General features: G+C 48.3%; 7 protein-coding genes across 7 annotated transcripts; 4 read left to right on the forward strand and 3 right to left on the reverse strand.

Moving 5' to 3' along the window:
* Positions 1-16113: 16113 nt before the first annotated feature.
* On the reverse strand, positions 16114-16824 carry EV420DRAFT_1688251 (uncharacterized protein; the record flags this gene model as incomplete). The annotated part of the gene is made up of 3 exons (XM_060479304.1): positions 16114-16399; positions 16454-16542; positions 16618-16824. The coding sequence occupies 3 exons, from the start codon at positions 16822-16824 to the stop codon at positions 16114-16116; spliced, it is 582 nt and encodes a 193-aa protein (XP_060321600.1).
* An 8728-nt stretch (positions 16825-25552) lies between these two features.
* EV420DRAFT_1754702 (uncharacterized protein) lies at positions 25553-26650 on the reverse strand (the record flags this gene model as incomplete). Its single annotated transcript, XM_060480490.1, has 3 exons — positions 26285-26650; positions 25939-26080; positions 25553-25893 (listed from the first exon to the last, which is right to left on the reverse strand). The coding sequence occupies exons 1-3, from the start codon at positions 26441-26443 to the stop codon at positions 25553-25555; spliced, it is 642 nt and encodes a 213-aa protein (XP_060321601.1). The 5' UTR covers positions 26444-26650.
* Positions 26651-26662: 12 nt separating this feature from the next.
* On the forward strand, positions 26663-28334 carry EV420DRAFT_1488904 (uncharacterized protein; the record flags this gene model as incomplete). Its single annotated transcript, XM_060470662.1, has 7 exons — positions 26663-26945; positions 26990-27023; positions 27259-27310; positions 27454-27506; positions 27893-27902; positions 27942-28010; positions 28044-28334. The coding sequence occupies 7 exons, from the start codon at positions 26663-26665 to the stop codon at positions 28332-28334; spliced, it is 792 nt and encodes a 263-aa protein (XP_060321602.1).
* Positions 28335-29947: 1613 nt separating this feature from the next.
* Positions 29948-32098, reverse strand: EV420DRAFT_1654320 (cytochrome P450; the record flags this gene model as incomplete). The annotated part of the gene is made up of 14 exons (XM_060478803.1): positions 29948-30128; positions 30186-30215; positions 30259-30390; positions 30443-30489; positions 30544-30578; positions 30628-30647; positions 30703-30769; positions 30822-30924; positions 30972-31088; positions 31142-31391; positions 31444-31569; positions 31623-31759; positions 31812-31908; positions 31956-32098. The coding sequence occupies 14 exons, from the start codon at positions 32096-32098 to the stop codon at positions 29948-29950; spliced, it is 1485 nt and encodes a 494-aa protein (XP_060321603.1).
* A 2044-nt stretch (positions 32099-34142) lies between these two features.
* Positions 34143-35144, forward strand: EV420DRAFT_1654321 (uncharacterized protein; the record flags this gene model as incomplete). Its single annotated transcript, XM_060478804.1, has 1 exon — positions 34143-35144. The coding sequence occupies one exon, from the start codon at positions 34143-34145 to the stop codon at positions 35142-35144; it is 1002 nt and encodes a 333-aa protein (XP_060321604.1).
* Positions 35145-38445: 3301 nt separating this feature from the next.
* EV420DRAFT_490072 (uncharacterized protein) lies at positions 38446-39321 on the forward strand. The gene has a single exon (XM_060482351.1). The coding sequence runs from the start codon at positions 38543-38545 to the stop codon at positions 39269-39271; it is 729 nt and encodes a 242-aa protein (XP_060321605.1). The 5' UTR covers positions 38446-38542; the 3' UTR covers positions 39272-39321.
* A 10602-nt stretch (positions 39322-49923) lies between these two features.
* Positions 49924-50911, forward strand: EV420DRAFT_490179 (uncharacterized protein). The gene has a single exon (XM_060482352.1). The coding sequence runs from the start codon at positions 50165-50167 to the stop codon at positions 50768-50770; it is 606 nt and encodes a 201-aa protein (XP_060321606.1). The 5' UTR covers positions 49924-50164; the 3' UTR covers positions 50771-50911.
* Positions 50912-54139: the final 3228 nt, after the last annotated feature.

The following is a 54139-nucleotide window of genomic DNA, read 5'->3' on the forward strand; positions in this document are numbered from 1 at the left end:
CGAGGTATTAGAAACCGAATACCTCGGAGTAATCATCAGCCAAGGATCGATTCGCATGGACCCTGTGAAGGTCAAAGGGATCATGGAATGGCCGCAACCCACCAAAAAACGGGAACTACAATCGTTCCTAGGGTTCACCAACTTTTACCGAAGGTTTATCCGGGACTATAGCAAACACGTATGCCCGTTAACTCAGCTCACGGGAAAAATGGAATGGACGTGGGGAACGGCGCAAGAAAATGCTTTCCGGGAAATAAAGAGGAAGCTAGCAGAAGAAGTGGTACTGGCGATACCCACCCGAACAGGGAAGTATCGCGTAGAAGCGGACGCGAGTGAAGGAGCCGTAGGAGCGGTTCTATCACAAGAACAAGAGGGAAAGTGGCGACCAGTGGCATTCCTGTCAAAAGCTTTGACAGTCACAGAACGCAATTACGAAATATACGACAAAGAATTGCTGGCCATTATGCTAGCCCTTGACGACTGGAGGCACTACCTCATGGGGGCCCAGCAGGACTTCGAGATCTGGACAGATCATCAAAACCTGCAGTACTTTCGTAAACCCCAGAAACTCAACCGCAGACAAGCGCGGTGGGTAACTGAGTTGGCCGAATACCATTTCACTCTCCACCACAAACCAGGTACCGCCAATAAGAAGGCAGACCTGTTGTCTCGCCGAGCGGACCATGACCAGGGAAGAGACGACAATGAAGAAGTAGTGGTGCTCAAACCGGAACATTTCCGAGCCCTCATAATGCCAGGAGAGGAAGAAATACACCAGAAGATCAGGACAGCGTTACGAGATGCAACCAGGTGGGACAAAGGGATAGAAGCATCTCTTCATCATCCTTGCGGTATAACCCAAAAGGACGAATTGATGTACTACGACGGCAGACTATATGTACCCCGCGACGCCAAGCTACGAGGGGAACTTATCGCCTACCACCATGACCACATCACGGCGGGACACCCGGGGATCGAGAAAACAAAGGAGCTTGTGCAGAGAGAGTACTGGTGGCCTAAACTCAAAAACGATGTAGAGCGATACGTAAAGGGATGTGAAGCCTGCCAACGCACCAAGACAAGCACCCAAAGGAGGCGAGCACCCCTACACCCACACGCAGTACCCTCCAGGCCATGGGAACACATAACCGTCGACATGATAGGCGAATTGCCCGACTCCAACGGGTATAACGCCATCCTCATGATCGTAGACCGGTTCTCCAAAGAAGTAATCCTGGTCCCTTGCTCAACCGAGCTAACGTCCACAGGGTGGGCCCGAATACTCCGTGACCACGTTTGGGCAAAACACGGTATGCCACAAAAGGTCATCTCTGACCGAGGGCCACAGTTCGTGTCAAAATTCATGAAAGAGCTGTATGAAATGCTCCATATACAAGGAAACCCGTCAACCGCATACCACCCGCAAACAGACGGACAAACGGAAAGGGCAAATCAAGAAATTGAAAAGTACCTCCGTATATTCATCAACCACAGGCAGAATGACTGGAGCGAGTGGTTACCCCTCGCGGCGTTCCAACACAACAATCGAAAACACTCCGCAACCGGGTACTCTCCCTTCGAAATCAACCATGGACAAAGACCACACCTCGCACCGCTCACAATCAAAGAGGGAACAAATCCAGCAGGCTAGGGAGTTCGTAGCCAATATACAAAAGGTACACGAACAAACTACCAAAGCGCTAGAAAAGGCAGCAGAAACCATGAAACGACAGTACGATAAACATCAACGAGAAGCGGTGGAGTATAAACCTGGAGACAAAGTATGGTTAGACTCCACCAACCTCCACCTCCCTCGACCAATGAAGAAGCTTGGAGACAAGCGAGTTGGACCTTTCAGAGTAGTAGGCCAAAAAGGGCGCCTCCGCGTATGAGCTGCAATTACCCCCGGCGTGGAAAATTCACAACCGGTTCAACGAAAACCTGTTGACACCGTACCAACCCCCAGAGTTCCCAATTCAGGTCCAGCCAGCGGCACCTCCACCAGACCTCGTAGACGGACAAGAGCAATACGAGGTCGAGGAAATCGTAGACCGACGGGAAAGAACGGTAGGACGGGGACGAAAACGCCATACCAAAACGGAGTACCTTATCAAGTGGAAGGGCTATCCAAGGGAAGAAAACACCTGGGTTGATGAACAGGAGCTAGACAACGCAAGGGAAGCTATCGAAGATTTTGAACAAATCTCCTTCATCACCCGACCACCGGCGGACTGGTGGGAGAACAACGACGAATCTGACAGCTGGTCGGAAACGGAGTCGGTAACCGAATCCAAAATAGATCATCCCCTGGTACAAGCCATACAAGAATATTTGGTAAAACCAAACGCGCCGTCCCTACTTGGAGCCTACTTGCCCAAGCAAACTGCAGTCGGGACGACTGCCTTAACAGGGGGGTAATATTACGATTTCACGTCTTATCTTATCTTATCTGACTCCTCGTAATCCTTATATGCTAATCCTCCGATTCTGATCGCATTCCTGCATGCTAGTACCATGTGTTTAACGCACTGTTACAGACTCTGTTACTATACTTAGAACGACTCAAACTGTATTTAAGTAGCTCGACTGCAGGTCTTAAACCTCAGTCTCGAACTAAAGTTTATTCACCCGATAACTTAGTCTGAACTCACTCTCGCTCAACTAAGCGATAGCTCCCTGCACGCAAACCTGCGAGCAACACAAAGCGCCTGACCGAAGTGCGAGTCACGCTTAGTTGTTTGATCTTGTTTGTGTAATCGGTCGCTAACAACTCCGCGCAGCCTGCGCTCAGTAATGAACCCCTAGGGGCCGTCCGAGCTCAGGAACCCCCGGCTCACCGAATAGGGAAAGCCCCTCGAGGGCAGAGCCCCCTAGGTCGAGTCCCGACTGCACCCTTGACGAAGGGAGGTCACCCCGGAGAGGGAGAAAGGTCGACGACCCAGCCCGCTGGGCCTGCGTCCTCGTATGTGTGGCCGTCTGTTCTAGCGGGAGGCGCCGGAAAAGCAGCTGAGGCTATGAACTCGCACGACCACCCTCACCCAGTAATCACCCAAGCGACCAACAGTGAGGACCGTACGGGCGAGCCAATATGTGTGCCCCCGCGAAGGGTCACCCGAAGTACCGCCAGGTCTAGGAAGAGCAGTAAGTACCGGTCCAAAGTGGAGGTTACAACGCCGCGCACAAGCGCCCATGGCCAGGGCCGAACACAGGGCAGCGAGCCCTCCTCCACCAACTCGTCGGAAGGTGACCAAGTGCCGCCGAGGGGCCCTGACGACCGGCCCGGTGACCAAATGCCACTCACGAGTACAAGACCCCGAGTTTCAATGGAGGAAGTGGAAGACGAAGAAGCCCACCTTCGGTCCGACATCCCAGTCCGAGTACCGTCAGGGAAGTCTACTGTGACCCCTACAGCGAAACCTGGACCCGCCAAACGGACGCCTGTCCAAGACACCTATTACGAGCCATTCGGGCCGCACTGGACCCAAAGGGCGTTACGACTTGCTACCACCGAATCGGCTGCCTTCGCTACCCTTCACCGATGGGTACACCCCCGTCGGGCCGAGGAAGTAACAATTGAACTCTGGGAGGCGCTTAAGGAGCAACCCGAGACCGCAGCTGAGGCGAGGGATAGGTGGGAATGGATGGAGGATCTTAAAAAACCTCCTATGTATATACGAGGCCGAAAGGGGCGCAATGTATCCATTACCGTACAGCTGGAAACGCTAGATACTCGAGAAACGCACTCCGTAAAGGCGCTCGTGGACAGCGGAGCTACTGGAAGTTCGATAGATCGCGCCTGGGCTCGGAAGCACGCCCTCAACCTCAAAAAGGCAGCTCGCCCTGTTCCGGTCTATAACGCTGATGGCACCCGAAACAAGGGCGGTGACATCACCAAGTACGCCGAAGTACGGCTTCATATAGGGGACCACGTGGAACGGATCGAACTAGCCGTGGTAGACTTAGGATCCACCCCCCTCTTCCTCGGACACGATTGGTTACAAAGGCACAACCCGTTAATAGACTGGGACACAGGGGCCGTCACCTTAGCCCGCTGCGCTTGCCGAAAGATTCCCTTCTCACTTCCCGATATGGACCCTACATCCTGATGGGAAGAGTACGAAGAAGGGGACACTATTCTAGTGATCGACTTCGAAGAGGCGTTCCACGTACGGGCCATGGGGACTAAAGCCAATGAACTAGCCGCTCAGGCCAATGCCCACAAAACCACCAAATCCTTCGAAGAGATAGTGCCCAAGGAGTATAGGGAGTTTGCAGATGTATTCGCCAAGGAAAACTTCGACGAGTTACCACCGCGGAAGCCGTGGGATCACGCTATTGAACTAATCCCTAACGCCAATGCCAACCTGGACTGTAAAGTCTATCCCCTTAATCCCGTGGAGCAGGAGGAGTTGGACAAGTTCCTTGACGAGAACCTGTCTACCGGGCGTATCCAACCCTCCAAGTCCCCCATGGCATCACCGTTCTTCTTCGTCAAGAAGAAGGACGGTAAGTTACGCCCAGTCCAGGACTATCGAAAGCTTAACGAGATGACTATCAAGAACAGGTACCCACTACCGCTCATCGGGGAGCTGATGGATCGGCTGAAGCAAGCAAAGTACTTCACCAAGCTGGACGTATGGTGGGGGTACAATAACGTCAGGATAAAGCAAGGGGATGAATGGAAGGCCGCTTTCCGAACCAATCGGGGCCTCTATGAACCCCTCGTAATGTTCTTCGGCCTCACTAACTCCCCTGCTACCTTCCAGTGGATGATGAACGACATCTTTAAGGATCTCATTACCGCGGGGGAGGTATCGGTCTATCTCGACGATATACTCATTGCGTCAAAAACCAAGAAGGAACACCGACGTATCGTATGGGAAGTATTACGAATCCTTCGCAAGAACAAGCTATTCCTTAAGACGGAAAAGTGCGAGTTCGAGGTGGAGGAGACGGAGTACTTGGGCATGCTCATCAGCGAGGGGAGGATTCGTATGGACCCGGTCAAGATATCCGGATTACTAGACTGGCCGGTCCCCGCCAAGAAGCAGGAGCTCCAGTCGTTCCTGGGCTTCTGCAATTTTTATCGACGGTTTATTCGCGACTACAGCAAACACGTCAAACCCCTTACCATCCTCACGGGAAAGGTCGAGTGGAAGTGGGGAAAGGCCCAACAAGAGGCCTTCGAGAATCTCAAAGAGCTATTCCGCGAAGACGTGGTATTGGCCATCCCTCTTGACGAGGGAAAGTTTAGAGTAGAAGCGGACTCCAGTGAGGGAGCCATAGGGGCCGTATTATCTCAGTGGCAAGAGGAGAAATGGCGACCAGTCGCATTCTTGTCCAAGGCGTTGTCCGTCACGGAGCGTAATTATGAGATCTACGATAAAGAGCTCCTAGCCATTATGCTTGCGTTGGAGGAGTGGCGACAATATCTAATGGGCGCTCGAGAAGACTTTGAGATTTGGACAGACCACTCCAATCTCCAGTACTTCCGCAAACCTCAGAAGCTCAACCGACGACAAGCCCGATGGGTAACTGAGCTGGCGGAATATCAGTTTACCCTACACCATAAACCAGGGGCGCAAAATCGCAAGGCGGACCTACTATCTAGACGAGTAGACCACGATCAAGGGAAACAGGACAATGAGGATGTTATAGTCCTCAAGCCGGCTCATTTCTGAGCCCTCGTTATGCCTACAACGGAGGAGTTACATGAGAAAATCAAACTCGCTACTCATGACCCTCGTAAATGGGATTGGGGTATCTCGGATTCCCTCAACCATGAGAAAGGAATCTCCCGAGAACAGGAGTTACTGTGGTACGACGGACGTATCTACATACCTCGAGATAGGCGACTCTGAGGCGAGGTCATCGCCCTACGGCATGATCATGCAACCGCCGGACACCCGGGGATAGAAAAAATGAAGGAACTCATCCTACGGGATTATTGGTGGCCCAGAATGCGCTCCGAGGTAGAGGCATACGTAAAAGGGTGTGAAGTCTGTCAACGAACGAAGGCAGATCGTCGTCCCAAGAAAGCACCCCTTCACCCGAACGAGATCCCGGACCGACCCTGGACACATATTTCGGTCGACATGATCACCAAGCTCCTGGACTCCAAAGGAAACGATTCGATCCTTGTTCTAGTCGACAGGTTTTCCAAAACCATCATCCCCATAGCGTGCACCGAGGAATTGTCATCTCTCGGATTCGCAAAAATCCTACGAGACTATATCTACGTGCCGTACAGGATAATGCCCGAGAAGGTTATCTCCGACAGAGGAGCCATTTTCGTATCCAAATTCATGAAGGAGTTCTATGCTCTCATTCAGGTTGAAGGGAATCCCTCAACCGCCTACCACCCGCAAACCGACGGACAAACCGAAAGGGTTAACCAAGAAATCGAGAAGTATCTAAAGATGTTTGTCGGTTATCGGCAGGATGATTGGAGCGAGTGGTTACCACTCGCTGCCTTCACTCACAACAATCGGCAGCACTCGGCTACGGGTTTTTCCCCGTACAAAGTAGTTTTTGGGCACGACGGACAAGTAATCAAAACCGTTCAATGCCCAGACGCCGTTCCAGCTGCTTCCAAGTTGGTCCAAGGTATCCAGGAGGTACAAGAGAAGGCAAGAGAGTCCCTCGAACGAGCCGCTGCCTCAATGAAAAGGGCTTATGACAAGCGAAAAGGGGAATCAATACGGTATCAAGTCGGCGACAAGGTGTGGCTGGATGCCACCAACCTAAACCTTCCTCGTCCGACGAAGAAGCTGGGGGACAGACGAGTAGGACCATTCACGATCGTGGCCATGAAAGGCGCGTCAGCATATGAGCTGAAGCTTCCCGTTAAATGGCGTATCCATAATCGATTCAATGAGTCGTTACTTACCCCATACCACGCTCCAGAATTCCCCAATCAACCACGTCCTGAACGACCGCCCCCAGAACTCATTGACAACGAAGAAGAATATGAGATAGAGGAAATCGTGGGGGAGAGAGACCGTGTCATTGGCCGAGGGCGCACCCGCCGTACCATCACCGAGTACTTGGTAAAATGGAAAGGATACCCAGTTGAGGAGAACTCCTGGGTAAAACGCTCCGACATGGCCAACGCTGAGGAACTCGTCAACGACTATGAAGCACGAATCCAAAAAATCGTATGGACAGTAAACGAGAAAGGGAAAACTATCGGACTGGACAACAAAATCCCTCGCAATCTGCCAGTCGAATACCATGACCCAGACACCCCGTGTGTCACCGATATTGAAACAGTATACTCGTCCGAGTGTACAAACCCGAAACACGAGGAAGTCATCGATGTTACCAATCTTTCCAATGACTGCCCTGATGAAGAAGAGGAAGTGAACCTCCAAAACCTCGAGCGCATACGAGAAAATTGGGATACAGATACCGAGCATGATAGTGACACAGACGACGATAGCTGGTCGTTCTATTCAGAGTCCCGCCGCTCATCCTCGACCAACACCTCCGATTCCAAGGGCTCATTTCAGACGAGCGCGGCCTAAATAGGCCTTTTTCACGGTGTAGAAGGGGATTTCCACCGCTCAATTACGAGCATTGAACCCTTAGGGATCGCGGATCCCGACAGACAGTTGAGGCCTAACCGGCGCAAAGCGGCTCAGGATTTATAGGAACCCGAGTCCAGGGGGAGAGAGGGTCAGAGGCCGAACGCAACGTGTGCCTTTTCATGGCGTAGCGGAGGCCCAATCGATCCTGTTTTAAAGCAGAAGGGAGCCCCTCAACTCGCTGGTGTGGAGGGAAGAAGAATTATTCTCATTCGGGACGAATGAGTCTTAAGGAGGGGGTAATGTTACGGTTATTCTTTTCTTTTTCTTTTTCTTTTCCTTTCTTTTCTTTTCTTTTCTTTTCTTTGGTCAGCTGGATTACGCTGAGGCGCGATCATCACGGACTGACTGCGCAGTAGTATTTTTAGAATACTCACATGTATTTAAGTAGAGCCTCAGCTGGTCTGAACCCCAGCTTCGGCTAAGGTTAATTCTACCTAACATCGAACTCCGTCCTTCGTGACTATCTGTCCCATCGACTTACGTCGCCTTTGACTTGCTAAAGTGTCGTCTACCGAAGTGCGAGTAGCGACCTTAGTACGATCTAAGTCGATTTGAGTTAGTGGCTAACACCTTAGTACCCATTGCTTGTACGTGGAATGCTTCCTCAAAATTGATTACCAAGATAGTATCCCCTTCTTCATACTCCTCCCATCAGGAGGAAGGATCTGTATCCGGGAGGGAGAAAGGGACCTTTCAGCAGGTGCAGCGGGCCAGAGTGACTGCCCCGGTATTCCAGTCAATCAACGGGTTGTGTCTTTGTAGCCAATCGTGCCCAAGGAAAAGGGGAGTGGATCCTAGGTCCACTACGGCTAGTTCGATTCGTTCCACATGGTCCCCGATGCGAAGCCGTACTTCGGCATATTCGGTGATGTCACCACCCTTATTTCGGGTGCCGTCGGCATTGTAGACCGGGATGGGTCGGGCCGCCTTTTTGAGGTTGAGGGCGTGACTTTGGGCCCAGGCGCGGTCTATGGAACTGCCGGTGGCCCCGCTGTCCACTAGCGCTTTTACGGAGTGCGTTTCTTGAGTGTCTAAAGTCTCCAATTGCACAGTAATCGATACACTGCGCCCCTTCCTCCCTCATATGTACATGGGCGGCTTCGTGAGGTCCTCCATCCATTCCCACTTGCTCCTAGCTTCAGTGGCCGTCTCAGGCTGTTCCTTGAGCGCCTCCCATAACTCAACAGTGACTTCCTCCTTTCGCCGGGGATGTACCCAGCGGTGGAGCATGGCAAAGGCAGCCGACTCATTGGTAGCGAGTTGCAGCACCCTTCGAGTCCAGTGGCGTCCGAAGGGTTCGTAGTACGTATCCAGTACGGGTTTTCGGTCTGGAGTTCGGGATTCCTGGACAGGGATTACGGGAGACTTCCCTTTGGGGGTGACCACCGGGATGTCGGATCGTAGGTGAGCTTCTTCATCTTCTACTTCTTCCATGAACACGTGGGGTTTCGTACTCGTGAGTGGCAGTTGGTCACCGGGCCGGTCGATAGGGCCCCTCGGCGGCATTTGGTCACCTTCCGATGAGTTGGTGGAGGAGGGCTCGCTGCCCTGTGTTCGGCCCTGGCCAAGGGCACTTGTGCGCGGTGTTGTAACCTCCACCGTGATTCCGTACTTAACCTCATTCCTAATGCCGGCGATACTCTTGGAAACCCTAGGTAGGCGCACACATATTGGCTCATCAAGGGGGTCGGCATCGTTTGCGGATGAGGCCACTACTAAATGTAGGTGGTCCCCTTGAGTCCCGGCCTCAGCTGCTTTCCTGCCACTGATGGGAGGAACAGCCCTGCCTACATTCTGACAGGGAGGCCCCGCCGTCGGAGTCGTCGGCCGATTCTCCCTGCCGGGGCAACGACCACCACGTCTGGCGTCCATCTTGTCCTGACCTGAGGCGCTCGCTGGGTACTCCAGAACTTTCCCCGTTCGGTCAGGCGGGGGTGTCAGAGGTGGACCAGCCCCTAGGGGTTCATTGTCCAGCGCTGACTGCGTAGGACGGCGGGAATCCCCTCCTACGCCATGGGCGTTTTGCGATTCCTTATCCTTAGTTTCGTTTACTGATAACGCGGCGAAAACATTGGTATATTGTTCATACGGAGTACCTACATACGTAGTATAAGTCTGGCTAGTAGTACAGGAGCGCGCACCAGATGAAACTAAGTCCTTTGCCGACGTCGTCGAATCGCTTATTTCGACGCCGGCTCGTCTTTTGACGACTTTTCCTCCTTCACTTCCTCGACTTTCGTGCTCTCCGCTAGTTCTTCCTTCTCAGCCTCAGCGAGTAATTGTCGAAGGCAGGCAGCGTTGGGTTTCTTCTTGCGTGGGGGAAGTTTGACGGGAAGCCACTTGGACTTGTCATCGGGGCATTTATGCTTCAGGTTCCACCCTGTGTTCCCACACTTGAAGCACCGCTTGTCGGATCGCAACTTGTCGATCTCCATCGGCTGCCTGGCACCACCATATATCGTTCCGGTGGCATCCTTCTTATCGCCCCCGGACCTGCTTCCCTTTGACTGGTTTTGGTTGCCTCGACCCAAACTGCCTTGGTTCGGGGAGGTCTTATTGGTGAGGCCCTGGGCCACGTCGTACCGGTAGTTGGCGTCGATCCTTAGGACTCGCGCCTTCCATTGGGCGTAGGTTGTGGGGCGCTCGTTGTCCCCATGCATAACCGTCTTCCGCACCGTCGGCCTGATTGCCGCTTCCACTGCCTCGAACATCTGCTTCTCATCGCTGAATTCTCCACACTTGTGAGCCAGTCGTTCGAACTTCGCGAAGAACTCGACTGCGGATTTGAATTCCGACTGCCGGACCTTTTTCCACTCCGCCTTCCAAATTGCAAGTTCTGCCACCTCCCGGAATTCTACCATGATGTCGTTGGAGAATTCCGCCCATGTCGGGAATCTCCAGTGCCCTTGATCGTCCCGGTATCGATAGTACTGATCGCCCCACCAGTCCTTGGCTTTCTCCCGTAGGTACCCTTGCACGAAGGTGATGCGATAGGGATTCTGGCCTTGGTCGTTCATGGTGAAGTGCAGGGGGAAGACCTGAAAGTACATTTCGCAGTGGTGGAGGAATCGGTTAATGTCCGTAGATTCCCCGGTAAAATATTCGGGCTGTGTGATCAATTTAGGCTTTACGTCGTTCCAGGGGTTATTGTCCTTCCCCGCGGCCAACGTCCAAGGTGGTATCGGGTCGGGGGGCGAAGGTGCCCTAGGTGGTACTGGAGGGTTTGGCGGTCAAGGCAGCGACCGTAATCAATAGTTTTCCCCAGGGGGAGGGTAATCCCCTGGGTACGCAGGTCGGCGCGGTGGTTGAGGCGGCGGCTGAGGCGGGACAGTGGACTGTTTTCCCTTGTCCAAGGGCCCAGCGCCTGGGTCGTCCATGTCGTTGTCATCAGGCCTGGCACCCGCCCAAAACTCTTCGGTTTCGAGCGGGTTAGGCATGGGTTGGGGTCGTCGATAGGGTTCGCACCCCTGTTGAGGCATCTGGGGGTTCATCATGTTCCACACGATAGCCGCCCGGTGCCAGGTTTCTACTTTGAGGATATTTTTCATGAGGTATACGTCCCCCATTTGCTTTGCGGCACGATAATCCTCCCCCGCTTCTGTGAACATCCATTGGGGGTCCTTCTCCATGTCCTCCATCATAATTTCATATAGCCCATGCCAGGGGAGGAGTTCGAAGATGGCGGGCCTCGGGACAGGTCCTCTAAGGAGGACTTGCCTCACCGCCGCCATTACCGTCGGTTCTAGGGCCTCGTTTGGAGGTCGACTCGGCATCCTCGGCCTCCTTCCTCTCTCGGGCGATGCGGTCGAGCTCCTTGTTTCTCCTCCACCGCCCAATGTCAGAGTTGGGGTCGCTGATTTCGGCCTGGTAGGCGTTCCAGGCTCTTCTTCTCGCCTCGAGATCGGTACCTGCTCTTCGAACGGCACCAGAGTATCTAACGGCGGCGGCGCGGATTCAGTTTTCGACCTCGGCGTTGGTAGCGTCGGGCTCGAGGGGGAGGTCCCACCAACCTCCTGGTCCTTGGAGAGCGTCCTCTTCGGCACGCCGGATGCGTGCATCATGCGCTCTTCCTCAGTCCATTCGGGCCTCGACCTCTGGGGTGGATCGGGCGTTTCCAGGGAGTCCGAGGGACTCGACGTACGTGTGGTAAAGAAGAGGCCATGGATGCTGGGAGGCCGGGACGGGAGTGGCGAAGGCTCTCGACGAGACCGACGGCTCCCAATTGGAGACTCCGGTGAGTCGCTCGGAGGCGGTAATCGTTCCAAGGTCGTCGGAGTCGTAGTCTGGGAACTCGCCCCAAAGCTCCCCACCCGTCGACTCGTGCGAGGAGATGGCGGGAGTGACCGCTGGGGCCTCAGTCCTTTCAGGGACCTGGTCGGACTCTCCTCCGGGCGCGACTCTGGCCACAGCAGTTTCTTCCCCGTTGTCGGCATAGACCCAGCTGGTCGCGGGGTACCAGGCGACCGGCTCTCCCCTATCAGTTGGCCAGGAGCCTGAAAGAGGCTGTGCGTTAGTTGCACTGGTGGTAGCCGCGGAGGCTCCGAGGCCAAGCTCTCCGGGATCTTCGTCGTAGTCATCCTCCTGGGCGACCCGGTATCTCCTACTTTCACCCTGCCAGACAGCATCCGTCCACCTATTTCCTGACCTTCCGCTGTAGTTGTCTCCGGTATAGGTCGCATCTTCCTCCTCGTTCGGGTAGAGGTCATCGAGGAGGTCATCGAGTCTGGTTCTTTCCCAGTCAGTGAGCTCGTCCCCTTCGAACTCGGTATCAACCTCTTCTTCGCCCTCATCCAGAGGCCTGGTGTCTTGTCTTCTGCCTCTGTCGGCGCCAGACTCGTCTTGGACTGGAGACTGGTCGAAGAGACCTGGTAAGGGCGAGTCTCCTCGGTCGAGGAGTACCCCCCCTGGTATCGGTGATGTCGACTGAGTCGACTGCTGCGCTGGAAGCGCTTCTGTAGGAGTCGGTGCTCGACTCTGAGTATCGCGAGCTGGGTCGCGACGATGTGTATAGGGATCCTCCAGGTTCCCCGGAGGCGTTGGATTCGACATCGCCTATCGTCTGCTGGGATGCCGTGGGAATGTGGATTACCGGCGGAGGGTACGCCAGAGTGCTGGGAACGTAATGGAAGGGAAGTTGCACATGGACTCGTCTCTGTTGAAAACAGCGGCGTAGTTGGTACAAAATAATGGACAAGAAAAAGAATATAAAAGTTGCGAAGACGGCGAGAATGGAGTCGGACCAGGGCATCCGTAATCGGATCTATCCTTGGCGTAAGTCCACAATTGACCATGCAAGCTGATACACAGCGAGTATGGTAAGAACGATGAGGAGGGCGATAATCAGACTGAGGTCGGTCTCGTAGTTGGAGCCATTCATCAAAAGGATTTCGCAGTTTTCGGAGGTGCTCGTTAATATCAACAATAGGATTGTTAATATGGAGGCGAGCTGAAGGGCGAGGATGAAGGGTTTCGTGTTTTTAATGATGGCGCAGGAATCCGACCCAGAGGAGCAGGAGTAGTCCTGCAAACACTGGTGCTGGAATGAATGCGCAAGCGAGGAGGGTTTGGAGGATGGTCACTACGACCAGTCCGAGAGGATCGTTTAGTAGGAAACGCAGCACGCAGAGTGCCATGACGATTAGGATGTGAATGGGAAATATGTTGGGCAACGGTAAGTCGTTGGGCAACGTTGGACGAGCTTCGGCTAAATGTTAGCCACTAACTCTATCGACTTAGATCGTGCTAGGATCGCTACTCGCACTTCGGTAGACGACGCTCTAGCAAGTCAAAGGCGATGAAAGTCGATGGGACAGATAGTCATGAAGAACGGAGTTCGATGTTAGGTAGATTAAACCTTAGCCGAAGCTGGGGTTCAGACCAGCTGAGGCTCTACTTAAATACACGTTGGTACGCTAAAAATAGTACTGTGGGAGTCAGTCCGTGATGATCGCCTGCGCGTAATCCGGCTGAGTAAGGAAGGGAAAAGAAAAGAAAAGAAAAAGAAAAAGAAAAAGAATAAACCGTAACACACTGCCAGCAGCAGCGGTTCGCTTGCTCATTTCTGGAGTTGCGCACGAGTTGCGCTTAGTGAGGTTCACTGCCGATACAGTGGTTGTATCGACGGAGGAAATCCCTCGTACTCCATGTCATCCATTAGGGTTGGAAGTGCTTGTGTTGTTCGGGGGATCCTCTTTTTGTGTTTTAACATGTTGCTTCCTTCCGGATTGGTTGCGTTAGTATACGAGAGGCATCCCAATGTATATGACCTTGCTTCCGCATCCCACTGGATGTGCCACTGTCAGCTTTTTAAGAAGCGTGACTTGGTAGAAGAGGGTTGGGCCTATAGAACCATGATCGGATCTATTGGGCCATCAAACGGATCATCAGACAAGGGTGATGATGACATGGTGTGATCGGTGGAATTAAGTGGGTCATGGATGATGCAAATAATCTTGTTTAGATCCACACCGCTATTCCAGATCTGTCCAATTGAGGTCGTCCGTAATGATGTTTTGTGGATTCGTTTGGTGTGTTTTGCCATGAAGGTTTAGTGGGGGAGTCATCTCTTTTTGACATTATGGCAGATGACGTTGAGATGTTGCTCCTATGCTTCACTGACTCCTTTTCTTGGGCGAGTCAACCAAAGTTCCTTTGTAGTGGTGTACTGCCTCTTCTCCGTTCATGGAAGTTCCAACTCGCATGGATGGGTCTCTGTTGAGCCAATCGAATTGGTTATGGCCCTTGACTATCAACCTTTCAAATAGTTGATCAGTCCTGCAGTCTGGAAATCCAGTGTCCCCTTCGGTGGAGGTTGGTCTCTCCGCCTTTGGTAGGTTTAGATTTCCCCTGTCGGACTCTTTATCAGGTCAGATCCTAGCCTATGGCTGGTTCCTAGAGATTTTTGGTCTTTTTGACCGAGGAACCATCCCTTTCCTCTGATTTTTGTACAGGTTCTCTCTGGCTTCGTCACTGCTGATGCACAGCATGTCGTTAGTGATATAGAGCCGTAGCTCTTCGGGTTTGTCACTTTGGATGCACAACATATCCATTGCGGCACAGTGGTGTGAGGGGTAGTCATAGAGTTCAACTAGCATTCCCTCCAGTAGAGTTCGTGCGGTTCAAATGTTAGATCCTTGATGATATTTGTTTTTAAAGGTTTTCTTCTTCCCCGTCTTTCTTGGAATAAAAGGGATTTATTGTCCATACAAGTACCTACAAACATAATTCTGAGTAACAATTTATTGAGTAGGGTTTTACCTGAAAGAGAATTGAGTCCTGTTGTACAAGGGCAAATTGCCTGGTCCGTCATCAACTCCTTTCTTTGTTTCTGCTGAAAGCGCGCTAGTCCTGGTCGACCTAGGCAGTCTGCCTAGTCCTTTGTCGATGCCTTCCCCCCAGCGCTCGTCATTGAGGGGTCCTTGCTCTGCTTTTTCAAGCAGAGCGCCACTTGGACCTGTCAGACAGGCATTTGTTGCTCTGTCTAGTATGTCCAGGGAATCCACAGCAAAGGCATCATCCTTCTGTGAATTCCCGTTTGTAGTCTTCTTTTGATACAGCTTTTGGGCATCGATGAAATGGTATTGTTGTTGGCTCTTGCCATTTTGTCTTGTACCATTTTGATTTGTCAGGGGGGCATTTGTTGTCCCAATAGATATGCCCTTTGTTTCCGCATCGGAAACACCTTCGCTCTTTCCTGAGATGATCCATGTCCATTTCTTCGTCTGTTCCTTCAGGGCATGGCATGCTTCTGTCGGAGGAAAAAGATGGGACTCTTGTTCCTAGTTCGGGGTCTAGGGACATGGTCCAAAACACCTCAGATGGTAGGTGTGGTTTGGTCCAGTCTCCCCCAGTGATATGCCTGGTATCAGGCTACCCATAGATTTTGCGATTTTACATCAGTTTATGCAATCTACAAGCGGTACAGAGAGCTACAGTGGAGGCTTCGCGCTGGTAGCTAAATACCACATAAAGAATGAAAGCATGGCAGTACAGAACAGACTTAGAAACAATGTCTCGAAGAGTCAATTCTACCAGCCATCAACATGCCAAGCTAAGCCCCACCTAAACAAGACTATTACAGTCAAATCTTGGGGACTCGTCTGTATGGAGTATAAAAACCAAGAAGTTAAAGAATGGAATGAACTAGATGCCTCGTCGCCTCGACGAGTAGAAAGAACCTGTCAAGAAAAATTGCTAAGTCGAGAAACAGATCAGCTTTCGAGATCAACTCAGGCTAGGAAAGGAATAACCTTGGAAGAATGAATAGCCACATTGGGTACCGAGATGACTGACCTTGACCACGCAACTTAAATGACACCAGTGTGCCATTCTAAGTCTAAGCCATGCGCTGCACTCAGATTATTTTATTATATGCTGCCTCTGCCTCAGTATGTGCTGCTCTATGCTGGGTATGCATTATAATATTACTTAGTGGGTTGACACATGTTTGAACTCATAGAATTCACAAAATTACCCATATGCATGCACTGCATGCATGTCACTGGTTTCCTTTCAGTGCCTCTCATCACCTCTTCTGGTCCTCCTCTTCATGTCTGTGTAGTTTGTATTGCATGGTTCCACCATTATTGTTCTTCCATACCTGGCAGAGATGGCTGTATGTGATACCAAAGTTGTAGTTTTCTGTGATGCAGTCTTCGAGAATGGAGACAGATGGTGTATCCAGCATATGTGACATTTGAAGGATGGTGCTGAGTAGATCTAGGATACCTTGAATGCTGAGAGAAGCACAAGGTATGTTTGCTGGTGCAGAGGATGTCACTTCCCACTGTGTGCCTTCATCATCTTTGCCCCTGTATTTCCTTCACCAAAGAACTTTAATGAATGACTTTGCTTTGACTTTGCACTTTCTGGAGGTGTATTTCCTTTGCCAAGGAACTTCAATCGATGACTCCGCTTTGCCAGTCTCAGTGAAGGCAGAGATCTCCTCTACACCCTAGGAAGATGCTCATTCACTGGTATGTCATCCATTTATTTTCACAGGACTTACTTTCTCTATTTTAGATCATACAAGTGATTCATAGATTCCATAATCGGGGAACTTGTCACCTTTATCGAGACTAGGACTAGCAAGCTGGTCATCTATGACTGGAGTCTGGAATTCCAAAATAGGGGTGTCAGACAGCAATTTGGGATGACAGCAGGGTGATGGGTTCAGCATCACATCCAAAACTTGATTGACATCCTCTAAGTTAGAGGAAGAATCCTGGTGCACCATTGCTGAATGTGACTCTGACAACACAGATGTATTGGCATTTGGATAGCTGTCAGGTGTTTCATGAAGAGGTAAATCCTTCAGTTTTCATGCAGGTGAAAGGGCCATGCATAAGTGTCTCCATATTGACTTGACATGGCTCAAAAGCTTTTGTTCTATCATTTTCAATACTGTAATGAGTACTTGAAGCAAAAGTAGATTGATGGTATGCATCATTTCCCATGTCAGAGCTCAGATGATTATGTGTGAAATGGGGTACAAGACAAAGGTGTATTAGCATGAGGCAGGTCTCCCAGGACATATTTACAGCTTGGTAGAACTGGCATGGTCTGGGTGGAAAGAACATAGTGATCTCCACTGATGAGCCTAAACTTCCATGGCAATGGCAGAAACCAAAACTCTAGAGGAGTTCACAGCAAATGGCATGTAGCAGCAATAAAGGCTTTGTTGTTGTGCGAGTGTTTCAGTGCACCTCCATGTGTTGAATTCCTCAAGAATGCAAGTATACACTGCAACTTTTCAGTCAGCAAAGTAATACCCTTAATGATCAAGTACTAGAAAGTGTTGGCTGTAAGCTGGGAAGGGTCTTGATATACAAGAAGGAACAGAATCCAGTATAACTGGGAATACCAGCAAGCCATGAATGAAGTGGCGGCAATTAACTAGTAAATGCCATGTGTGATGTTGGCAGTGACACGTGTGCAATGTGTGCATATGTGTAATTTTGTGAATTCTATGAGTTCAAACATGTGTCAACCCACTAAGTAATATTATAATGCATACCCAGCATAGAGCAGCACATACTGAGGCAGAGGCAGCATATAATAAAATAATCTGAGTGCAGCACATGGCTTAGACTTAGAATGGCACACTGGTGTCATTTAAGTGTGAAGTCGCAGTGTCTAACTCACACCTCATGCATCCCTCAGCAGTGCTTCACTCAAATAAAATACACTGAGAAGATAATATATTAACAGAGCTTCACACAACATTGATCTATGATGCATGAACCCTACCAATCCAGCAATCACCAAGAGATGTCATTCAAAACCAAGGACCACCCAGTCTGAGCCTCCTGAGAGGGCTTTGGCCGACATGAGAGGAACCCTGTACTCAGCATGAAATATTGACCTAAGAAAAGGTGGTGTGGCAATCAAATAAAAATACCAGCTCACTAGTGATGTGCGTGGTGATGAACCTAGAGACTCCTGTGGGCAGAAACACAAAACCTAGGTGTGGTATGTGCTAACAGACATGGAATCTGAAGGATGGTTCTAGCGAGTCTAGTCAGGGCACCTCTGTGCAGTGACTAAAGCCTCCTAAGTTCAGAAAGATAAAGAAATTTCTCTACTAGTAGCGTAGAGGATGGTAGTGAACTATAAAATTCACAGGAAGGGAAGTAATTGGGAAAGGGATCCTAGAAGAGGCCCTAAAACAAATCAGTAAATGTACAAGGACTATACCTTGTTTCTGTTGCAACTCTAGCTGCAAGTGCAATGAATAAGAGCTCTAAAGAGACTGTCCAAGTTCTAGCTGCAAACTCAGAGGCTGTAGTGAATTATTAAACTTGTGTGGTAAGGTTGAATTGAAGTGATGAGGATCGGTCTGATACTCGACGAGACTTTCTCTGGCTGTGAGAAAGAGAAGGTGTTGATGGGAGGGATGAAAACACTGTCTCCTAGCTGCAGAAGCAAGTGAATTTGTTTGCAAAGCAAAGCAATAAAAGAGTTTCCTAATGGCAGGACTCCTAATTACTTTGCATAGAAGAGAGGGATGGGTTGTAAGCACAAGTAACCATTAAAGGTTCACCGTTGCTTAGAGAAATAAAGGTTTGAGACGAAGTTCTAGCAGCAAAAATGTCTTTATTGCGCTACTTCAAGGGTGTATGTTGTATGGTGTAGGTGTTAGAGATCAAAGGTAAGCGTAGAGAATAATCTGGGGTCTCCCTTATTCGCTTTATACATTGTGTCCTAAATTAATTAGCTAGCTAATTTTTATACTAGTTTGCGAATTACAGGTTTGTAAGCTACATTGTTCCTTGCTGTGTTGATTTATAACACAAGTGAACTAATTACTGAGTAATAATGCACTATTAACCCTTCCTTACCAATGCTGAGTCATGCACAGTCAAATCTGCATGCTACAAAGACTGTGCATTACTGTGCATTGCACTGCAAGTAAGCAAGCTTTATAACCAGTTTACCAAGCAATCCAAGGGGTTTGCTTAGCAAATTAAACAGGTTTAGTAACTTCTAAACCACTGCTGACTGTTGCAAATTAAATAATTCTCTAACTCATCATCAAGACTGGGTTATTTCGGGGTGGAGTGGCTATGTGCCAGGATCAATGATGGGATTTGATCAATCAGGATCTGCAATCAAAGTGCCTGAAGATCAATGGCTGTGCTCTGATGTAGAAAAGCCTGATAAATCCGCGAATTCTGAGCGCACAGAGCCTAGAGGCTCATCAGTGGCAGAGGAATTAAAAACAAGGAGCCAATTAGGAGAAATATTCTGCATGATGTAGCAACTCTAGACCTTGCCAAGTGGAATGAGCAGCATGTTACCAAGCACTAACTCAGAGGATTGACTCAGAATATTAATTAGTGACCATGTGATTGACATGTCATGGAGAGGAAATGACTCTGGGGTGGAGTGTATCTATTTTTGATATTTCTATTTATATAATTAGCTGTAAATAAAAGCGCAGTAATTAGAAGTAGGTAGCAAGCTTTCAGACCCCCACAGTTGTGACACAAAGCAGAGAGCCTAGTGTGCAACAAAAGGATTTGTGTTTGTCGCTTTGAGTGAGAGAATATTATTGGATCTAGAATTAATTTGAAATGCTTGAGAGATCACAAGGCATGCCTTGCTCACACATGACCATGTAACTTGATTCTGAACAGTAATTAATTGTGCTCAACTCAGAGAAATATTGTATTGTGATAACTTGAATGTGCATTTGTGTTTGCAGAACGTGTTTGTGAATTCTGAGTTGTTGCAAGTGGCAGAGGTTTGAACCCTTTGGCTTGTCAATACTCTTTGAGGGTTTTTGGTTTATTCCCAAGTGGCATAGGTTCAAACCCTGTGGCTTGTGGACATGTTTCTGTGTTTCTGTGTCTCTGGATCGCATAGGTTTGAACCCTGTGGATCTACGAAAGGTTTCTGAAGTGTTTTCTGCTTAGAGTGCAAAGCTTTAAGTCATGTGTAGTTTGTTTGATGGGTTGTGGCCACCTGTGTGTCACACACAATGTCAATTGAGGGTTGTATATTCTTGTGGGACATTTGTGGGCTTGGGAAATATTAATTTTGCCTCGAGGCCAAGCAATACATATCACTCACCTCCTGTCCTAAAAGCATTTGGACTTAGAGAATTCTTTTGAGCTAGCGCACTATTATGTCTTGAAGAGCGCAAGACATCTTTTAATTCTACTGTTATTGTGTGCTTGCATTGCACATCTCCCCCTGAACTACTGAGATTCTGTGTGTGTGTCAGTGTGAGAGTGGGTGTGTTTAGTGTGTCTATGCTATCGCATTTCAAGCTTGGCATGCACAGAGCCTCTTCAACAGCTATTTCAGGCAAAATATTCACCGAATTGAGTTGAAAGATACCCAAATTCAGCATAATGACATCATAAATGTCACATGAAGGTAGGTAGGTCCATCGTCGGTGCACAAAATTATTTAATCAACCCACTGTCTTTTAATTCATTATTAGGACCCTCTTGATCAATGATATTAATGCGATTCCAAATAATGAAAAAGCACACCTTGAAAACCTCTGTCTAGCCGACACTGAACCACATCAATGTTGTCGCAGATGAGCAGGGATAGAACTCTAATCGATGAGATCAATCAGTGGCTTAATCTGACGAAAGGGAAAGCAGGATCATGAATAACTGATTGTCCTCGATTATCTCCTAGTGTGCTGATTTCTGGGGCTAGTTGGTAGGCGCATACACGGTCTTAACACAAGGATGAGCTATGACGAGATGTTAGCATGATTCTTGAATAGCAGGAGAGAAGGAACGGGTATGTACCGAATGCTATACAAGCACCATCACCATTTTCCCACCATCCTGAATGTCAACCTCGACTTGTTCTCAGCAGCCCTGCATTGAGTTGCTCCCCCTCCTCGGACTGGGATTAAAGAACAAATCATTGTCATCCTCACTAAGGACAAAATCTTGCTCCACCAGCTCCGTCCTCATAAACCTCTGCTCCTTCAATGGAACTTGAGGTACCGGCAAAGGGGGAACACCCAGGTTAACCCTCTTCATGAACAGGTCATCTGTAATGAGACATGGAGACAATCTCGAGTGGGGTAGAGTCAGTAGCGAAGGAGGCGGACGGCGCCACTCTACTCCATTAGGAAACAAGACACGTTGGAGGGTAGGACACATGGTGGCTAGACAAGCTGCATGTGCACATTCACTCACTACCATTGAGTGGCTGTAGTGACTGATAGTGGATGATGTCGAGCATGTCCTAGCTCATTTAGGGAGAGGGAACCTCTTGTCCAATTCCTTCTTCGCCAGTTTCACTTGTGCAATCCCAGGTTTACACATAACAAGTACCCGGAGGGATTTGAAGTGGGGAACGACACTACCCCAGCATACTTCGCCACCCTTGCCTTTGATCTCAAGTTCTTTGACATGGGGATCTCTATGTGCTTAGAAAAACTCAAGCCAAATTCAGCTAAGAAAACTGACCAGGGTGTGCAGAGCAAACGTCCCCAGCCACTGGTACCTCAAATGTGAGAAACCCATTGAAACAAAATATTACAAAGCCAAGTATGATCAAGGCACAAAGATGAGATGCGAAAGAATGGGATGAGGGGGAAAAAATGAAGGAGATCAAATGATGGAGGGAAACTGCGCATATAGCTGATCTATTCCGAGGACTGAAACGACTGCGCTTTGCATAATCACCACATGGTCCTCGAGTTTGTTGTCATGTTTGGGGGTAACCAAGGAGGCAATAGCAGCACCTTGGTTGATCCCTCCAAATCACTGGTAATGGCCACGAGGCCTGGTGAAAGATGAAGCTCTGTGTCTGCATATGCATGTCTCAGAACCATCAGTTACAAGTTTCAAGTACTATGGGAATATGTTTTTCAGCTTCACCTTTGAGTCTTCAAGCCCAGGATAATGATAGGCACTCTTCTCCTCCACACCACCACAATGGCATACTTACTAGTGATTTGATATAAGGTCTCTCTGGTCCTTCGAAACTCTTGACCGCATCATTATACTTTGTTCTAGTCTATTTGATGATACTGAAACCGATCCGCTCGTTACTTCAATTATCTTGCTGTGAACTGTGTGATGCTGTTTTGAACACAGCTATAAGAGATTACAACTTCAACTAACTTCTGGAATGTGGTTCTCTCCCTTCGACTTCATATTGTAGAATGGCATCGCAAACTCCCTCCTTGAGAATGATGCTTGGATCAGTCTACATCGGTGCTACGATTGCCATGATGTGAGAAATCTTCCTTCGCCTTTGCATTTCACTCTTATTCGTCTCCAACAGTTTATTTGAAATAACCAACATACAAGCGGTGATTTATTACAAGAGGTACCCAGACGATTTGTGGATATACCGATACTCCATGAGTCAATGTACAGCACTGGATTGAGTTGCTCATATTCATTTAACAGGTTGTGATTCTTTGGTTAGTCCTGCTGATCCTTTTACAAACACTCTAAGAACAGAAAGCATCATTTAGGACTTTCGATGCTCTTCACGTCACCTTAGGCATGCACACCTTGTATCATTACTTCGTTGACTTGTTTGGTGAGTACACTGAGCTCTATAATATTGTCTGGTATGTTATTATATGATGCTATCCATAGCTCGTACTGATTGACTTCATGGCCAGGAGTTTCAAGGTACTTACATCTGAGGCTCTGCTACTATAAAGAGGTTTGAATAAAGTCTTGTATCACCAGCTTCAAATACTGTTCAATGTATGCCCTCTGCATCTCTTCTACTCCTCATGGCGGTTAAGCATTGTTCCATCATAGTGGGTCATCATTTTGGGTGTTCAAGCGTATGTTCCGAAGTTACCCATTGTATGCAACTGACCTGGTACTAACGACTCTGACATTCAGGGTATATGCTCTTCGCATTTGGAAATGTCAGTGTTTTCACTCTCTGGACAGTAAGCAGCAAATGGACTCATCTCACTTTCAGTCGGCCGTCATTTCCATTGAATACTCCCCTGGTTTGTGGTGCATTGTCTTCACTTCCAAGATGAAATCCATCCCTAATAATTGGTACTCAGGTTCTCAGTATCACCATAGCTTGGGGTGAGTTGTGTGATTGGTAGTTCGTCAAGACCCTCTCATTCATGCTTGTCCATCAAGGCACAGGAATCTGTAGGTCTGCTTCCCTCTTCTGTATTTCTCACATTGATCCACACGGCAAAGTTTCAGTCTACGATGTGTAAGCCTAGGGTCATATTCTCAGATTTCATGACTTACTCTCGGGCAGATATTCAATATCTAGTTTCTTATTGATACCAGGCATAAAGGTGCACTATTATCCCATCAAATGTGGATCTCGCTAAACCTATCCTAGGGATTGATATGCTCCGTATTCATCATGGCTGCAGTTTCCGATTTCATCATTGTGTTTTCAATGTGCTACTACTTGCACAAAGGCCGGGAAGTCTCTGCCATCTCCAGGTGCAGTATTTTCACTGATTCTCGAATGTCACTAAGTATGAGATCCCTAGCACATCTGCAATTATACTTGGTCTGATGCGACTTGTTGTGATATCCGGATTGGTGACTAGGTAGGCCTTTTTTTGCCATGATTTGGCTGAAGAGAGGATATCATTGCTTGATAGTGCATGCTTGTTGCTTATGCTTATAACAGTATGTCAGCCTTCAATGTTATGATAATTACCTATCTCACATGAACTATAGTATCTCGCATGGCCAAACTCTCTTATTTTCCTCGGTATTGATTTCATCCTACCAAAATGTCGGGGTTTCCTTTGGTATCTCCCCCATTTTTGGCTGAGCTAACTATTATTTCTTACAGTATATATCAACTCGCTACTTGCCATGTAAATCGCCTGCTTATCACAGTGCCATCAGGAGCTAAGAATGATTAGGTTAAATTCCAGAAGGGACCATCATGCGTCCTCGAACAGCCGGAATTCCACCATGAAAGTCATGAGATTTGTGCCCCATGACTCTGGTGCTGATACCGAAGAAGTGGTATGCTCCTACTTTCAATTGGTTCTGAAATATTTGTTCACATTCTTCCGTCAGAACATTAGTATCCCAATGCAGAGCTTTCAGTCCTTGGACCATGACAAGGAACGTTCTGATGTTCATGTATGAATAGCAGTGCAGGACCAAAAACTCTGCACATTTAACGTGACTTTTGGATTCATAAAAGAGGGATACTTTTGTGGCTGTGGCAGGGGTCATGCAGGAATTCAAGGAAATGTACAGCATATATTTATGAATGCTCATTCCGGCATGTGCATGTTCGCTTACCACCATCGAGTGGGCCTGAGTGACTAATTGTAAACAGCATCTAGCATGTCCTAGCTTGTTTCAGGGCAGACAGGACCTGTCGTCGAGTTCCCATTTCTCCTTTGTCATCCTATTCCACACTTACCCAGCATTAAATGAGACTTGAAGTAAAGAATGACGCCATACCAACACTCTTCGACATGGGATGATGGTGAAACAAAGTATATTTTCTTCTGTACGAGTTCCCGCAACTTGAATATGAGCCCGGGGCAATGAACGGATAGAGGGAGAGGCTCTATGGTGGTTGTAGGATGAAATACGGCACAGAACGGTGAGGATACATTTGTAGACGCATCAATTACATGTTGAGAGGGTGCGAAGATGATGATAAGATGTGGCACGTTGTTCAAAGTGGTGAGATCTGGAAGCACAGAGGCAGCCATGTCTATAAATAACTTGTTAACTCCACTTTTGAGTCAGAGGGAGAGATGGAAGCATGAGCAAGAGAGAGACCCCTGCTTGGCTTGGAGGGAAGTCTGGCATGCATGCGGTATGTGCATTCCTTTGCTGGGTGATAAGTAACTGGTTGTCAATGCACATGCTCTAATTGCCACCATAGTTGTGGGTAAATCATTCAATCAGAATTTTCAAATCACGGCTGTCTATCAAGGAACTGGAATCAGTGCATGCGGTACACAAAGCTTTTCCCAGGATTTACGGGTATCACCTGATGGAAGATGGTCTATCATGTCCATCTATCAAAGACGTTTGGTATGACCTCCAGCCATGGGAATATTAGACAGCTTATAGATGTACCTTTCAAGATGAGCTGGGAACGTGAAAATCTTAATACGTCAAATAGGATGACACTTGGATGGCCTCATTCTCGTAGAACCCGCATCTCTAGGTGAGAGGACAAAGAGAGGGAGAACCACGGATTCATACTGATAGTGGCAGTAAGGCTAACTATGCACATTAATCCTACTCTAAGAGTCGCAGGCCTTATATCCCTTACAGTTAACTAATAGACTGTAGAATTAGTTCATCTGTAATGTATTAATGACTGTACATGCAGTTGACACCTAGTAATTAATTAATCCCACTGCAGTGACTAGAATTTGAGGGCCACCACATATGTGTGGCAGATCCAAGTCCTATAGTACTCCGTTTTTGTGTCTATCCAAGCTCACAAACTTCTATTGGTGAAAGAAATCAGGACAAATTTCCAAAGCCCAATTATGGTCTACGGCAAAAAGCTAGTGTTCTCTCTCTTCGACCTGCCAAGTCAGTCCCATCATTCTGTTCATCCAGGATGACGAGGCTGATCTGGATGCACAAGAACGTCACGGCGAGCAAATGGTATAGAAATAGTGGCATTTCCTGCATGGACATTGAAGTTGACACAATCCTGATAACAGTAGCTAACATGGAAGTGGGAACAACCCATTCATTCAACTTCCCTTCTCCATCGACATGTACTTTCTCACCAGATAGCCATGAAATAGCCTGATCAATGGCTCTGTATATGTTGGACCAGAGGGTCAGAGACATGGTCTTCTTGTCTCCAATGGTGTTTCCTATGGCCGCAGTGGCGAGTTAGCTGGAAAAATTGTGAAACGTACTGAGAGCGGGAGATACAGCAGCTGTGTGATCCATGTAGATGTTAGGGGAGGTTCCATGGCCATCATGCTTCATTGACCCTTGATAGTGATTATAAGCTTCACGCTCATGTTGACCTTGAGCAGCCCGAGAGCCACATTTAGCCTAATCAACATACATGTACATGACAAGAAGCAGAACAATTGATTAAACCATAGTCGAAGGATGTGAATCAGACTGGATGGACACCCATTGGCCCAAGACCTGGCGATAGACTGTCAGGAAAGTACTTCTGAGCTGCAGATTGTTCTAGGTTAAGCGATGAACTTCTTAGTCAATAACATGAGGAGGAAGTGTCGGTCTTAGTACCCGCGGGTTGGCACCAACGAATTGGGCTGTGACACTATCCCCAACCACGTATGAAGCCTTAACGTCAGTTAGGATATCACCAAAATGCTTCCCAATCGGCGCGGCATTCTGGCCTATCCCATTTCTCCGGTGCAGATTGACACTGCACAGAAGTTCCATCAATGCTAGAGGAAGAGCGACTGTTCCGACCCCAGGAAATACTGTAACCAGGAATATATAGGACCACGGGGAGCACAGTTTGGGCCTTTGATCCTCACCTTGTTTACATGCATTTAGATGCAATTAGGGCATTGCAGTGCATGTCACTGTTTGAGAGGAAGACAATAACATTGACTAAAAATTCATATTGAATTGGCTGCGGTGAGGTCATCAGTAGTCATGGTGATGGCCAACGACCAAGCTAGCATCATTGGTTCTGCGATTGTTGGAAATCGGAGACCCGATCTCCATCCCGGCTTCCCACTCATACCCCTCTACTCCAACCTCATTCCAGCCTTCTCCTCCCCACACTACAGCCCTTCCATCTCCCAGCTATATTGTCACTTCACTCTGAAAGTCCCCACCCCTCCTATTGCTGTTCTCCTTGGTCTGCGCGTCATTGTTGGGTTGGTGCTCCATGCGCCCTCTCGCTACGAGATGGAGGCCGATATCAAATCCCGGAGTAAATCCAGGGTTGTCCACATGCTCCGAAGCTGTCTTCAATAGCAATTCACCCCAATAGTGATGTTGGGGATGCCAGGTCTGTCGGGGGTGATAGTGGCAGCAGATAGTACAAGAAAGAGGACGAAAACCAATAACGGGCCGGCTGAGTACCACGAATCTGAAAAAGGAAAGGAATTCACAGGACAATGATGAAGGTTGAAGAAAAGTTCCCACGACCTGGCCAGGGAGAATCCGACGGCAAACGCCGTGTTGGACGATCAAAAATTTCTTTTCAGGTTGGCATAATGACCGATATCTATATATACATATAGGACTCGGAACTGGCAGCCGCCGCCAGGCTCAGCACTGGGGGGGCGCTTGCTGGTACAGGTTCTACGCCCCTCCGCCCATTGCACCTACCAAAATAGATCCCTGATAAATGTCTTCCATTGCAATCGTGCCCGATATGTTATTCTAGGTCCTAGCGTGATAAATATGGCTCTTGTTCCTTGATCACATATTTTTAGATCCTTCGTGACGCTCTCTGTTCGATTTCGGCTTGTCACATCGTACCGTTGATGTGAGTCCTATTTTCGGTCTGATCATATTTCACATCTGTCAAATCATTCCCTCCTCCGGTTTTATATGTCAGGATATGTTTTCCTGGTATTCCGTGTAATTTTTCAGCTCGGATTCAGGCATGAATTTTAGGAATCGTATATTTGGCCTAGCCAGTAGACCTGTGATGTCGACGCTTGCTCATTGTAGGGGACCGTCTCCCTAGCCAGCGAATGTTTTTTTTTGGCATGCGAGCTTATGTAATGTTGCCCAGGACACTGCCACGGCCCACTGCATCCACATCCACCACCCATACGGTCTCGCGAGCACCGGGCACAGCCTAATATCCTGTACTACAGCCAACACCATGGACGATAACCCATTTGCTCGCTGAAAGGCCTTTCACAGATGTAAAAAGGTATGTGATTATTAGTGTGCTGCTTACTCTTCATTTTAGATACCTTTTATGCATCCGGTGGCCCCAAAAGCCCCGGATAGCGACCATGCCGCCCCTCCCACCCCACGCGTAAGTCTTCTCACAAGGCCGCACATTATGCAGCCCCAAACGACTGACGACACACTCTCCATCATCAACAGCGACGACTATGCCCACCGACACGCACCATGGCAGAAAAAGCCAGCCTCGATTCCATCCCGATCATGCAACGACCCCAGCGTCCACATCGGTGCCACTCGCCGTGGTACACGGGATTTGCACGTGAAAACGACCACCAGCAAGCAGGAGTATTCACTATCGGCCCCCATCTGCAGCTGTGGGAACGTTTCAATGCAAAATCAGCGGAGCAGCGACGACGACAGACTGGATGAGGACAGCCACGAGAGGGACTAGGGGGGATCCACGATGGTGCAGAGCTATGCTGGAGTGTAGGAATAGGATGGGGAGGGAGGTCGACGATGCAGAGGTGCGGAAAAGGGCAGGAAAGTATCGGGCGGGACCGCGGCACGATGTTCGGGATGCGGACGACCGACAACGACAACCACTGCTGCGCACATTGGGGCATCGATGGACGAATGTACAGCGTCTCGGATGTGCCCATAATCATGGCTGTAGGACCGCCCTAGCACCCGCTACTGCCCACCCCCTCCTAGTCCAACATGGGCCCCTACCATGCCATGCAGCCCGCATATAGTCCCCAAGCTCATGCATCTCCCATTTTTTGAGTGGGGGAACACAACTATGTTGTCTATATCTACCCTCACCACCGTCCTCGCCGCCCGTTTGCTCCGCATCACGATGCCCGTCTCTTTCGCCTCGTATCACCCCTTACAGCCCCGCCGCTTTCATGATGACCTCACAACCCCCGTTTTCAACGACTGGGAATGCAGTAGCATAGTCTATTTTGCTGGATTGGCCCCTCATCACTGTCAAACTGCCGTCGACCTCGCCTTGCCGCCTTTTTGGCGCTCCACCTGCGGGCTATCACCCCCGATTCTCAAGCAGCTTCATCTTTCAACAGCGAGGGTATCGACACTATCGACGACACCGTGCACGACCCCGCCCCCAGCGCCTACACCCCGCATGCACAGCACGACGACGGGCATTTTTTTTCAGCCCAATAATTGGATATATTGTATTTATTACCACTTACAACAACGGCTCTGCGGCCTAGGTCGTACCACTGCATGCTGTATATCGTCATCGACAGTGTTTTAGTTCGAACCCCTGTGGTGTACGATTTCTTTTCCAATCCAGCGTATTTACGGGCTGAAGAAAAGGTAACCCTGTTGATAGAGCTACGGTGCATGTAGATCTTGTACAGCAGATCCGATTACATTGGTTTTGTGGCAGGCCCCCCCCCAAAAAAACATGTCAGAAATGATAGAAAATGACATTGAAGAAATGTCGGAGCGGTGGAAAAATATCATTAAAGAAAACATATGGAGGGGCTGACACCGAAAAAGGGACGACATATCAAGGACAACATGTGAACCTGATCATCTTCGGAGGAGGGAGGACAACAGGTGACAGCGACATCAAAGGTGGACGGAAATAACTTCCGTACATCAAAGACTGTCAAAAATCACTGAGCTCGTATGTCCGCATTGATAAAAAATCAAAACAAGCTCAGCACATCAAAAAATCAGCGGAGAATTTGGGCCCAATTCGACAGCAAGGCGCTTGAAGGCGGGAGCGCACAGGCCCATGGCATCAAGCACATCAAACATGTCGAGATGCAACTATGCCCGTGATGACAACATGTGGAGCGTTGTTTGGCCCTATACCTGGCTTGGATTCCTCTGCTAAAAATCCTTTGCAATGGCAAGGAGTAATATATTGCGCCTATCCCCAAGTACAAGGGATTAATACGTCTTACCGCTACGCTGAATAATCTATTACTAGGCTTTTAATGGGTGGTTCTTGATGTCATAAGTAGTATGAATATTTACCTCATTTTCTCCAATGCTTTGGATCCGAATCTCCACCTTTGATGTTCCATTCGCTCAGTCGACCACCAACGACCTAACCCAAGCCTCTTTCTCTTTCCCCAGCCGCAGATCAAAGCGTACCCCAAAACTTCCAGGACGCATTCCCGGTTCATCAGCAAACGCCATCGAGTCAATCTTCTCAGTCGCAACAATATCAAAAGCCCATAAAAGAAGTGCCGTATTAATGAACAGCGACCTTTTCGCCATCAATAAAATAAACACCCGGAAGAAAATAGAAATAAAAGACATTCACCTATTCGCAACGCGTGATCCCGGACAAACTCTGCAGACATCCACATCAGCAATTCGGCAAGCTTTAGACGCACAAGAAATCTTGCCTCCGACCAAATCCAAAAACGAATTGCCTGATGTCGCCCCTCAATTTACCGTCAAGGATCCACCTTTGAGGATCAAACACTTCGGGGTTCGAAAAGATATCAGAAGTACGGAATATGGACCTATGATCATTTTGAACAAGGGGTGTTCAAAGTTACAGGAATACAGACATACCAAGGCGATGCGATAATAGTAGCTCCTTTGGGAATCACATAGCCTTGCTATTTTTGAAGCATGCTTGTGAGACGAAGCCATAGAACTGAAAGAGCACTAACCCAGATGAAATCCTGAGAAGCGGCATGCGCAATTCCTAATATATGTGCAGCTCGTCATCGGCAGATAAGCCACGGAAGACCAACCACTTGGGAACAACGGTCGCCTTTTCGAAGCATATATAAGCGGCCGCATGTCACCTTCGAGAAAAGCATACTCACCACCTAAAACACTCAAAAACAAACGCCATAACTTGCGGGAGGCGCTCCCTATCCTCAAACGTCGGACCTACCCATTCCGTATTCAGTAAGAATATACCTGAAGAGACTGAATTACTAACATCGATTGCGAGGAACAACTTCATCGATTTCTCTCTGTACAGCTTTCGCAGCATGAGGAAAACAAGCAGCTGCCATGATAACGAATATTATTGCAGACTCGGTCTAGAGTTTTCAGCAGTCACCAGAAAACGGGCAAAAGGAAAACGAACCGTATTCGATCCTGCCGCAAACATCCCACCAGCATGATACGCAGCTTGGTCAAACGACATCTTCTTATTATGCAAGAGATCCTTCCCAAAACAAGCGGGTACTTCTTCTCCAGCATCCTGGACAAGCACATAAGTATCTTCCAATAAAAAACAGTGTTCAATGCACCGACCATCCTTGTCTGAACATACCCTAAACACCGACGACACAAAGCAAGCGAATCTTGATGCCACCTCTTAAGTTCGGAAAGATACCCTGGAACCCATCGAAGAACGGGAAACGTATCCACGAGGTAGGCTCCCGGGCTATTTGTCATTCGAAGCCGGTTTGCCTCCAGAATCATTTGTTGAAGATCAGGATCATCGTATGTCGTCGGTGTCATTTTCCCGTAGGTCAGGGCAAGAATCACAGATGCTGCATATCTGGTTAATTGGATGAGCTCGATGTATACCCAGGAACGAAAGAAGTCCGTACATCTTTGTGTACTCTGTAAACCTCTTCGGATCGTCAAGGATATTAACAATCAGTTTCTTCGCGTGACGGAGTTGTATAGGTTCATATGCCGCTGCCTTATTGGTCTTTAAGTGTGCATGGAAAGCCCTACAAACGTTACATTAAACTCATTTTTGTGTTCGCCATGGTAGATGGCCAACCTATTCAAAGCTCTCCATCTCTGTGTATCATTCAGCAGGATAGACCTCAGACCTCCAGAGAACGTCTCAGAGGCGGCAATAGCCCTTGGTCTGTCCGATGTCTGGATACTGCCCTTCTCCATTATTTCCATAGCCGCCTACAATTCGAATATCAGTCTCATAGTTTTTCAGCATAAAATACGAACATACATCGTATCTGCCAACGACGATATATACCTTTCCAAACCGAGTCAGAGAGAAAACAGGCCCGTACACCCTCGTCCATTCATCGTACTTCAAGAACGCCCTGCGAGAATAAGCCGATTATAGCAAAACACGCTACGAACGATGCACCGCTTTTTTGGAATCTCATTCCCGAATAACCAATGACCAGGCGGTCCTGGTGGTAGCGACCTTGAACTATAATGGGAACGTATGAATACAACAAGAGTAGCTGCAAGGACACAAGCAAGCAAATCGAGCAACCAGGACATCATGGTAATCGAAAGAGAGATAAGGTAGACACCGTGGACAATGCTTCGACCAATATAAGCACGCAGGTAGACATCGGATCACACGATGCAGTCACGATGGCTGAACGTGAATCACGAAGCCAGAATCATTAGTCAGGTTGCGGCGCTGGCGCGGGTTTGAACTGGGGGTACTCAATGAAATGCTTCTCATCGCACAGAGAACTTAAATAAGGTCGCTTATTCACACACCTGTGAGAACCATCCACCTAAAGTTCTGCCTTCGGATGGTAGATGAAGATTTCCCGTAATCCATGTCGAAGAAAGCACGCTCGACGAGAAACAAATCCCATCAAGGTAAAGAGCGGAATGTGGGAACCATCAAGCAAGGCGGGACGGGATTTGGCCTTCTTTACTATCTTTTCGTTTAATTCCCACAAAATCAAAAGACAAAAATTTCCCGTGTCGTACCTCTTCTAGCCGTCGCATTAATTGCAAGAAGAAAAAAACATCAAAGACTGACCTTTTCCTGACAAAATCGCATATGTTTGATTCCTGCACACATGGCACCCGGCATCCCCTCATCATGTCAAAATATTGAATTGGTATAGTAAAAAATGCGTCTCCTGTCCACGGTTCAGCTGGTATACAATCTCGTACTGATCCAAGACCACGCACGCGCCGTCCAGCGAATGCAGAAACATAAACAAAGATATCAATAAATTACACTCCCGTCATCCCGCACTTATACCCACAGAAGACCGGTGGTACAACTATTCTGGTGGCGGCGTTTCCTGGTTACCACGATCTACCCACAACCGGAACTGGCTTCCCAGCGAGTCGCTCTTCTCACGACCTAGCCTCTCACCAAACTCCGCCTGGGATTCAGACTTGAAGGCGCTTGCAAGGCTTCGCCGAAGGGACCCGATTTTCTCCCTCAAGTCCCGTAAAGCAGCAGCCTGTCTGGCCTCCAACGAGATCGACGAATTCCGAACGGACCGAGGATGCGGCGCTAAGGTAGGCCGCGCGACGCGTTCTGGCTTTACATCATGGTCGCCCTTTTTCTCCGAGGGTGGCGGAGTGGATTCTGTGTCCGAGTTGTTTTGCGCTCGCTTCCTCCTGTCTCGAATGAATAGGTATAGCAGCAGGGTGCTCGTGGTGAGGAATATAACAGATACTATGGCGACTCCGATAATGTGTTATGGATATTGGGTATCCACTGATTCGGTGCATGAGTCAACACATGCCCGAACTCGGCCTTCTCGGTCCTAGTAGTGACTCGCTCGTACTTTCTCTTACTTCCTCTATTCTTCCTATTGATACTAGAATATTATGGAACATTATAGAATAATAATGACTCTAATCTTTCCTTAGTATATAAACTCGTAGGTAACATTGTATTAGGAAGCTTTTACCAATCTACCACTTTCAGGACACCTTCACTGCGTGAACCCTCAGCTATGCCTAGCGCTTGCTGAACAACTCGTTGGATACGCCTAGCGCTTTCTGACACCAACCCGAAGGTTACGCTTAGCGCTTGCCTTCACCCACGGCCCGTAATAGCTTCGCGCTTACAGGCTTTCTATATCGGTAATTGCTCCGCGCTTACTGATTTCCTTTATTTCGCAAACCGGACCTCTCAGGTCTCCTCACGAACCCTCGCCGGAATCCATTATATTCCCTAACGACGTACATCATTTCTAATTAATCATACCTCGCTTCGATCATCACTCCTCGCCTCGTGCTCGCATCTCCGGATTTCGGCAGATCCATAACATAATGGCACCGACGGGGATAACACATGCGTATGGCGGTGGCGGTGTACTGGGTAGCTTCAGAAGTTCTGAAGAGCGATCAGTGGATACATTACAGTCAAAAGAAAGCAAGTTAACGAACGAGGAGGAGGAACTAGTCGTAGTTATTCGTGCATCTTCAGGTTCTTCTTTGGCTGTATGTGAGATCGTCATCTTCGGCCATCCGTCATCACGTAGTCCGGGCTCTATCCAGATTGCCTGCTGACTACAACGAGTTAGCCGATCACATTTTTGGACCACACTGGCATCAAATACGCATGGAACAGGTCCGGAACAGAGGTTGGAGTTCTCGGTGGATTCCTAAGGATACTCCAGACATCGATTGTAAGATTGAGCAGCTCCTCCGGCTGGAGATTCGGTTTCCTCCGTTACGCCCTCAGTTCGGAAGTTATGATCTGGATCTCTCACAGAAGCACATTTACTTTTATGGCTTAACGGCAACGCTAACTTGTCTCGAAGCTGCACATATCCGGATGCCTGCAAGCCTGCCTTCGCAAAATCAAGTCGTTATGAACGCGTTAACATATAATGATGTTCGCCATCCTGTCGTATGGAAAATCTTCGTCACTCGTGCGGTTGATCAGGGATTATTTAGTCGCGCGAGCGATTCCTTTCTTGATAGCGAGATGTGTTTCAGTTTAGTCGCGTCACTATTTCTCCCAGACCAGCTCTCTTCCGCATCATCCTGGATAACTTTGGCGGACACCGCAGCTGAATGTTTCCCTGACGAAGTTCTCGATAATCTTCTCTCCTTCTTTGAAAACTTTGATTTGCATCAGGAGTCTATGGAACGTCGACCAAGGCCGGCACTTCTGCTCGCAATCATGCGTCTCTTGGTACTCGACTCGGAACACTCCGAGTTAAACTTGACCGGCGTTCATTCGAGTCAGCGTCGCTTCTTCCATAATAATTCTACGATCTCCAAATACCCACTGTTAACCATTGCATTGTATGCCATTAGTAGGGGCATTCACGATCCTGACACTTCACCTTTTCTATTTTGTCATCGTGGAGTATTCGAGGCGATACTCCCTTACATCACATCTGAATTATTCGTTGGGACTTCTACACATTCTCAGAAAGGCTTGCCACAGTACGGGCCCCTCGTTTCGACATGTTGTGCTCACGCACTTGCATGCATGGCTTCGTTTATAGAGCAAGGTTCTGACTTTGGCGGCGTCGTGCCGCTCACTGAATGGGCCACGAGGTCCCTATTTTCTAATCTCCTTCGCGTCCTGGCCCAAAGGGATGAATATTAGCAGTACAACAACCAGCGCGTACCCTATAAGCGCTTTGGCTCTCTCTTTGGGGTAATTAGTTTTCTGTTGGGTCGAGGATTCTCCGGTGGGATTTTCAATGCATACGAAACTTTTAGAGAGGAACGAAGCTTGCAGTATATCGCCCAGCAAAGCTCACTTCATATATGGGCCATCGAAGGGCTTCAGGGCTATATCACCCTACTTTCGGAGGCGACTAACGAGACGGCCACGGGGCATCACACTCTATGTATTTAGTCTGAGGTACTTCAATCACATATCGAAGACCTGCATCAAGCACCCGTCATTCTGGCCATTTGTATGAGCGTCGCACTCAATGGAATCCCCCCACGTCCAATCTTATCTGCACTGACTTCAATTGCTCCTGATCACCATGAATGGAATACATTGCTTAACATCGCGGATTGGCACATAGATGAGTACGCCTTCCTCGAAAGCTACTATTCCGACAGTCGCGAAGTCATACCTCCAGGTGATCCGAAACGTCTGAAAAAGAATCTAAAAGAAGTTGTCAATGTTCTTACAGACTGTATTGGGGCCACAAACGATCACAGTAGCCGTGTCTGATCGGGTAAGTAAACCATATGCCTCTTTCCGATTACCGTCGACTGAATACTCTCCGAGCCATTGAGGAAAAACTTTCACCTGCACTGGGTCGTCGGAGACTCATCATGGACTTCAATGGAGAAGGTGGAAGAAATGCTACTCGGTTCTAGGAAGCTTGAAATGGGTCTCACGGAGAAAGATATTGAGCAAGGATGATCCACAATCTGAATAGTGAAGGCATCTGTACTTTAATCAGACTACTACGTTCCGCAGTGCACATCTTGACAGCGTGGTTCAGAAGGCGGTTTGAACAGAAAAGACGGTTTGAGGATAGAGTCGACCAGTTTCACAGTTGTAGCTATCTCAGTACGAATTCCCAGGCTCGCGTTGAAGATGCTGAGTTTCCTTTGTTTGTTCTACGCCTGATTCCGTAGTATAGAAATTAAAGTTGATTTTCACTTTTCGACCCTTGTTACAATTACGAGTGTCGACCTGAGTTACTAAGGAAACCATGTGTTTCTCCGTTCAAGTAACGACAGAAATCTGATACGCGGTCAGTACATTCTCTTTATCCAAGGAAAATATATCAGACGCGTGCTTATTTTATATCCAGTGTATTCTTTCATATGGACACCATTTTCCCGTCTGTATCCTCTCCCTTTGATCTACCCATTGTCTGCCATTGCTTAGCCTTCAGTGTGTATTGTATCGATTTTGTCGACTCTCGGCTTTGCGTGAAGGCTTAGGCTGTGATAGTAATACATATAACTAGATGGCTAGACCAATGTCATCTCCCTCCGATTTCCGGCCCGGCTCGATGATAATGATAATGACAATGGCTCAACACCGTCAACCCGCTTCCCTCCACTCCGACGCGTACCCGCCCTCTCTGCTCCGAGTTGGCTCTCTATATCTCCCGTGCCTCCCGTGCTGCCGACTCAAGATGCCTCCACACACATACTTAACCTCTACTCTGCACCCCAACCTAGCGACTTTGCATGGTCTCTCTATCTGATCATCCTCCTTGCACCCTCCCCGTTCCCCAATCGGTGAGTCTATAACTATTTCACCCCAAACTATGACCGTTTTCAACCTACAACAACACTTGAATCTTTTTCTCGTATTCACCTCGCGTTTAAGTCTGTGAATAAACGAACGGAGGAAAAGAGACTCCGCACTGCTGTCGTTGTATGCCCCGGCATTGAACAATCGGAGACGGGGGGAGAGGGCCGTGAAGTGTGCTTGTAGTGTGTAATCCGGGGATGTCGGAATACAAGATAGACAGCCTAGAACTCGATAGGATATCAGCCCATTTAGCCAACTCGTTTGCTACTCTCGACTGCGTTTTCTTTCCGGGGGGAGTAGAGCATTTCAATGGTTACCCTCTCGATATTTTCGCTGTCTTTCCCGACCACGACGTGTTCGTGAACAGGATCATACGAGACATAACGTTCCTCCTCTGGCACCACCTCCTGCGAAAAAGAAACAACTTCCGTTAAAGGAACCGAGGTTGCAAGAACAGAACCTGGGGGACAATCTTTCGTCCGCATTGATAGCGATGACGTTGGAACTGCGTCCGTTCACGTTGATCTTGTTGAAGCCCCGGACCATTGAGACGTACTACTCCAACCGAGTGAGGAGGCGGGGAGATAAGACTTAGTAGAAAGAACTTGCGAGTTTCTTCGCCATGAAAAGCTAACCGGCGTCTAAGCGCTGGATCTTCGGAGTATGGCGGATAAGACTCGAACCACTGAGATATTGTTGTACTTGAGGAGGAGTACACGCACTACTTCACCATTCGGCATCGAGTATCCCTGAATATCAGCACTACCGAACAAACGGCGCTTCAAAGGCCTTACATGCCTTGCGAAGTACATGATAACATGGAATTCCCAGCCTTGGAGCGGTAGACGGGACGCCAGTCTATTCTTTGAAGCCTTTCTGTTCAGGCATGCATCATCTGTGCCGCCGACCCGGCGTTTACACCAAACTGGATGGATATCATGTTGCCCGTACTTCAGTGTTAACTGGTTTTAAGGGATAAGAGGGTGGAATTTTCTTGTCTCTCGTCAGAAGACAGGGACAACGTCTACAAAGGCTTGAGACGCGAAAGAATGCGGCAGAATTTAGAAAGATGACAGCGGACGGAGAACATCGGCGAGATCGGGCCGATCACGTAGCTTCTCTAGACTTTAGGGCAGGGTGCTTCGTTTCATTCTGCTATCTCTCTGATTGTGTCCCAACAACCCTCAGTTTGAAGAACGGGATGAAAAGAAGCCCTGATCCCTGACTGTTCCTGGCTAGCTCATTCGCTTGTCTCATCTCTTACGCGGCCACCACTGGTTCTAGAATTTGGTACGTCCGTTGGCGCCTTTCCCTACGATGGCCAGATGAGATAAACCTCGCTTTTCCCAGTGGTCGAAGACGTCGATCATGTTTCTCCATTCGCAACGCTGCAACAGAATGCTGGCTAGTGATAAGGATGTCGACGATTTTTAACAAGCCACGAGTGGTGGTGGAACATGTGGAAGAGTCAGTGTCAGAGGCTGAAGAGGAGGGGGGGAGTAAGGTTTCGGCGTCATCGAGTGAGTCATCGCCGTCCGGAATCGAGCCGTTGATTGAGGAGCATGCAAAGCTCATGCATGCGTATCATGTTCAGGTCCCGCCTCTCCCAGCATACTGCCCGCCCCAGGTGCAGCGCAATCCCCACTTCTTTCAGTAGAGGTGCTGACTGCGATCCTGTCATTCCTCTCGCACACGTCGGTGCCTGCACTCGCCCTGCTCTCGCGTGACTTCCTTGCTGCAGCGCAAGCGTGTTGTATGGCGACCTCAACATGACCGGTGTGCAGAACCCCGACGCACTGGGGGTATTCCTCGCCACACGACGGGATCTCACATCCCTCACACAGTCTCTTCGCGTCCCTGCATGGCGATCACCGCAAGTCCGGATGTACCTCATACCACGTGTCCTCGCCCGCATGGACAACCTCCACTCCCTCGTTCTCCCCTCCATTGATCTCCACATCATACAGCACCACTCCGCCTTTGATCTCCGGCATATCGAGTTTGGCGACACCCACCTCTCCGGGCAGGCTGAGGCTAATCTTCTCACGCGGTTGGATGGCCAGACTAACGTCGTTTCGCTTCGTTTTCCTTTCCTGCTTGAAGATGACGACGGGGACGAGCCACCACCGTCTACGCCACTTCCCGCCACTCGGATGCGTACACGGCTTCTCTCCGCGCGCACCACACCTAGTCGGCTGTCTCTATTTCCCATGCCTCCGCTATCCCCGCTACCACCGACTCTAATCGACGTGTCTATAACTATCTCCACCCCAATATATGCGGGTTTCGTCCTACATCCACTCTCGAATCCCTCCCTCCCTCTGTCCGCTGTCTCCACTTTGTCTTCAAGTCCGTCGGTAAACGCAAAGAAGAAAAGAATCTCCGAAGCGAGGTCGTCGCATACCCCAACATTGAGGAACTCGAGTTCGAAGGAGAGGGCGTGTTGGGGTAGCGTCGTTTCCCACTTCAAGGCCCTCCGGGCCACTGGTAATGCGTAAATCGGGGATCGCGCAAGTGAAACCAGCGAAGGAAGAGTTCGACGAGAGGTTCCCTCTCCCTAAACGAGCTAGGACGCGCTCGACGTCCTCAACCATAAGTCACTCCGGCCACTCGATGGTAGTGAGCGAATGTGCACGCGCGGTTCGTCTAACTACTGCGTGTCCTACCCTCGAGCGCATCGTCTTTCCAAACGGAGTAGAGTGGTGTTGTCCACCTCCTTCGCTACCGACTGTCCCCCACTCGAGATCGTCTCCGTGTCTCGTTACGGACAATCTGTTCGTGAAGAGGGTTGACCCTGGTGTTCCTCCTTTGCCGATACCTCCAAAGAAAGTGGTTCCGTTGAAGGAGTAGAGGTTCGCGAGGACGGATTGATTCATGGTTCAGTAGGTCTACATGCCTGAGGCTCGCTCTATCCGCGATGAACAGGATCGCCCCGCAGGTGGAGAATTGTTATGGATATTGGGTATCCGTTGATTCGGTGGCATGAGTCAACATATGCCTGTACTTGGCCTTCTCGGTCTTAATACTGACTCGCTCGTACTTTCTGTTACTTTCTCTATTCTTCCTATTGATACTAGAATATCATGGAACATTATAGAATAATAATGACTCGACCCTCTCCTTAGTATATAAACTCATAGGTAACATTGTATTAAAAAAGCTTTTAACAATCTACCACTTTCTGGACACCTTCACTGCGTGAACCCTCAGCTACGCCTAGCGCTTTCTGACACCAACACGAAGGTTACGCTTAACGCTTGCCTTCACCCACGGCCCGTAATAGCTTCGCGCTTACAGGCCTTCTATATCGGTAATTGCTCCGCGCTTATCGGCTACTTCCCTCAGTAATTGCCTCCCGCTTACTGATCCCTTTATTTCACAAACTGGACCACTCAGGTCTCCTCACGAACCCTCGCCTGAATCCATTATATTCCCTAGTAACGACGTACAACATTTCTAATCGATCTTACCTCACTTGAAGGATCGCCACTCCTCGCCTCGTGCTCGCATCTCCGGATCTCGGCAGATCCATAACGCAAGATTGTGTGTGCGATAAGCGACTACTGCATTACAAATGGGAAGTTCGATGTGCTCAGGCGACGGAGCCGATGGGCATCGTGAGGGGGAAAATCATCCTGGAGACTTACGTGATCGATCACACGGGCATTTATGGGCATGGCCAGAAAATTGGGACCGCATCAAACCACCTGTTCGACGGCTGCCATGTAGATAAGGCCTGGAGTATAGCGCCATATAATCGGGTGTGCGAAGCACTCCGGCGACTGGCGGGGCCTCTGGAAATGAAGGAATGGAAGAGCAGGTACAGGATTCTGAGAATCGAGGATGCTGTGCCGATATCTGGTCTTAAGCCGAGGAAGAGGAGAGATGCCAGTAGCAAGGAAACTTTGGGAGAGTCAATAGCATTACAGCGCTTGAAATTTAGCAGTTTCCTGACCAACGAATTAGCGCTGCGAATTGAATGGTGCAAATTAAGAGCTCGCATGCAGTGGTGGGACGAAGAATGTCGTTTCTCCTTCGAGAGGAGATGCAGAGAGTTTTACACTCGCACAATTACAACACCGGTATTTGGCGCAACAGAAGTCAGCATGCCCTTCCAGGCGCAGCGGGCGGTGCACGTGCCTATGCTCTTCGTCAAGCCGACATACGGCAGCGGATGAAGACATACTGTGAGTGAATATGGAGTTCTGTTGAGGATTGGTTGCGGATTGGTAACGTAGACGACGACGAAAGCGATGACAGAGATTCCAGGTGAAGAAGGACACAGCGGACCATTCTCATTCGATGATGGTGGCACCGTATCGCTAGGTCCAAGAGAGGGAATGGGGAATCGCTGGTGATAGTCGCGGGTGTAGCTACGGCGCGGATATGGTACACGTGATCGCGGAGGAACCGGACCATGCCTACGAGGACAACGCGCGCGCAAGAATCATGAGGTACAAACTTCAAGGTACAGAGATGAGATAGATCTGAAGAAAGATCGATCGTTACCTTTCAGCAAAAAGTACGCGAGAGGCGGGCAGCGGGATTTGATGCTACACAAAGGCTGAATAAGCAGGAGCCCTCCCCTGAGGAGGAGCGGAAATTATTAATGAGAGGGACTGAGGACTACGAGCTATTTTTAAAAAGTAGCAAGCTGTTGTTAGAGGCATTTATTAATAATAGTGGCCTTATCCAGTGAAAAATTAGAATGAAGGTAAGTACCAAATGTTGACGCTTGCTTGATGCGTTGAAGCTCGCTCATTGGGGGATACTTCGACTCAGCACTTTGGCTTGGGTTTTACACACATGATTAGCATTTGTGCGAGGAGCGGATCTGATTCCCGTATAGTTCGAGTTATGTATTCAGGTAGCTCAGAAAAGCCCAGCTTCATAAACTCAAAATGTCATGTCCATATGTATTTGACGCAGACTTCGGAAACACCCTCTTTTGGCCATACTATTTTATATACCCGACTCCCGTCCTTTGCCCGGACATCCGAATCTCATATCAAAAAAGCAGCTTGCGTGTATGCTCTTACGTCTCTCAATCATCGCTAGGAGAATCATCATTCCATTAGGGGTGGTCAGAGTCGCGATTCTGACACGATTATGGCACGATTATGGCAACGATTATGGATGCGATTTTGTTGACAGAATCGTGGGAGAATCGTGAATCGTGCAGAATCGTTGAATCGCCTCTTTGGAGGCGATTCGACGATTCTCGCGATTCTCAGTCACGGCGATCATGGTTTCGATTGTCCCTGTCAACCCTTGACGTCAAAAGCTTAGAAGCCGCCTTACATAACCGACATCAGAATCGTGGTCAGAATCGTCGAAGAGCCAAGGGTGGTCAGAGTTCCTCGCGATTCTCCCACGATTATGGAACCATAATCGTCTTCAGAATCATGGTCAGAATCGCCTCAGAATCGCGACTCTGACCGCCCCTATTGACATTGTTGCCACAGTGCCGGTTGGCAGGGTTCATAGATGATAGATTTGAGCGGTGCATGCCCAATGATCACTATTGTCTGAGTCATACAAGTGGGTCAGAACGATAGTCAGACTGACGATTCTTCATCTGCATGTCCTTACGCATTGTAATACTCTCTTGTACTTTTCAAACCTCAGAGTGAACCAGCGAACGTTAGGACTGCACACTATAAGCGTATTGGACAGTTTACACACCGAAGTTGTGAATTGTTTGGAATATGCAGGGCATTACGGAAATCAGCTGCTATATTCCCGTCTCTGGTGGCTTCTGGCATCTACTCTTCATCTCGTCAGGTTCTTCGGTGCGATACCCCCGCGGCTCCGCGGCATTTTAACCCGCAGACTCTATAGATTCATAAGCGAAGGAAGACTTGGATAATATTGATTTGAGTAATAAAACAGGCCGGAAAAGATAACGTCTCATACTGTGCCTTACTCGGTAGGCAGTATTTGTAAGGGATGAAGCTTCAAACGATCGGGCTTTACCTGCGCTCTCCATTTCAGATATCGGTTGCTCTCCTGTCGAGATTTAAAGTCTTGGTAAGGGAGACTACTTACTATGCTTGATAATAGACGAGAATGAAGGTACCTTCATCCTCACGCAGATGCTACCTACTAAATTGATTTCATGGACATGATAGGATCGTGTTTCATCAACTCAGTTCTTTCTATAATCGAGTAAGCATTTGTAGAAATCTTATCATACGATTCTCAGTAATGAAAATCAGGAGAGACCAGACTATATTGGAAGACGGCGTTGAGTTTTGACGGGTACTCCAGGTATATTTGATGCTATCGATGACTCTACCGGAGGTTGAGGACCGCAATAAGATTCTATTCAACGCAGCCCTCTAAATATGTCAGCCTTCAGGCTTGCAATCAGAATCAGAGATGAGTTTTCAAATTACATATGCCTTACGCGTAATATCGAACAATCTCGGATCTCGTGAGAGGCGATTCTGAGGCGAAGGAAAGATGTGCATTTCCCAGGAAATTTAAATACCAAGCGAGAACTGATCGAGAACCAGAGTCTCGCCTGAGGCATGCATATATACATTCTAAAACCTAGAAATCTAAATGGGATCCAGACACCTGTGAGTTACTGAAGCTGGAAAACGAAGTGGTTTAAACGCGGGGAAATGAGTTATTATTTCAATCATTCTCAGGGTCATTTGATAACGTGAGGATCTCCGTGCAAGGCAAATATGCCTCAGTGTGTTACCCGCCGTATTACACCGTGTAGGTTTGGGTCAAGGCAACCGTGTTTATATGATCTTCAGGGATAGGATGCTGACCTGACAGTTACCACGTGCCGGAACGATTCTCCGCCAAGAAATGATTCGAGTACGAATGCGGTCACTTAACCTCGTTACTCCCAGTATTCCATGATCACCCCCGTGGGGCTTCATGGTTTAAGTGCGAATTCTTTCCGGGAAGGTCACGACCCCTGTATGCACAAAAACATTCTTTTTGGGTTGGTCAAAGGCAAGACAACACGAAAGCACTGGTTGTCGTTACTAGAGACGTAAAAAAATGACAGCTAAGTTCCGACTACTCGCCTTATATTATGTCTATGTGCAGCCTTCAATTGAATGTCGTTGAGCTCGTGTCCTATACCATCAATTGGCCGTCAGCTACTGAATTGAAGTTCGTGCTACTACCGGAGATGCATATCAGAAGCATGTCTTATACCAATTTTCGGGGGACCAGTACCGTTGACGAATCATACCAGTAAGTTGAAAATCCGAAAATAGACTGATACCTCAAAAGAAGGTACGAAAGGCCGTGCCGTTACTGAGTCGCGACGGTTTGAATGTGGGAAGATTCTGGCAGAGAGAGTAAGGGCCGGAACCGTTAGTGAATCATGATGACAATGTCGGCCCAAACCAAACCCTGAGTCAGCCACATTCATCGCCCTATCAGATGCAAGTCTCAACGAAGTCGGAATGTGTTACTACGTCTATACTTTCCAAGTCTTCTCGGAATTAGAAACCCGAACTGCGTGATTGCAAAGAAGCATTAGGGAAAGTAATGTCGGACCCGTGCTCCTAGTGAATACCAGCGCTTTTCGATTCAATTTATTCATATCCTCGCAGATCCCATATATATCGCAGGAGAAGCTTGAGTTAATTCAAGATTAGGTCGTCTTAAAATTGATGAGAACGTAGTGGCGGTGCTCATTGATAGGGAGAATCGCGTGCAACGATCCCACGGACCTTGAATTTGTAATATCAGGTTGCTTTGGCTTTTCTTCTCTTTTCTATTCCTGGCTTCGTATTGCTTGTTGGTTGGTTGCAGACGGTTAACTTCTGGCTCATAATGTTAACGTCACACCCGACAGCCAGGCCTTTCACGAACGCTACTACACGACATATGATAAACTGTGACGTATATGGCAACCAACCGCCTACAGATATTCTTGGCTTTTCCCCTCTAGTTCTGGTTCATTTTGTTTCATACACCGCAACCCCTGCAGGACCTCTTGGTATTCTTGGATCCAATGCTCTGGAAGTATCCTCGTTGCTGCCCAGATCAATGACATTGAAGACATGTCTTTCTTACGGTAGGAAGATTATGTCAGGCTTGTGCGCCCTTGACGCGGGAACTCGATGTCTTTTTCTGGAACGGCTCAAGCACTTTACTAGCTAGAATGGAATATGACCCTCTGCTTACAACTTTTCGCGCCGCCATCGGTTAGTCAGAGATCTCGGTTTAGCCAAGTCCGATATCTTCTGTGCGGCGCGACACATTATATTTCTTTGATACCAGTACTAAATATGGATACCTTCTTAGGACCTGATATAAGGCAGACCTCTTTCTCCCAAACGATCCTCAGTCAATCCCTGCCTTACATCTAAACCAGTACCGCCCCTCTTATCCTCTTATTTCACAATTCATCATGTGCATTTCGTCGTCATTCTCCTCGACGCCCTCCAGCAAGGACTACTATCCATGCGATCGTAAAGTGTCCAACATAACTTCGCAGTCGCCATCGTCGGGGGCGCCAATGTTTCATGTACCGCAGACCCAATGAGCCACAATGCTGCCACTGCGGATGGAGGGGTGACCATGCACCAGGATGCCCATTCAAGTAAACGGCCTGGATATAAATCCGTGTATTTCTCTTTCCATTCTCTAGTTTTCTATCGCTTACCAGCCCCTTGTCCTCAGGTCTCATACTAAACGCCATTCTTGCTCCGCGCGCCCCTGCGCCGCGAACTTTCTCCCAATTTGTGATCATCCTTTTCTATCGCTATCGCTGCTTTTGTCCGAAGTCACTCTGCTTTTCGTGCCGCGTAATTTCCAACCAATGTCTCCTATCACTATCGCCGCTTTCCATATAACTGAAATACTTATCTGAGGATCCTTTTGGTCATTTTCTCGTATATTTATTCTGTATGTCCTGAACCGGTCGTCCTTGAACATTCTGCTGTGACTAACTAATTGTACAGCTACTTCACTCGAGATATGATGGCTCCCTGTTCCTTATTCTCGTGATAGGCTCTTGCGTTCTTACATTCAAAGTATTCCTACACGTTCTAGTCATCACTACCTTATCTTATACTACGAGCTTGTCGTGGAACAACCGATCGTGAGCAGCATAGTAGTAGGTCACTTAAGGAAATGTCCGTATTGAGAACTACGAAAAAGCAGAGACACGGACCGGTCTTCCAAGTTATGAACATCCACGAATAGAACTATCTCTCACCGGCCATATAATCCCCCGGTGCAATGACAAACCCGCCGCACATGGCATTGAACTGCAGACCAGTCTCGAGCATTAACATGACTCGCCACAGTGTATGCGCTTCTCGATCAAAATTGATGGACCATACGATAAGGAACAGGCCCTCCAGTTTTCAGCTTCTGGCGATCTCCGCGGAGCAGCCAAATTGTTGGAGACGGCGCTAGTCAACTTTGCCGCTCGAAGCACGTTAGTTTATCAGAATGTTCTCATGACATTACTGGCCCGCGTTTCATTATGATATACAGACGTTCGATCGCATTGTTACCAACGTTAAATAAACCCCCGCAATCGCGCCAATTCAGATAACCAGGAAAGCCAAGTCAAGCTGGAAACTGTACATTATTATGACGAGGCTATGATACGGAGTGATAGTCAGTCTATATAGAAATGACGCTGAGAACAGTAATGATACCATGCACGGTTGATTATCTCCTTCAGGTACCTCGACTTTGGTTATTGGGAGGGGCAGACATCAGCTAAACGCTTGTAAATTTTGGTGACTTTCTCAGGGATTGCTTCAGACACTTCTCCGTGCCATAAGCCATTTTTCATTGAGTTAGAGGCGACATTTTGCAGCCGTGCCCTCGGCAAGTTTGCCGCCGCAAACCAGGCTCGCTGCGCATGGAACAGTGTTGGCGGACCACAACAATTCATCTGTGAAGGGCCTTGCTGACGTAAGACAAGGAAAAGTACCGCTAACTAAATATCAAAAAATCATAAACCAATCGGGAGGGATGGGAGTACCTACCGCGTAGAACAAAGAAGGCTGGTGCTCCCAAGCTAGCAAGTGGAGCTTTGATTCCTTGCATATTTACATCCACACGGGAAATCGTGAAAGCGTTGCACGTATGTTCGAAGACATTGCATTGAAAGCAGAGGAAAACGGGTACTGTCAAGTCAATCGTCGTCGTGTAATACACAGGAAAAGTCATTGACACGTAGCAAACCTTTTGACTTTGTAAACACATGCATCGTAAGTCGTAGAACATGCGGAAGGAAATGTCTGAGCTGAGAAAGGCGCTGAAGCAGATGTACCTTCCTCCTGCCAACGAAAGTACTCGTATAGTTCCGAGCGGTGCTGACCAATCGCCGCCGACATTGACACACTCGAGCCGAGACTTGAAGCTGAACCAGGGCGTGAACTTGGTGGTCAAAACATTCGCACGTTGACAATTTGCTGCACATTCAGTAATATCAAGACGACGTCAGATAATGAACATACCTATGTTATCAAAGGCTCACAGAACTCGCAGTGATGTTTTCCCTCTCGTCCATGGTAACGATGCGTGTTGGTCATCGAGTTCTCCGTGTTTCGATTTCGCAGGCAACCTTCGGCATAGACGTTCGTAGCAGAATCATTCGTCTGAGTCAATCTTTGATGTTAACAGAGATAAACGATACAGATCGACGAGAATGAAGAAAAACGGGCATACCGAAGAAACGGCACTGACGTCTCCAGGTCGGATAAAGACCCAGTAATACCAGCTGCGACCATCTGTGGAACTTTGACACGTGGGTCCTCATGGACTCACGATTAACATGAATGCACGGGTACGATGAAATTCAAGTAGCGACACTTCATTCTTCATTCAAACTGTAATGAAACGGATTAGATCCAGAAAGAAAAAAAAGGAATCATGTAGGACCCACGAAGAGGTGAATAGTAACTCCAACCGATTACGCAGGTGGATGCAGAGAGCAGCCCTATCTTTCCACCAGAATTCTTAGAGCCAATTAACGGAACACAGAGTAATCCACGCGGTGTGGGATCGTAAATCCTTTTGTACTGGACATCTCAATTCTTGGTTCTTTAGTCATAGTTGTGCACAGTGCGTGCAGAGCATTTGAAAACGTCGCAGGTTTTAATTCCGATACACGGGAATATAATCTAAAGTCGACGGGAATGATGACATTATCGTACGGGATCGTAGGCGGCGAAAGTGTGCTCGTGTAATGAACTACTAGACTACACGAGTTACATTAGTAAATAACGGACGAGGTATAAGTTTCTCAGGCTCACCTATGCTGAATTCCTCAGCCATCTTAACTGGCATCAATTGGTTTCTGCTACTATTGCGACACGCTGGTACTGATTGAGGCACTATGCGTCACGCCTGAGTCCTTGGAATATATTCGACAGAAGATAATCACAGAGGCGAGAGATACCCATTGGGAACGTGAGATCGACCGATGAAATGGGAGCGTAGTGAAGGTAGGAAAGGAAGAAAGCAGCTCCCAGGTCGGACCCTCAATCACGGTGGCTGTACCCCGGACACCGTACCCGCAGACTCGCAGACCCGCGGCGCGTCGGAACTACAAAGCGGAGCTTCAATTCTCCTGCCTGCTTTACGCAGGCCTCAACGTCCAGCTCCGTTTTTGCCTTGGCCTTCCAATGTTCGCTGAACCTCACTAGCGTGTACAGTGAGATCTCCACGATGTCGCGACCACGTGCTCGGAGCAGGAAAGCCATCGGACTGGTGCATCACACTCAGCTCCCCGTGTCCTTGGACCTTGTGAACGTCGGCATCACTTCGTGCGAGCAGTAGTCTTTCGGGGCTATATTGTACCTATCATGCTTAAAATTAATGCTTCCAACATGACGAGGACTGAATTTACTGCAGTGTTGAAATTTTTACTTACTGGTTGAGAACGGACTTTAGCCAAAAACAGGACGGTTCGAACCTCCCGATCGACAACAGCACTTTACAGTCGCGTGTTGCTTGTTTTTATTTTGGCTGGGAATTGTAAGTGCTACTCTTATGGCTTTGTAAATTTATCGTCCGCTGTACCTAGCTTGAAAATACCGATTTTGGTTTGACCAGACAATTTAAAAAAGCTAGGTTTGGGAGCGTCAGTGATGCTTTCCGCGCCGAGTATTGCTACCCGTTTCTTGTTAGAAATTGCCCTATGGTAGCAATACGCGACGCACCTAACAAGTCAACATCTCCCTCCTGTGTTCCTTTACTCAAAAAGGTTAGGCTCCATCCCGGATAATGGCGAGGCGTATTTATCCGGGCTGGTCCATCAGTACAGTGTTCTCATTGCATCGGGCTACAATATTTCCATAAGAAAATCCCCGTGTTGGCGCAGAAAGAAAAGCTAAACCAAAGTTGGAATAAGATTACTGGCAGTCCATATGGCAAAGTCTGTGCATTGATGCATAGCCGGCAGTTTGATAGGCAACTCTTGCTTGGGTTGCGTTCTTGTTGAACGTTGATCCGCTTCGTGGAAACAGCAGAGAGGGAAGGTAAAATTGTCATTTGACTACCTGTAGAGACTGATAAACTGGAAGGAACACGCAAAAGAGGAAATGACGTACCTAGGCTGTGCGGTAAGAAAGAGCAAGGGAAGGAGCGCACATCGGCGAGATCGGGCCGATCACGTAACTGTTTTAGACTTTAGGGCAGGGCACTTGGCGTGGTTTCTCTCATCCTGCCATCTCTCTGATTGTGCGAGGTCCCAACACCACTCAGTTTGAAGGACGGGACGGAAAGAAGCGCTGATGCCTGATCGTTCCTGGCTTGCTCGTTCATCTCATCTCTTACGCGGCCGCCGCGAGTTCTAGGATTTGGTACGTCCGTTGGCGCCTTTCTCGTCGATGGCCAGATGAGATAAACTTCGCTTTTTCCAGTGGTTGCAAGGTCTCGAAGACGTCGAGCATGTTCCTCCATTCGCAACGCTGCAACAGGATGCTGGCTAATGATAAAGATGTCGACGATTTTCGAGCCGTCACAACGCGTGGTGGAACGGGTGGAAAGAGTCGGTGTTAGAAGTGGAAGAGGGAGAGCAAGGTATCGGCGTCATCGAGCGAGTCGTTGATGGATGATATTCGGAGGTCTTCTGGACTCGGGCCGTCGATCGAGGAGCATGCATATTGTGTTCAGCTCCCTTTTCTCCCAGCGTACCGCCTGCCAAAACCATTATACGGCACTCCGCCTCTACCAGTAGAAGTGCTGACTGTGATCCTCTCGTTCCTCCTGCTCACATCGGCGCGCGCACTCACTCTGCTCTCTCGTGACTTTCTCTCAGCCGCCCAGGCCGTGTTATACGGCAACCTCCACATGACCGGTATGCAGAACCCCGACGCGCTATAGGTATTCCTCATCACACGACGAGACCTCACATCACTCACACACACCCTGCGCGTCCCTGTATGGCCATCACCCCAGGCCCGGATGTACCTTATACCACGTGTCCTCGCTCGCACGGACAACCTCCACTCCCTTCCTTTGATCTCCACATCGCGCGGCACTACTCTGCATTTGATCTCTGCCATATCGTCTTATTGCGGTTTCCATTCGTCATTGAAGATTATGACGATGACTCGCCACCATCTACGCCACTTCCTGCCACTCTGATACGTACATTGCTTCTCTCTGTCACGGTGCCCACCGCACCTAGTCGGCTAACACCCTTTCCCATACCTCCGCAATCTCCGCTCCTGCCTGCTCTGACACGGACTCACGATTCTTTCACGTATCCAACAATCACTCTGCTCCCTAATCTGCCCATTCTGCACTTCCCACCGGACCTGGTAACCTTCCTCGCGATCTCTCAACCTCTAATCATCGTGTCTATCACCATTTCTACGACGATATGTGCGGGTTTTCGGCCTACCTCCACGCTCGAATCCCTCCCTCCCTCCGAAGCACGGGTCATTGTATGTCCCGACATTGGGGAACTCGAAGTAGAGGGCAAGAGCGGCGAGGTATGCAGGTCTGGATTGTTCCTCACTTCAAGTTTCTCCGTGTGCTGGTAATGTGTAGACCGGGACTGGCACTGGTTAAACCAATGGAAGAAGCCCTCGACGAGAGTTTCCCTCTCCCGAAATGAGCCAGAACGCGCTCTATGTCTTCGACGATCAGTTCCTCCAGCCATTTGATGGTAACCAGTAATGAGCGAATGTGCACACGCGGTTCATCTGGTTACTGCGTGTCTTGCTCTTGAACACGTCGTCTTTCCGAATGGAGTCGAGTGGGGCCGTCCAATACCGACTTTCCCCCGCTCGATTCGTCGTATCTTTTTACGGCAGATCTGTTTATGAAAAGGGTTCATCCCAGTGTTCCACATTTGCCGCCACCTCTTCCGAAGAAACTCGTTCCATTGAAGGAGCGGAGGTTCACGGGAACTGAGCGAGTTTTTTTGTCCTTGATGATAGTGAAGATGACGATTTCATTGTTAAGCCGGGTTCCAGGAAGGAGAGCTGCGAGCTGCGGGCCTCTCAAGAGCAGGGTAAGGATGACGTTCGACGTTCCGGGAAGATGGTGATTGCACTCGTATGACCCCCAGTACGCGTTTCTTTGATTGTATCCTACTATTCTGAAGTACTAATCGTGCTTTGTAGATCGTCTACTACGTCCACGAAGATGGCTGGTTTTAGTATCAGTTCATGTTACTATTTACCCTTACCACCCTTTCATGATTCGTAGATTTATACCTAATAACATACTGTCTTCGTTCTTCCTACCTTCACTGTGGACGTTCTCAGCATTCTTTATTCAACAACGTCCCTAGCTAAAGAAACCCCCGGCCAGACAAAAGAACCGGTGGGACGGGCCCATTTCTCACTCGTTCACCGGCAGGGTGGGCTAGCACCCCTGTACTTGTCGTGTCTATGCACGTCGTATTCCGGCGATTACAACTCAAGCACATCCTGTTCAGCGTCCATCATTCTGTGCTTCCCCTCTCAGTGCCGCATATGCATAGCGTCGACTCCCTCTTCGTGAAGAGAACCATCCAACAAAAAAGAAAAAGACTCGGGTTCACGAGGACCAAAGAGTCTGTTTCACTCTGAGCTTGACTACCGATTGTCTGTCGTGGAAGTTCGAGCGTGCCCATTCCCGTTGTTCAGCGCAAATAATAAGATCATCTATCATCCCGTGAGCAGGGACACAGATCGATAGCGGTTTTTATGAGCTTCGATGATTCTGCTGGGGTGCAGAGGAAGCAAAGTCGGTATATACGACTAGTTGGAGGACGTAGGAGATTTCAGATCACGATGTATGGTTTTACGCTGGGTCATGCCTCGTAGTGCCATTAGGCACTGTTCAAGGACGAATGAGTAGAACAATTACGCCTGTTCAATCTCCGCCTCAAAGCAATTCATCACATCTCGAACTGATGCCTCAGCCACCCTCCGACGAACCTCTCGAGCCCACCTCCTATCATCCCCGTTTCGGCTGGGACTTTGATGTCAACGACAGCAAGATCCTCCGCGCGAAATCTCGTGAGTTGTACGCGCTCCGCGAGGGTGTACGAGACCGGTCGCTGAACATTCACTACGTCTTCACTGTCACGTTTCCTGCCGCATTCCGGAAATCTGACTCACCTGAGGCTCGGGATCTCCCTCTTTTTGCATGTGTTTCCGGGACGTATAACATCACGATCACGTCGTTCATCCAGAATTTCAGCGATCTGGATATCCCTGAGGCCATATAGCCAATATTGTGTACAATTGCCCTGTAAGCACAGGAATTAAATTGTATACAATTCTGTGAGGCCTGCAGGCCTGATAAGTATACACATGTATGAGAGCCTGGATCCAATCTAAATCCGCATTTTCTCAAATATTGGGCTCATTTCCCATCAGGATGGGCTAGAATCTTCCGTGGGGCCTTTCATAAAAATCTATAATTAGCCTGTAAAGTCAGCCCATCAATATCTGGCCGAAATCGGCTGGATGCGGCCAAATGATGGCATCATAGGGGCTATTTTCCGGTCAGAATAGGATTTAGGCTGGTTTCTGGGTGCTCGGTGGGTCAGGGAATGGCACTGGAATATTAATAAACATAAATAACATAAAAGCGGACCTACTGATGAGGTATGGGGGCTCTGGAGAGCATGTAATATAGGTATTTTCACAAAAATGGCTACAATATTTGCTTTTTGGGGGGTTTTTAGGGTGATACATGCATTGGATCGACTGGGGACTTCACCAATGAATTTCCTGACCTTGAAAACCCCCAAACGATCCCTGTATAGCACTTGTGGCACATTTTATTACTAGGATTAGATGAGCATATTGGATTTTTAGGGTGCAGCATGCTTTGGATTTCTCTGAAAACTATACCAGTCGATTTGTACACTATGAAAACCTTAGAATACATTGTCTTCTATAATATTTGACCTGTATAATACTGTAAAAAAGTGGGGATTGGGGTGCACATATGGTTTATTTTGTTTTCTGTGCTTCGGATGAATCTGGTATTATCACCAATAGATTCCTTGACATTTAAAACCCTAAAACGACTATAGGAACCTTTTATTGGGCTCCATAAACGATGGTAATAACAATATCACAGTTTAGGAGGAGCACATATGGAAAATCACTTTTCTGTACCTCGGAATACTTCAGAACTTCTACCAGTTTACTCCTTGACCTCAAAACCCTCGTATAACACAAGGATTCGAAGAAAACCTACAAAAATACATGTTAAAAAAGAGTAATAGGGGATGGAGGAGATATACCTTGTATTACGCATTTCTAGTGGTTGGAGAAGGTATTCCTGTTATATGAGAGACGATATATGCTGTAAATTAGTACAAATTCCCACATTCATCCGAAATGTATTGGAAGAGATATAAGCAAATCATTCTGCAAATGATGAGGAGCACATCCCCAATTTCGATATTCTGATCATTCTATAGCTTGGGGAATGTCAGAATCGGATTCCTTGACCGAAAAATGGTAGGATCACCAATCATCCATGGGAAGTCAAGTGTCAACACTCCGAAGTACAATATGGACTTTCCTTGACAATTGCTGCAGTCTGATTTGTTCTTACCACTAGATGTTTTCTTGATGAAATGACCATGGATGATGGATAATCCTACCATTTTTCGGTCAAGGAATCCGATTCTGACATTCCCCAAGCTATAGAATGATCAGAATATCGAAATTGGGGATGTGCTCCTCATCATGCATAGAATGATTTGCTTATATCTCTTCCAATACATTTCGGATAAATGTAGGAATTGTAAAAATTATACAGCATAATTGTCTCTCATATAGCAGGAATACCTTCTCCAACCACTAGAAATGCATAATACAAGGTTATATCCTCCCATCCCTCTACTCGTTTTTAACATGTATTTTTGTGTTTTCTTCGAATCCTTGTGTTAACGAGGG

This window comes from Desarmillaria tabescens (assembly GCF_030435595.1).
Source record: "Desarmillaria tabescens strain CCBAS 213 chromosome Unknown EV420scaffold_205, whole genome shotgun sequence".
Lineage (NCBI taxonomy): Eukaryota > Fungi > Basidiomycota > Agaricomycetes > Agaricales > Physalacriaceae > Desarmillaria > Desarmillaria tabescens.

Bases quoted from the DNA above. Each gene is read 5' to 3' on its own strand.
- EV420DRAFT_490072 (XM_060482351.1), top strand. From the start codon at position 38,543: ATGACCGGTGTGCAGAACCCCGACGCACTGGGGGTATTCCTCGCCACA.
- EV420DRAFT_490179 (XM_060482352.1), top strand. From the start codon at position 50,165: ATGGCCATCACCCCAGGCCCGGATGTACCTTATACCACGTGTCCTCGC.